This window comes from Malus sylvestris, chromosome 7 (assembly GCF_916048215.2).
Source record: "Malus sylvestris chromosome 7, drMalSylv7.2, whole genome shotgun sequence".
Taxonomy (NCBI): domain Eukaryota; kingdom Viridiplantae; phylum Streptophyta; class Magnoliopsida; order Rosales; family Rosaceae; genus Malus; species Malus sylvestris.
The window spans coordinates 17286447-17358535 of NC_062266.1; the positions used below are offsets into that span (position 1 = coordinate 17286447).

A 72089-nucleotide genomic window follows, 5' to 3' on the forward strand; every position below is an offset into this window, starting at 1 on the left:
TTGGGATTTGTTATATGAATTGGAAGTGGGATGTTACGTAAGTTGTAGAAAATTGATTTCTTTGCAAAGAAAACTCAAGTTTCGAGTAGCCTTCTTTGGCTCTTAATTTCTAGGTCTTTATGTGCTCATTTGGAGAAAAATTTTAGTGTGTTGAAAGTACATATGTTCATGATTGTAACCCAATTGTTTTCACTCAGTTCCGTTGAGTTTTGGTTGATCAAAACCTTATTTAAACTTGGGTAGCGAGTTGCCAAACAGCAGCAGAAAACTGGGTTTCCAGTTTCAAGATCTATTTTTATTTTTGGCATAACTTCTAATTTAGAGCTCCATTGTCTACAAACTTTATATGCTTTTTAAGTACAAAACACAAGCTTCAAAACCCATATAATATTACAAGATTTGGTTTAGTTTTGAATGTTCCAAAGCCTAAACTTGATCCAATAGTGTTGTTTTTATGCATATTTTGTAGAGAAGCAAAGCACTGTTTTTACCACACCTATTTTCTTTTCCATATTCCTTTCTAATCTTGTTTACTACAAGTTGAGTGATATTATTTGAGTTATAGGATACAATCATGCTTGGTATATCCGCGTTGGGGGACCATACGCATTCTAAGAGTGATCATGCTTGGTATATCCTCGTTGGGTGATCACTACCTAGAGCTATAGGATACAATCATGCTTGGTATATCTGCGTTGGGGGAATGTTAGGGGTGATCATGCTTGGTATACCTGCGATGAGGGACCATACGCATACTAGCGGTGATGAGGATTGGTTGTACTTGGAACATTTTGGTAGGTGCCATATTTTAGTTGGATTCCGTTGAGTGGTTCGGAATCCTTGCACTTGCTCATTTTCATAAGGTTAGTCCGATCCTAGATTCGAGTGAATGAGGTGTAACCAAAGTAGACATGGTGAGTATAAATGAAATTCACCATGTTATTACTTATAATCCAAGTGGGAATTTATGTAGAGTTCTTTAATTAAATTTGTGAAATTATATGTTATTTCATTGATTGATTAACGTAGTTAGACGTTAATATCGGGCATCTTTGATTCATAGATTTGATTAATTGATGTGATTGTTGGATATGATTGTTATTATTATGAATAGATTAGTTAGATAAATGTGGCTTGAGAATAATACTGTGCTTCGTTGGTTCTGTAATACGTTACATATTGTGGATTGAGGTATCATGATGAAAGCATAATGATTTATATGGTGGATGGAATGGAAATCTTGAATGTCATGTGGGTTTCTTATGTAGCTATGGTCCTAGAAATTTCATGTTTGTCAAGTTATAATAAATGATTGAGGAATGCTATGCTTTTCTACTTGAATTATGATGAAAACATAGCAATTCGAATATTGAATTATGCTTTGTATATATCCTGGAGGCGGGATCTGTTGGAGATACGGATACTTGGTGACGTCACGTGTCAATCCTGGACGTATGTAGGGATCAGAGCATGACATAAAGTATTAGAACATATTGAAAATATAGAGAACAAACATATAATGAGTGTTTATGCAAGAATTCAACAAGTCCCTTATATTTTAATGAAAAAATAAAATGCAATATACAGATTATCGATTTTATGCTCAAGTGGGAGTCGCGATCTCGGCATATGCCTAGGCAAACTAGGCGGACGCTTAAGCGGGTCTAGGCGTCTTTTCTTAATTTTCTAATGCCTAGAAACTAATTAGGGTGGTGGCCAATCGCCTAGTGCCTATGCGGGAATTTTTAGAGCAGTGCACATAACAGTGTTTGGTAAGTGCCTTAATTTCTCCAAATAGGAAAAAGAAAATAAGAGACAAAAAGGTGCCAATCCATGCACTTTCATTCCAAAAAAATTGATAGAAATTTAGTTTACTAACAGAGGCCACTCTAAACGATGATTGTATTTCTGAAGAATGTAAATTCTATATATAAAAATGAATCATTATTCATATTGAAGAAATTCACTGTTCAGCGGAGTGTACGATCGAACACAAACATAATAGACGGATCTCGTATATAAAAAATTGATCCCTAAAACAATGAACAAAACTAATCTGAATGAATGGCTGAATGAAAGGATCTTCAACTTGAGTTTAAAAATTGCTACAATTTGATATGCTTCACGGCCATCACAGCAATGGCTCTTGCAAACCAAAAGAATCGCATCTGACTCCAAATATTTATGGAACTGTTAGTCAGGGTGTAACTCATGAAGACTCGACTTTGTTGTAAGGATCCATCCACTTCTAAACAGAAATGAGACCGGTTGCATCCCCACTGAAGAATAGTCCTCTAGGTCCTACCTCAATCCTCCCTACTTCTCGTTTTTCAAATAATTTGTAAAAACAAGTCATAAAGTGAGAACTTTGGAACTTCAAATTAAAAAAAAAAAAAAAAAAAAAAAAGGAAAAGAATCATAGCATTTAGTATCAGCTACTGTGGACTTACTATGGGAGCTCCGGTATGCGAACAGTATTATCATTGCAAGAACAAAGCAAGATTGGCTTCATTTCTAGGTCTATCATTCCAGCAAGATCAAGGACACCCTGTTGCATGAAGAATAGCATCATAAGATTTGGTTCGTGCTAAATATGGAAATTGAGCCCACCACTACCTAGTACCAAGTATAGAACAAGACTTTATCAGACAGTAATACAAACTGCACGACTTAATGCAAAAATATTAGTCTGAACCATGAAAACTAACACTTTAGAACACCACTAACTGAAACATAAAGGAAAAGGATAAAGATAACATACATGCTCCTCATTGTGGGTGTAGGTCACTTCCAAGCTGCCTCATTCGGTGTCTGCCCACACCTTTATTGTGTAGTCCAATGAACACGAGATCAAAAAATTATCCCAGCAAATAAGAGACATCACCACACCAGAATGCCCCTTTAGCGTCATAACACACTGTAAAGTATCAAGGTCCCAAACCTGAAACAAAATAAAAATCACAATAAATTACCCTATCTAACATTGAAAACAGAAGCCGTAAGGGTTTTCGCAACACTGCATTAAGTAATATCCCAACAACATATATTAGAAGTCGACAAGCTTGTTCTTAAATTCCACAAACTTATTCTGATTATATGGTCCACAGAGCCCGAGTACAACCTATTTGCCCCAACAATTACACATACAACTGGACCAGTGTGGCCTTTCAGAGTTGCAGCAGGGAGAAACGAATTCGTTTGGGACAACCTCTCCATGCATATATAACACCATCCTGAAGTATTGATGCGAAAATTAACTTAACACATAAATTAAACCCTCTTTTGACAATTTTAGTATATGTATAAGTAGGGATCGTTTTGGACGGGGGATTAGGAGGGCTTGCTAATAACCTCTAAACTGACTCAAAAACATAAAAACAAAGTTAAAAACGTTTGAAAAGATTCAAGGGACTCAGAACAGGTTCAAAAGACTTAAAACAACTTAAAAACACTCAAAACTGCCTAAAAACACTTGTTGGGCAGTTTCTGACTCTAAACACAAATTTGAACGAAAATTGGGTTTTGGCTTCACCTAAAACAATAAAAAAACACAAACAAAATAGATTTGAAACACTTTGAAACAAGAAACTAAAAGGGGGGTTTTGATTTGGATGAAGTTGAAACAAACAAACAAGTATGAAAAACTAGACAGATTGTAAAATGAATTTGAGAAATAAGATGATGGATGGGATAGCTAGAGGCTTTTTCTCCACACATGACATGTATGCAAACAACTCGATTTCCAGTTACTACTTCATTGAATTATGAACAACAATGCCCCAAATTAACTGTGACATCACTAGTTAACCCTCAGATTTTCCTTGTTTTATTGGATTGGATGACATCATTCGACAACCCAAAACATTCTTCAAAAGTTCCCTACATGACATTATAATAGAAATACAATCAAAGATCATTACGTTTAATGAAAATAAAAAACATTGACAAAGCACTTGCAACTATGACATCATGTCACTCATGCTAGAATTAAACTTAACGCGATCATTTATAAGTGACCTCCACTACTTATGAATATAAGTTTGTAACAATTATGTGAAACTTTCTTATATTCTGGCATCGGATTTATGCATGCCAATTAAGTGTCGACCCTTAATAAAAAAATACAAATAAGTTATCAATCAAATAGTTAAGTCAATTGCATTCACGATTCAAGAGTTCATAACTGGAATTTATCAAATCATATTGCGCACATAATCATGGCTTTGAAATCACCCATAGCTAAGAGGGGTTTAGCCACTCATGTTCACAACAAAACGAAAGATAATGAATTTAAAAATAGTAAATAAAGAACGAGTTACACCTAGAATGCTTCAACAATCAAGCTTGAATATCCAAGAGTCATTCCTTCTTTCTTCACTCACGGCACAAGGTTAGGTGTAAGGTTTGGATGGTGATTTGTAAGGAAGTGTTTGAGAGAATGAATGGATATTTATGGATGAAGGTTGTATTGAAATGGGGATGAATGATCAAGCAAAAACTGAACTCTATGGCTGCCACACACACTTCTTTTTATAGAAAAAGTGCACGGCAATGGAGGGGAAAATGGTGGTGTGTGCAATGATTCAAGGGTGAAAATGAAGTAATGATGCAAAGCATGAGGGGTAAAATGGAATGGTGTTGCAGCTATAAATGCAAGTAGGGAACATGAATGATTGTGCACATGGTAGAGAAAGGAAATGGAGGTGGAATGGTGCAGAAATGAGTCAAAGGTGCAGGTTGAGTCATGATGCACGGCATGAGATTCCAAAGGTGGTGGATGGTGCATCAATGAGTGCATGTAGTGTAGGTAAAAGTGCATGAAATTTGATGGGTGAAGGGGACAAGGAATGTGCAGCAATTGAGTAAAATGATTCAATGTATTGGTGCATGAAATCAGAAATAATGAAGGAGACAATGGTGGTGCACGGCAAGGAAGGATAATAAGTGTAATGGTGCATGAAATGAGTGCAAGAAATCTGGTGTATGAAGGGGACAATGGTGATTATGCATGGTATGGGTGGAAATGTGAGTAAGTGGTGAATCAATGAGTGCAAGGAGGTGAAAGGATATTGTGCACATGGTAGACAAAGGAAAGGAAGTGGAATGGTGCAAAAAATGAGTGCAATGAGGGAACATGGATGAATGTGCACAACAAGGGTGGAAATTGGAGTGATTTATGGCAGAAAATAAGAAAGGGATGACTCCCTTGCACGACAAGGAAGAGAAATGGTGAAGGATGGTATGGCTTAGACTTTTAGGGCAGGTTTAGGACTTGTAGAACATGTAATGAAATGTCCCAAAGTATTTAGGAACCCTTCATGTGACTGAATCTTTGGTAATTTAGGATTAGGAAAGGTAACGACAAGATAAGGCAAGTTTGACTAGTCTTTCCTCATTCTTAATGGTTTCCTTGTCTTCCTTGGTCCTCAATTTATCTTCTTCCTCTCCTTGGCACATTCCTAGCTTCTTTAGATCTTTAATTTCGTCCAACCACTTTTCTCCATGCATGTGATATCCATTCCATGCCCAAAACTGCTCCAAAAAGCACCAAAATGCACTTCTTTGCCTATTTAACCCTTTGTACCTACAACCAAACGAAAATGGCTTGAAATACTAAATCAACTAAGAAATAACAACATAAATGCACAAGAACAAGCTAACTAAGTCGCATAAATATGCTCCTATCAAGTATAAAAGGAAACAGATAACTCCTTTGAAACTTACAAACTATGAATAAGTGGATGAAGACATATCTAACTGTCAAGTTATTTACCGGTGCCCCGGCAAAAACCATTTCATTGCCAACCACAATAGCATGCACCTGGCCATGAGGCCCATCTAGATTGAATTCTGCATTTGATTCAATGTTCCATGCCTGCAACATTAAGCATAATCAGCATAAACATATTGAACAAACCAAGCTATAAAAAGAATACAAAATTGTTATAATAAGGAAATTAACAGGCTAAAATACCTTAACAAGGTTTAAAACGCCAATGAAAATCCATGGTCCATCACTAACTAAATAACCTGCTTCACCACGGAGGTTAACCAATACAGTCACACTGACCAGTATGGCAATCCCAAACTCAAGTTGCTCCGTCCCTGTCGGCAGAAGAAAGCTTGTTAAATCTTTCAGGAAGTGCAATACCAGTGACAACCTGTTGACATATATTACACCATTAGAATGATTGTCCAAACACACAAATAAAGGACATATACCTATTTATGTTCTATAGAAGTGGAAACAGTATGTAAGCATAATTTGATTTTTAGGATGTAAAATTACTCTATATAAGTTTAATTATTCATAAACAATTGTGTTTGGAAATATATAAATTATAATTTTGGAAGTCGCCAATAAATAATTAATACAAATACACGAGCTTCAGTAAAACTGTAAAACAAGTAATACCCAAAATAATTTTGTCTTCTCAAATCATCAGTTTCTCCTAGATTCTCCTATATTCTAGTTCTAAGAAGACATATAACAGAACAAAATTAAAAAGAAAAACATTTGTTCAATGTAAGTACCTATGCCCTTGGAGTTTTGCCAACATTGAGAGCCCCTCTCCACTAAACCACTTGTGCATATACAGGCATCGATCACATTTCACACAATTCCCATCTACCCAGTACTTGCAGATTTGGGATTTTTAAATACCATTGCTTGTCTGAGTAGCATTACTTGTCGGACTAGCATTCATCTTCTAAGTAGCATTGCCTTTGTGAGCAGGATTGCTTTTCTGAGGAGCATTGTATGCATTGCCTTTGTGAGCAGCATTGCTTTTCTGAGGAGCATTGTATCCATTGCCAAAAGCCTTCTGCTTTGAAATTTGAGGGTTCATGGATGACGGTGGTGAATCTGGGTGCAAAAACCTACCGGATTCCTTAGTGCATCTTCCAACTGCCCAATAGATGCAAACAACTTTTGAAAGTCCTCATACTGGTAGACTATATACTGATCTTTCTGGTCTATTCGCGGGGCCTCCTCACTGCCTTAGTGGCCATACCATAAACAAAAATTTAGAACCAATGAGAAATTGTCGACGCACAGCTTCCAAGATCACTCATCCTAACAGAAACCCTAAATATCAAAGATCAACAGAACCCAAATTCTTATGTTCCAATGCATCCTCCCTTCTTCAAATAACCTTAAAAATAAATGTAACCTAATAAGCCTTCAAATCTGAACCAATGCAGTACGATCAAGCTGTAGAAATCGAGAAACAGGTTACAACTTTCATGAAAGGTCAACTCCGAAATTTAGTATGTATATACTAATTTACTATTATATTTTACAATTTTTTTGGGTCAAATTATGTTTTTCATTTTCATTTTTATTGATTTAAAATATATTTTTCTTAACAGGTAATGGATTGGGTCATATTATCTGATAATATTAACGGGTTGATTTCAGGTCGGGTCATATTACCCTTTTATGGTATTACACGACACGGCTTGTTAAGCTATTGAGTATGACATGAACACGAGAAACACAACATGAATGCCAAGTCTAATGATAAGTAGACTAAACTAGCAACAAGTGTACCTGCTCGTTGCTACGAGATAAAATAGACCACAACAGAAATCATATTGTCATTTAGTTATTGACTATTATCAACTATATAGAAAAATTCAATATTTTGATTAACACGCTTGACCTCCATTTAATCACTTAAGTAGCCTGTCGCTTTTATGGCATTTGAAAAAATAAAAAAACTTAAATAAAACAAATTTACTGTCACATGATGTCCTAATTTAGACAACTTCTCGGCTTCAAATGTGAGGTTAACCCGCCACTGCTTTTATAGTGTGAGTTATTACAAATTTGGGTTCATATTTTAGGAACGTAATCTTAGAGAGACAAAAATTTTAAATCAAAATTTACAAACTAAATGACCTAGTTGTTGATAATTAGATTATGAGTAATGCCAGAAAGATTAAAGGATGTGTCACTAAACCTTAGCATTACTCTTAAATTATTATTTAAATATTAATTAACGTGCTTATTTCTTATGTAACACATCCTTTAATTTATAAATTTTGTTTAAAAATTTAGTCTTTAGCAACAATTCATCGGCACGTGACCTATAAGCATTTCTTTAGACAAAAGATACAGAAACACTTGAAGCTGCTATTTCGCTAAACCTCACTCTCCCTCTCGCATTAACACACACAGAGCAATGGCGACAAGCTCACAGGAAGAGGCCAAGCTCGAACGATTCCTCCACTGGTTACAGGTTCTTACATTTTCCTATGTGAAATCATTCACTAATCAATAGTGCAACTGGGTTTTGTTTTTTATTATTTGGGTTTTCGAATTCAGGTTAATGGAGCGGAGCTACGCGGGTGCAAGATCAACTACTCCGATTCCAACAAAGGGTTTGGCATTTTTTCGGCTAATGATGTTTCTGATGGTAACCCACTTCTTCCTTTTAGGGATAAGTTAATTGGGTTTTTGTTTATCTATGTTTTGAGTGTCAGAAGCTGCATTCTTTGAAAACCATAAGGGCAAAATAAACCGAACAACTCGATTTTATGGGTTTCTTGGGTTGGACAAACCTTATCAACTCGAACTTATGCTCGAATTTTGGGCAATTTGATAAGTTGAGCAAACATGGACTTGATTTCTTAACCCGAACAAAAGGCAGGTAACTCAAGCAACTGGATATAAATATATGGGTTATTTACATACTATATTTTGTGTCAAACAGTAATTGTTCCTGATTTATCTTGTTCTTTGTCTAGTTTAATTATAGATATAACGAAAGGATTGAATATGATTGAAATGTATTGATTACCATAACTACTTAGGTAAACAGCCATTCACATTTAGTACCGAGGTAAACAGCCACTCACATTTGTGCATTTTAGTTATACAAGATTTTTTCGTAATTTTTTTTTGCAATCTTCTCAGCAGCTTAAGTACTGTAATTTGGAAACCTGAGAAAGTCTCTTGGGCATATGCGTACCCCCCATGGGCTGCTTCATTTCTTTAACTTCCTTATTCAGCCAAACCGTTCAAGTCCACCCCTAAATAAGAATCTTGGGTACAAATAGATTTGTCATGTGTCCTAATAAAACCACCTTTTAAGGGGTTGGTCCTGAAAATTCATACACCAGTTTGGGATATTCTGTTTTTCTTTTTTAATGTGGGAGATTCTGAGTTGTAACAATCTTATATTTGGAGCATAATTTTGATTTATTTTGGGAAATAAATATCAGGGGTTCTATTAGTTGTTCCTCTAGATCTAGCAATAACTCCGATGAGAGTTTTGCAAGACCCTCTTCTTGGACCAGAATGTAGAGCAATGTTTGAAGAAGGAGATGTAGATGATAGGTTCTTGATGATCTTATATCTCACAGTGGAGCGCCTCCGCAAGAATTCTTCTTGGAAACCGTATGTATAGATTTCATTTTGTTGAATTATCAATACCAAAATTTCTCACTTCTTTGGTAGTTAAGCTTCTCTTGGGTGGAAGATAACATCAGGTACCTTGATATGCTTCCGACCACTTTTGGCAATCCACTTTGGTTTACTGATGATGAGCTCTTGGAGCTAAAAGGGACAACATTGTATCGAGCAACAGAACTGCAGGTAAAAGATTTTTTGGGCATCTGGCCAACATATTTAAATAGTCAAATGTAGGTTGTATATACACATGCCATCTGACGTGGGAAACTCCATTCAATGATGGCTTGTTATGGTTCTTCTAAGATGGTGAAAGGTATAGATAATATGTACAATATGTTTTAGAAAAATTTGCTTCTGACATGCCAGCATATGCTTTTAATTTTTAACTAGTATTCAGGTGTGCAGCGGACTTTTAAGTTGGAGTTTAATTTTTGTGATATTGGTGATATCATTTGTTGGGATTTTAGGTTAAATTTGTATTGATGTTCATGCTGGAAATTATATATATATATATGGTTTCACAACTTTTTCAATCTAAGCTCATTTGGCTTCCCAGCAAGCATGCCAAAGTTTTGTTTGATTTATATGGTTTTACAAAGTATCTAGATGTCAATTTTGATATATAGTTCTGTCAAATAGGGTTTAAGTAGTAATATATCTGACCAAGGATGGGTTTATCTTACAGAAGAAAAGCTTGGTGTCTTTATATGATAATAAACTGAAGGCTCTGGTGAAGAAACTGTTAACTCTGGACAGGGATTTGGAAAGGTGTGTAAATATATTTTAGAAATCACAGATGTAGCGTATGATACGAATGATTGGTTTAGAAATAATTAGTTCCATTCTTTTTTTGTGGTGCTTGTCATGCCCAGTCTTGTGACTATTTCCTAACTAGTATTGGATCAACAAATATATAGCAGCTGTTGAAATGTTGTGAAAGTTTGGTCAACTGGAAAACATTATTTGGTTATATAAGACTATTAGAATGTAGACCGCAATTTATCATGAAATCTATCCAGTTGGTGGACCTATGAAGTTTCATAGTTTTTTCATCATTTAGTATTCTGGTGTCTGCATGCTTATGCTACGGTCATATGAATTGATCATCTCTTTAATGGTCAGACTCTTGAAATATGGTATCTTATGGCAGACCGTCCAATTCTTTCTTGCTATTTTGCATTCCATTGTCATTATGTTACAAGTGAATGAGGCGTATACTCTTGTAAGAAGCTATGTAAAATTGCATGTAGAACAACATTCAGAAGGATAGACATTTGAATAAGTTATATGCATCCTAAGAATTTACTATGATTAATTACTGATCCTATACAATACGTGTTCTTTCTTTTTCAGAGATGTGTGCTTTGAAGATTTCCTCTGGTAGGTGCCATCTTTGCAAATAATCTAATGATTTTTAAAATTGAATCCTCTCCTTAATAATGTCTTCATGGTGCTTTAGACTTTGTTCCTTATGTTTTACAATTGCTGTCATGCTAGGGCAAATTCTCTGTTTTGGACCCGTGCTTTAAACATTCCCCTTCCATATTCTTATGTATTTCCCAAAATTCAAGAAGACAGTGCTTCAGATGACAAAAATATTGAGGTTTCTACTAATATTTGCAAAGAAGAGTTGGTTAATGGCAAAGATGAAACAGGTTAAGTCAATTTTTTCCCGCCACTAATTTCTCATGCCAAACCTTCAGATATACTTTATTAGTGTGTACTAGGTGCTTGATTTGGTATTTGTTGATACAAAATATTTCTGTTTATTCCAACATTAGTGATTTCTCTATTTAGGATGTCATGTTGAAGGGGTTGATATTCCAGTTAGTAAAGCAACATCCACACCTAAACAAAAAGAGACTGTCTGGGTTGAGGGTCTTGTTCCTGGCATTGACTTTTGCAACCATGGTATGCCAGTTGCTTATCAAGCGTTTGGAGAGTCTTTATTCTGTAAACCTTGCTGAAATATGTGGCTCTTCAGATATAAAGGCAGCAGCAACATGGGAAGTTGATGAAACTGGATCGATAACTGGAGTTCCTAATTCTATGTATCTTCTCTCTGGTAGCATTCTCTTAACATCAGTTTCTCCTTTTTCCCTTTTCCTTTTCTAGCTGAAAAGCAACAGCGTATTTAATTACACTCATAATATCTTGTATTAGTTTCATAACACAAGTTTATCTCATCGTGACTGTTGCTATTGAATTTTTGCAGTACTTGTTGTCACTTCTTTTATCTTTTTATATTTAGCAGAGTTTTAATCTCATCACATAAAAGTATGTAAATGTGACAGTTTCTATGACTTGTTACTATACTTGATTTCTTGGGTTTCAGGGATAATTATACTTGTTTTCATTTCTGTTCTTTGGTCTAATTAGCTAGGCTGTTTTACTTACCATGATATTCTCTCTCTTCAATTGGAAAGCTGGACAACCCTTGCAGGTTGACGCAGAAATTTCCATAAGTTATGGTAGCAAAGGGAACGAGGTACACTCTGGTCTCTCTAATTTTTTTCCTTTGTTTCTGATACCAAAGTTACTTTTAACATTGTAGTTCTCGTACTCTGCATACCTCCTAACAGGTGCCACCAGACTCGGCCTTCATCCTAGTAACTTAACATAATCTCTTCAAAATGGTTGCCTGTATTGCATTGAATGTCAACATTTTCATGCATTGAGCATACATTCTTACTTAGGCCTATGAGTCCAACTGATTTCACTTAGTTTTGGCGTGCCATCATTGTTTATTTGTTCAGAAATCTCTTTTTTCTAGTTTAAATTGAAGAAACTACTTTTTCTTTGCTATCCCATATCTTATTTTCCTGATCCATTTTATCATTTAAAAAGCTCGATCAACTTTCTGAGTCCAAGCCCTTGTCTGTGTTTGATGCAGGAACTACTTTATCTGTATGGTTTTGTCCTTGATGGTAATCCAGATGACTATCTCATGGTAATACCTCTATGTTGGAATATCTTGTGACTTGTATTGAATGCTCATTGGTTTCTTAAATTACTCATTCACAATAGTAATAATGTCTTAAATATCCAGAGAAACTTAAATTTGACTCTATTTGATTTATTCAGGTTCATTATCCAGTAGAAGCCATTCAAAATGTTCCCTTTGCTGACTCGAAAGCACAGCTTCTCGAAGCACAGGTCAGCTATTGTCTGTTTCTGAATTTCATTAAGAAAGAAAATAAGTAACGTGATTGTAAATTTAATGGCATACACGGAAATATTTCTTATTCTTTTTGGTTATTTCCAATGCAAATTTTGCTTCATTATTCATAAACCTGGTTGTTCACAGAAAGCTGAAATGAGGTGTCTGTTACCTAGAAGTTTACTGGATCATGGCTTTTTCCCAGTAGGCAACTCAAATACTGAAGGAAGTGAGAAGTGCAAACACGACGATGTATGCAGCTATAGTTGGAGTGGTCAGCGAAAGATGCCATCGTACTCACGCAGGTTGGTTTTTCCTGAAAGCTTTTTGACAGCCTTGAGGACGATAGCCATGATGGAGGATGAGCTATTTCAGGTTTCATCGCTGCTGGAAGAGGTAACAGTTCTGCAGCTATGTATTTCCTTCCATCAAATACCTTTGCCATTTTGAGTTTTTAACTTTTTAGTCATGGTGTATACTACCTGTCAAGTGTCTAATTATATACTTAATATCGTTTCAATCGGCCTGAAGTTGCAATGCACATCTGTTTCGAATCATTTACTTCCCTGATTAATATCCTAATTAAATTTATTTTATCTTGAAGCTTGTACAATCAAGAGAGGGGAGGCAACCATCTGATTCAGAAGTTCAAGCAGCAGTATGGGAAGCTTGTGGTGATTCCGGAGCTTTGCAAATACTCGTTGATCTTCTTAACATGAGGTAACTAGTAGGAACCATGTGTTATTTAGCAATGTATTAAGATCAACTTCTCAATCCGCATGCCTATATACATGCTACTTTCAGAAGAGTTGTATTATTAGTTGCCTAACCGGATTTCCAACACGCAAGGATGACGGATCTTCAAGAGTCTTCTGGTACAGAGGACAGCGACACCATTTTGCTTGAAAAGACAAGTATTACTGAAAGTGCGAACCAGCAGAACGAAAACAATTTAAGGTACCATCTTCGCCAAATTTTATTTCGGTGTTCATGAAAACTTAAGCTGCACCATGTTTATCGATTGAGGATGGTAAAAATTGGGTGACTTTAGATGCGGACCCTATTTATCAACGTTCTTTGATTGAAACCTTATTGGTTTTCGATTTTTTATTGAAGTCTCTGAAATTAATGCAATAATGCATTTCTATGTAGGTTATTATAATTTTTAAATTAAAATTTGATATTTGTAGTTATTTATATTAATGAGATTTTAAATAAAATCCATAATTTGTTGAAAATATTAAAAGAAATTATACTTAAATAAAACCCATGATTTGTCATTACTTATGTTTATACCATATTTAGGGCCTCGTATTTAGACCTCGTATTAATACTCGAGGAACTTAAATGTAATTATGTAATAAAGGAAGGGGGCAAATATGTAATTAGGGGAGGAGCCCTTATTCTATAAAAGGGCCTCCTCACCCTCACAAACCCTAAGCCTCTCACCCCCTCTCAAAGCTCTTCATTTACAGAGCTCCTCTCACAAATACTCTCAGAGAAATACATATTCAATGTGGACGTAGCCCAAACCTTGGGGTGAACCACGATACATCTTGTGTCATTTATATTACATGCAGATTCACGGTCGGATTTACGTTGTTCTAAGATCTCCGGTTTTGTGCATCAACATTTGGCGCCGTCTGTGGGAATCGATACAAAAAACTATGTCGGTTTTCTTTCATTTTTTTCATCAAATCTCACCACTGTGAATCTGCAAAATCCACCCAAAAACCCAGAAACAGAAAGATCCAAATCTCTGTCTCCTCCCTTCACTCTCTCTCTTTCTCTCTCTCTCTAATTCACAATTAATCTCTCTGCAACTACTACTTCCTAGATAGGAAAACTAGAGATGGAGAAAACAAACAGCCTTTGTTAAATGGGTAACTTGTCAGAGAGGTTCTAAAAAACGTCATTACAAAAGATTGAAAGAGAAATAGCTAATGGAAAAAGAAAAGAAGGAAGAGAACAGAAGAAAAAGGAATCGGTCAGGTGAATATGATGATACTGATTGTGAGGGGAGCAAAACAAGGAGAAAAGAATCCCTATCCGAATCAGCTGCACCTCCGGTTTCTCCACCGAACCATTGCTTTACACTCTTCGCTGTCTCCGTCTCTGCTCTCATCGCCAGTCATCTTCTCTCCTTCTTTAAACCTGCAAAATTTCCAAATTTCAGCTTCTGCCTGCAAATCGTTAAGGTTTCCATTGATTTCGCTGCAGAAGGAGTTTTCTGGTTCCCCGATCGTCCCCTTCCTCTTTTTCTCCCTCCTGCGAGATTTTCAATTTTTCAGATCAGGCAGTGGCAGATCGTGTAATTTTTTTGAAATTTCGACGAAAGTGTACGGATGAGCGAGGGAAGAGGAATCAAATCTCTCCTCTCTCTATCTTGTCCCTCTCCCAGAATCTTCTTCTCATTCCTCGCTCTTTCTCATCCCGTCGTACAACAACTTGCTCCGTACGAGAGTTCGCCACACATTGGCACCTCACTTAACATCTGTCGTACAATAGTCGAGTCGAACAGGCATTATCGACGAGAGAAACGGAACTGAAGCGAGAAGCAGAGGTATGAGAACGTGCTGCTTAACGAGAAGCACAAGTTCGAGCGGCTCGAGAAGCTCAGAGCAGAGAAGAAGCTCAGGCTCAAGCTCTCACCGATCAAGGCGGAGGTGGTGAGCAAAGAGAACCCCGACGAGGGCAGAGATGTAATTTTGGAACTCCGGACGCAGAACAAGGAGCTGGAGCACCACATTTCGCGGCTGGAGAAGGGCGGTAAGACATTGAGGAAGAGGGGTTTGAGTAACAGCATCCAGAGAAGAATGAGCTTCGTCTCCATCTCTGCAGAATCTCTCTGCTACTGCTCTCATCAAAATTAACGACCTCTACAGCTATGACACGTGGATCCTCTTTTCTCCTCGGTTCAGAGATCAGTTCAAATCAAACAGCAGGTTTTTTCCTTGGCCTAAACAAATGTTTATTCTCAGACTTCAATCTGGTGCCTTCGAATTGGGGCGGCAACGTTCGGCCATGGCTGGAGGTGTTCGTCGCCGAATACCCGCAGCTCGAGAAGCTGAGGCTGAAAATGATGACACTGTGACGGGTTCAACACCGATGGCCTTGAAGCCATTGCCTTTGACTGCAAGAATTTGACTGAGCTCGACATACAGGAAAACGACATCGATGATAAAAGTGGACTGGTTAAGCTGCTTCCCTGAAAATTTCACATCAATGGAAATACTAAACTTTTCCTGCCTGAATTCCGATGTCGACTTCGATGCTCTTGAGAGTTTTGTAAGTAGCAATCGAAGGGAGTCAGAGTTTTGGGTTTTTAGGGTTCTCGCCATAGAGAAGCATCCACAAAGAAAGGACAAGGAAGGGAGTTAGAGTCAGACGAAGAAGGAAAGCAAGTGTGAATTTAATTTAAAAAAGCAGGACGGCGTTTCTGTTTCTATTCATGATGCACAAATCAGCCAGCTGAACTCCGGCGATGGGAGAGAATCTCCGAGTCGCTGTCCTCCTCTGCCATTACTCGACGTTTCCAAGGAGCTCCGGCGACACGGTTCGCATGCAACTTTGTTTTGATGCTCTTTTGATGTTGTTGATGCTCCCGAGGTTGCTGCAATATAATATATATATATATATATATATATATATATATATATATATATATATATATAAAAGAAAACAGCCATCTGTGGGTGGAGGAAAAAGATGTCGGTAGGTGGAGAAAAAGAAAAAGTGGTGCAGTCATAGAGGGTCATGTGCTCACAAAGAAGAAAAGCAAAAGCACTGACAAAAGCAATATCATTTAGCAGATTCAGATCGAATTCCATTGCGCCCACGCAGAAAAATAAAAAAAGAAAGTGAAAAGACAAAGCAAAAGGGAAGCACATGGGACACTGCAAAAACAAGGAATAAACACCCTATCGAAATGATGTAATTTATTTTCCTTATTTTTTGGAAACATCTGTATAAATCCCATCAGAGGGTGTAAAAACAAAAAAAAAAAAGGAAAAGCCCAAAATAATGGGCTGGAATGTTGTGTGGAGGACGAATGCCCATAAGCCTGAAATAGCACCAACCAGGTCATCAAAAGTACGCCAAGTACTCCACAATTATTCGACAACCCGCCGCTATTACCACCAACTAGGTGATGAAATGTACAACCCGTACTCTAATATTATTTGGCAACTAGCCATTCATGTCACCAATTAGGTGATGAAATGTACAACCCGTACTCTAATATCATTTGGCAACTAGCCATTCATGTCACCAACTAGGTGATGAAATGTACAACCCGTACTCTAATATCATTTGGCAACTAGTCATTCATGCCACCAACCAGGTGATGAAATGTACAATCCGTACTCTAATATCATTTGGCAACTAGCCATTCATGTCACCAACTAGGTGATGAAATGTACAACCCGTACTCTAATATCATTTGGCAACTAGTCATTCATGCCACCAACCAGGTGATGAAATGTACAACCTGCACTCTCCTTCATGCCACCAACCAAGTGATCAAAAGTACGCCCAGTACTCCAAAATTATTTGGCAACCTGCCGCTATTACCACCAAACAGGTGATGAAATGTACAACCCGTACTCTAATATCATTTGGCAACTAGCCATTCATGCCACCAACCCGGTGATGAGATGTACAACCCGTACTCTAATTTGACAACTAACCATTCATGCCACCAACCAGGTGATGAAATGTACAACCCGTACTCTCCTTCATGCCACCATCCAGGTGATCAAAAGTACGCCCAGTACTCCAAATTATACATGAGCATTACTCATGTCATTTCATACATAAACATTCATGAGCATCACTCATGACAATCATACATAAACATTCATGAGCATCATTCATGTCAACATTCATGAGCATCACTCATGACAACATCCATGAGCATCACTCATGTCAATCAACATAAACATTCATGAGCATCACTCATGTCAATCAGCTTCGAAAGCTTCATTTACAGAGCTCTAGCTTCAAAGCTTCACCTACAAAGCTTCAGTGCAGGGTATACAAATACCGCCCCCGAACAACCGCACTTCGGGCCATACATGGATTCAATTTGAAGTCTCCGGCCAACAGACTCTATTGACCGAAGACTTGAGGGACTACATTATGTACCATATATTGGGCCTCAACTGGGCCTCATGAAAAATACTTGGGGGACTTAGCCCATTATTTATGTATTGAGGAGCGAGCCCTTATTCCATAAAAGGAACTCCCTCACTTTCATTAAAGAGCATCCATTATTCATGTACTGAGGAACGATCCCTTATTTTATAAAAGGGACTCCCTCACCTTTATTAGAGAGCAACGCCGCCAGCTGAGCAACCGCCTCGCCGCCAGCATCAACTCTAGCCCATTATTTATGTATTGAGGAGCGAGCCCTTATTCTATAAAAGGGACTCCCTCACCTTCAAACGCCGCAAGCCGAGCTAACCAAGGCAACATAAGCCACGAGCCGAGCAGCCTCGCAGCGTGTGCTACTTCTAGTTGAGCGTCATTTCAGATTGAGCACTACCTTATATCGAACATCAGTTCAAGAACAGCATCTAGTTACTTCGGCCCACACATGGACTGAATTTCAAGTCTCCAGCCAAAAGACTTTCTTGACTGAAGACTTGGGGGACTACTGTTTATACCATATTTAGGGCCTCGTATTTAGACCTCGTATTAATACTCGAGGGACTTAAATGTAATTATGTAATAAAGGAAGGGGGCAAATATGTAATTAGGGGAGGAGCCCTTATTCTATAAAAGGGCCTCCTCACCCTCACAAACCCTAAGCCTCTCACCCCCTCTCAAAGCTCTTCATTTACAGAGCTCCTTCTCTCACAAATACTCTCAGAGAAATACATATTCAATGTGGACGTAGCCCAAACCTTGGGGTGAACCACGATACATCTTGTGTCATTTATATTACATGCAGATTCACGGTCGGATTTACGTTATTCCAAGACCTCCGGTTTTGTGCATCAACAACTTATATTAATGACATTTTACGTACAAAAAATTGGTAATTTTTATATGATGCATTTTACATACAAAAAGTTGGTACATTTTATACAAAAAAAGGTGATACGTTTTATACAACGGGTACATTTTACACAAAAGAGATGGTACTTACAAAAAAAAAAAAAATGGGGTGCATTTTACAAATAACAAAATGGTACATTTTTAAAGACAAATGGGTACAAATAAAAGGTCAAAAAAATATGAGTACAAATAAAAGTTTGAAAAATATGGACACAAAAAGAAATTAATATATGGGTACAAACTAAAACTAAATAGAAAATCGGCACAATTTTAAAAAAGGGTTGCAAATTAAAATGGGTACAAACTAAAAATAAAAGTATATGATACAAAATTTAGCCATTATATCAAATGTAACGTTTCTAACACTAAATGAATAATTTAGAAATAAAATTTAATTAACTTGATATGTAAAATATTTAATTATTGAAATAATTAATGATGTTTATTAAAACCAAGGACGTTGATTAAAATTTGAAAAGGAACAAGGTTTCAATCAATGGAGTTGAAAAAAGAAGGATGGGAACCTAATTTCTCCTGAAAAAATTCTTCTGATGTCATTCAAATTCTAGGATATGATAGAGCAAAAATCCTACTAATATCATTGAACTGATTTCCTGTTGTAACACGAGAAGGAGCCTTTCAAATTCGAAGTTTTTCATGCGTTGTTTAGAAGTAGGAGCTCTTAACAAGTTATATGCTTACTCTTACAAACTACGAAATCTTGTTACCGTGTCATGGAGCCTATCTGGCAAGCTTCCGCATTTCTGCAACATATTCATCTTCTCGTGCGTTTTGCCTATTGAAAAACTCAATATGTTTGTGTTAATCTTGGATTTCCTTCTTCTGTTGGTGGCTGCAGCGGAGTGACCGACGGCATTGCACAACACAAGTCGATGACTCGAAACGTGTGGTCTAGTATAATTTATAGACGTGAGCAGAAGCAACTCACTCGACTGTTCCTCAAGGAAGCAGAACACGCCCTGCAATTAGCCCTCAGCGAAGGGAACTGACTGTGTGTTATATCATGCAAGCCTTAGTTTCCGATTTGGGATGTTCATACACAGCTAGAAGCCTACAAGTGCTTTCTGAACCGGCTAGTGCTTGTAATTATTCTTTTTGGTGCATGCTAGTCATTATTTGTTTCCCGCATCCAATTAGTTGCCAAAGTTTTGCTTCCCAACTTCTTTTGGTTACTAATCTATGTAAAACTTAGAGACATGTTATTCCACAGTGAAATGAAAATAACAAATTATGGCGGTTTTGGTGCCTGACAATCGTCCATGCACGTGGGTGGCTGTTTTGATGCGCGTACCGCCCACAATGTGGTGCGAGCCAACTGCCACCAACCATGCGCATGGGTGGCTGTTGGTTGTTGATGCACTAGGTACCCACAATGCAGCAACACAGCCACCATGGACCGTCGCTACTGTAGCTCTAGACTTTCATGGCAACTTTGTAGTTCATAGTTATACGACAAGTCAAAAATCTAGCTCACGGTACAAGTAGGCTGGCACATCGTCATTCAAAATAAGGCCGGCGGTAAGTGAGGTTGCCGAAAAGTTTCCACACACACCCTAAATATTCAGGGAGGCCGTACATATATATATTCATAGCCCCCACAAAGGGCCTCCAAATTTGTTCAAACGAAGCAGCCTTTCTTTTCTTGTGTGCTGTCTTCAGGCTTCTAGGCCAGCTACATTCGTAAGTGTCCACCCTACTGCATACTCAGCGGCCGCAGCAATGGCGCCATTGAAGAGATTAACCGCCACAGAGAATGCATAGTTCTGGCCTGCAATCTTGGCCTTGGCAATCCCAAGAAGCGGGAGGGCAATTGCAGACAGGACACAAGCACCAACAAACGTAACGGAATCGTTGTTTGTAAACGGAATGAGCGACCATCTTCTCGCGCACCAAGATATTATTGTATTTTGCAAAAATGCTCACAACCTAGTACAAAGTAATGAGCAACTTCATATATTTAGTCCTTAGCACAAATTAAGCATTTGCTTTAGATTATGCAGGAAGGGCAGGCATACTGTGGCGGCATCATCAACGTCCATCCCGAGTTCTTGATACTTTTGGAGCAACTCCATTAGCTCGGGGCCATTCCGATTACTGACATCTCATTCAGTTACCGCTCTTTCTTTAGAGGCCACTTCCTTTTCACTGCTGCTAGATGTAAAATCTCCAAACCCCATCGATATTCCATCTGCCACAAGGTTTGCAAATCCAAGCACCAACACATCCACTACAAAACACAGTAGTTAGAGATGAATAAAGATGCTAATTAATTAATTACTGTAGTCACCTTGGGGGGTGTGTGTGTGTGTGTATGTTCCAGTTCCACACTAGAAAGATGTTATTTCACCTGGCTTCTGATTTCGTAATCCTTTCTTGAGTTGTAAAACACTAAATAAAATTTGAGAAAACTTCAGGAGTACTAATGGATTTGTCAGTACCTCTAACTCTTTAAGTATAATTCTTGGCTACAACCAGTTGTATTCAACCATGTCATTATTTGTCGTGTCGCGTGATTATCTATGACAAATGAACAAGTGCTTAGAGAATCAAATGACAATTCATCAAATCAACAATGTCGATTATACAAGCAATTCTAAAGGTCATAGGAAAAAAAACCAAGCATGCGTTTTACACATTTTCTTTGGATACATACGTTTATGAAATTAAAATGAAAGAAGAAAGAAGGATAACGAGATAGTTAATTACCGGAGGAGATACGACTAGCACAGATGGAAGAAATGAGAGAGAAGGAGGTGATGATGGCATCAAGACCTGCATACAAAATGCTCTTGGCATACTCTCCTTTCCATGGCTCTTTTGGCCTCTCACTTCTACTCTTCTTCTTACCATCATCACTTCCAATAGTTCCATTCATAACATTATCGCTACAAAAAAAATGGTCATTTGCTACTAACATTTTCTGAGGACCTACAAATACACTCGTAAAAACAGCTATTTCCGACCAAAAATTATGCTCCGTCAGAAATATGTCGATAAGAGGTTTACTACTGTCAACACCCAAAATGCCCTTGGAAAAGGGTTCCTTCGCCGTTGGAAATAGCTATTTTTTGGAGGAAAAATTTGGCGCCACATTTATTTACGACGAAACTTATTTTTGTCGGTAATAGTATTATTTTTTCCAAGGGCATGTTTTAGTTGTCAGAAGTAATTGCTTATTTCCGAGGGCAACAAGTGGTCGTCGGTAGTAATTTCCCTATTTTCAATGATGATTATTTGTTCTCGGAAGTGATTTTGTATTTGCAAGAGGAAGTAGAGGCCGTAAAAAATAACCATCTATTTTCGAGGGCAACCAATGGCTCTCGAAAATAGATATTTATTTATGAGGGCATATAGTTGTCGTTGAAAAAGATCATTGACTAGAAAAAATATTAGATTGTGTGGTATCCACTAATGTAAATATTTTAAATTGAAGATCAAATTAGTTCATTGTATGCTTATAGGGCCGAGGAGTGTAGTTGTAAAAAATATCAAAATCGAAGCTAAAATAACCGTTAAATCGTGATTTTTCATTAATCACCGTCGAAAATTTCGTTCTGTTACCTAATCTCTAAATGTTTGTTGTTTGCGATTTTGATATATGCTATATGAGAGTATATACAAACAAGTTTGCCGGTTGGATTGTTGAAACTAGTTTTATATAATGTGTATCCTGCCAAAACGATAGATTAAACAAACACTAGGAGTTTATTTTATACTTCTATTAAGTATAACATAAGATTTTGTAGTATCCACTAGAGGCAAAGACGAGGGTAGGTGTCATCAAGCGAGTCATTCCCTCTCAGAAGCATGCCATCGTGGAAGGCAAAAAATCTGGTATTAGTCCAGCCCTATTATTTGTAATTTGGTATATTGTTCTCTTTTAACTAATTTTGTCTTGTAATTCTTTAAGCAACTTTATATTGGTTTCATTCAATATTATAGCATCGTTCTTCATGAGAGAACTTGTTACAAATTCATTCTATTGTGGTCACTCCAATCCGATTAAGATTGTAGATCATCTCTATGATTATTTCAACAAAAATGTTCGGTCATGTTATTGGGATTATGCTTTTTTCTCACGACTACCATTGAGCAATTGGAATTGGCCAGTGTAATGTGGTTGATAGTTTGTAGACAGTATGCTTATTTATTAAAAGTATCTTTAATGGTTGGACGCTCTTCTAATGGTCATATTAGTATTCAAGTTCCCTGTCTTGTGTAATGCATATTGGATGAGTTCTATTGTGTTGAAAAAAATAATTGCGTTTGAAGGATAACATTCAGACGTGAATGTAGTATATGATGTTCAAGGCTTTTTGCTATTCGATCCTTAATAGTCTCAATCTAATTTCTTTCAATGCTCAAGGCTTTTGGTCATTGATAGGAGCATATTTATGCGACTGAGTTAGCTTGTTCTCATGCATTTACGTTGTTATTTCTTAGTTAATTATGTATTTTAAGCTATTTTCGTGTGTTTGTAGGTCCATAGGCCTTATAAAGCAATAAGATGCATTTTGGAGCAGTTTTGGGCTTGGAATGGATAGCACATGCATGGAGCAAGGTCGATGGACGAAATTGAAGACTAAAGAGGCTAGGAATGTGTTGAAGAGAAAGAAGAATTAATGTAAAAAGGACAAAGAGCTCAGCCACAAAGGGGTGTCACTCCACCATTCACCTTTCCATCATTGCCGTGCACCACCATTGCACTCCCTTTGGATTCCTATGCCGTGCATCATCATCCATGTTCCCTCCATTGACTCATTTGTTGCATCATTCCACTTCCTTTCCTTTGTCTACCATGTGCACAATATCCTTTCACCTTCTTACACTCATTGATTTACCACTTACTCACATTTCCACCCATGCCATGCATAATCACCCTTGTCCCCTTCATGCACCAGATTTCTTGCACTCATTTCATGCACCATTACACTCATTATCCACCCATGACGTGCACCACCCTTGTCTCCTTCATTATTTTTGATTTCATGCATCAAAACGTTAAATCATTGCACTCAATTGCTGCACAATTCTTGTCCCTTTCACCCATCAAATTTCATACAACTTTTACCTCCACTACATGCACTCATTGATGCACCATCCACCACATTTGGAATCCCATGCCGTGCATCATGAGTCTTGCTCCACCTTTGACTCATTTCTGCACCATTCCACCTCCTTTTCCTTTCTCTACCATGTGCACAATCATTCATGTTCCCTAGCTGCAACACCTCTCCATTTTACCCCCCATGCTTTGCATCATCACTTCACTTTCACCTTTGAATCATTTCAAACACCACTTAAATGCACTCATTGCTGCAACACCACTCCATTTTACCCCCCCATGCTTTGCATCATTACTTCATTTTCACCCTTGAATCATTGCACACATCACCAATTTCCCTCCATTGCCATGCACTTCCTCTATAAAAGGAAGTGTGTGTGGCAGCCATATAGCTAAGTTTTTGGCTTGATCGTTCATCCCCATTTCAATACCACTTCATCCAAACACATCCATTCATCTTCACATCCATTCCTCTATACAAACAAACCTTCAAACACTCACCAACACCTTGTGCCATAGCAAAGGAAGGGAAGGAAAGTGCTTGGACGTGCTTGCTTTCCAACTTGGATCGTTGGAGCGTTTAGATGTTTTCTTTCTTTTGTTTCTAATGTTTAAATTCATTTCCTTTCGTTTTGTTGTAAATATGAGTGGCTAAACCCCTCTTAGCTAGGGGTGATTTCAAAGCCATGATTATGTGTGCAATATAATTTGATAAATTCCAGTTATGAACTATTGAATCGTGAATGCAATTGGCTTAACTATTTGATTGATAACTTATTTGTATTTGTTGATTAAGGGTCGACACTTAATTGGCATGCATAAATCCGATGCTAGAATATAAGGAAGTTTCACATAATCGTTACAAACTTATATTCATAAGTAGTGGAGGTCGCTTATAAAAAATCACGTTAAGTTCAATTCCTAGCATAAGCGATGTGATGTCATAGTTGCAAGTGCTTTGTCAATGCTTATGATTTTCATTAAACGTAATGATCTTTGATTGTATCTCTATTATGATGTCATGTAGGGAACTTTTGATGAATGTTTTGGGTTGTTGAATGATGTCATCCCCAATAAAACAAGGAAAATCTGAGATTTAACTAGTGATGTCATGGTTAATTTGGAGCATTGTCGTTCAGAATTCAATGAAGTAGTAACTGGAAATCGAATTATTTGCATACATGTCATGTGTGGAGAAAAAGCCTCTAGCTATCCCATCCATCATCTTATTTCTCAAATTTGTTTTACAATCTGTCTAGTTTTTCATACTTGTTTGTTTGTTTCAACTTCATCCAAATCAAAACTCCCCATTTAGTTTCTTGTTTCAAAGTGTTTCAAATCTTTTTTAGTTTGTGTTTTTAAGTGTTTTGATTCAAGTAAAAGTCAATTTTCGTCCAGAGTCATTCCTAGTGTCTAGTTTAAGTTTATTTAGTTATTTTAAGCTGTTTTGAGTATTTTAAGTTTGCTTTGAGTCTTGTGAGTCTTGTTAAGTGTTTTTAAGTTTAGTTTTATGTTTTTGAGTCAGTTCAGAGGTTATTAGCAAGCCCTCCTAATCCCTGGTCCAGAACGATCCCTACTTATATTTGTACTACAATTGTCAAAAGAGGCTTAAATTTGTGTGTTAAGATAATTTTCGCATCAGTCATTCGGTTCCAATGAATTACATGGATTTTGGTTGCTGCTAAACAATTACTCTGTGCAGGTAAAGAAACATATCAGCACGGCCAAGGCCATGAAGGTGGGATTTTAATTGTTGAAGCGCTTCTACATTCGAACTCCTCAATGGTTGGTTAAAGCGAACATGAAAAACTAGCGTTACAAGACGTATCATAGGATTGTAACTGATAGGAGCATATTTATGCGCCTTAGTTAGCTAGTTCTTATGCATCTTTGTTATGTTTTCTTCGTTAAAGTAGTCTTTTAAGCTACTTTCATGTGTTTTCAGGTTTAAAAGACATATTACATGAATTGATGCAAGTTGGAGCTTTTGGAGCAAAAAGTGAGCTTGGAATGAAAAGGACATGCTTGGAACACAAGGTTGGGATGAAATTGAAGAGTTCGAGATTTGAGGTTTCCTACTTGAAGTAGGAAAGCTAAGCCTAAAAGTTTCCATTTTGGGTTGATCTTTCCTAAATCGGAATTGGCAACCAAAGTTTCTAAAGTTGGAAGTTTCTATTCTTGGAGGTTTCCATTTTCGTGAGTTTCTATTCTCGGCTTTGGGCTTTTAGATGACTTAAACCCTAATTCCTTGTGAACCCTAAGTCCATGCCGCATCCTAGGGCCTAATCATTCAATTTCTGCCATGTTAAACCCTAATCCATTTCTCCTAAGCCCATGCCGCACATGTCCATCCTAGAAGCCCTATTTCACAAACCTTAACCCTAGTCCACTTAAGTGCCGCACCTAAACCCTAGCCCATTGTTTCAATCTGATTTAATTAGGGTTTTAGGTGCCTATATATAGGTGTTTTACCCCCTTTGCCGAAAAGCACATCCCTCTCCACAAATCAGAAATCATCTAAACCCTATTCCCCCACCTTGCCGCAGCCACCATCACCCATACACCTCCTTGCCGCAGCCTTCATCCACTCCAGCCACTTCCCAACCTTGCCGCAGCCACCATCCACCTCCATACACCATTCTACACTTCCCTACACCACCCACACACCTTGCCGCACCACCATATCATCCTAACTTCATTCTTAAACCAAAACCACATCCAATAACCCCCAAAACCATCTCTGCCGCAGCAAGGAGAAGAGAAGAGGAGCTTGACGTGCAGAAATTCAAAGTGGAATTCTTGGGCGTTTTAGGTGTAATCTTTCTTATGTCTTCGATGTTTCAATTCAATAAACTTTATGTTGTGAGTATGAGGAACTAAACCCCCTTAGTTGGGGGGTAATTCGAAACCATGTACATGCTTGCAATTTGATTCGATTACATTCAGTTGTTATTTCATAAGTTGTGGATTCAATTCGTTCATCTATTTGATTGATAACTTATTTGTGTATGTTGATTGAGAGTGCACGCTTAGTTTTCATGCATGAATATGATGCTAGATTATGAGGGAGTTTCACCTAATAGTTACAATCTTATAATCACAAGTAGTGAAGATCGCTTGAAAACGATCGCATTGAATGAATTCTTAGCATAAGTTTCATGCAATTCATAGTAACGAATGCTTCGTCAATGCTTATATTTTTCATAGAACTTAATGATTCGTGCTTGTATCTCTATTATGCAATTCATGTAGGGAACTTGTAGGGAATGTTTTGGGTTGTCGTATGCAATCATCCAACTTGATAAATTCTGGAAAAGCTGAGGGTTAATTAGTGCAATTCACGGTTAATTCGGGGCATTGAGTCTTTATAATTGATTGGAAGAACAACTGAAAATCGTTTTGTTTGCAAGTGTGACATGTGTGGAGAAGAACCTCCTAACTAGCCTTTTATCCATCTAGTTCACCAAAATCGTTTTTACAATCTGTGTTAGTTAAAGTTTCTGTTTTGTGTTAAATTTTCGTCCAAAACAAATCCCCCTTTAATTTGAAGTCTTAGATTAGTTAGAAAGTGTTTTGATTTGTGTTTCTAAGTATTTTGATTCAAGTTTTCATCAATTTTCGTCCAAATTAGTGTAGGTGCTCAAAACTGCCAAGAAAGTGGTTTTTAGGCAGTTTTGAGCCTTCTAGTTGCTGTTTTGAGTTTTAGGTTTGTTTAAGTGTTTTAACCTTTACTTTTGCATTCTTTGAGTCTAGTTTAGTGTTTTAAACTTTGTTTTTGAGTTTTAAGTCAGTTTCCAAGTGTTTAGCAATCCCTCCTAATCCCCGGTTTAGAACGATCCCTACTTACATCTTTGCTACAATTTGACAAAAAGAGGGTTTAATTTGTGTGCTTATCTATTTCGCATCAGTAACAAGTACTTTAATTTTTTTACATTGTTTTTTTGTATATGTAGTTGAATATATGGTTTCATTAATATAAAAAAATTCATTCAAGAAAAATTGCCATTGAAAATATTTTGAACTAATAAAAAGAAAATTGTATTTGTATCCTTTTGTTTTTTACCGATAAAATAGGATAATTGCCCATATATAATTCCAACGCCTCTTGACCCTCACAAATATGTTTTTCTGCATATTTTTGACAATTCTTAGTTGTCAATAATGGTAATTGTGATGATTATATGCTCTTGTAAATAACATTTTACTGTTGGAAAAATATTTTTTGACTCTTAAGAAAATCATCGGAAAAAAGAGATGTCATCGTTCAAAAAGTATATTCAATGGGCATATAAGTATTTGCGACCACATTGACATGTCGAAAATAAAATAATTTTGCCATTTTGAAAATTCATTTCTGACGAAAAGATAACTAGTAACGACAAGCCTCATGCCTTGGAAATGAAGCATTTTCGATGGTTGGTCGAGAAAAAAGTATTTCCAATGGAGCAATTGCCGACGCCTAGCGAGGGCTTTTTCCTGTCGAAAATAAGTATTTACGACGACAAATTGCCTTTTTCGACAGCATTTGAACCTGGCTAATGACATTTAATTTTGTAGTGTGATTCGATTAGCCTGCTATAATCTGTATTTGCTATTATCACCGTTTTACCATCTACAATCCAAGCTTTTTCCACAGTTTCATACATCAGCTTGGATGTTAAATGACTCACAATCAAGGGTAAACAAAGATAAAGAGAGTAAAAAAATAGAGAGGGTGTGTGTCAGGTGTCACTGTGCATGCATGCAAGTGGTTTGACACGTTATCACGTGTGTTGTTTTGTTGATGGTGGTAAGTATATATGAGTGGACAGCCTGCCTCGTGGCCTTTGTTGATAAGGATAAAATATTGACTCATTGTAATAGTAACTCATGATAGTTTAATTCAGTTAGATAGTTACTGTACGGTATATTATTTTTACTTTTACTTAAAGTTTAACTATATATACATGTGTAATATTATCTTTGAGATTAATGAGAAAAGATAGAAACATTATTCTCAATATGGTATCTTTCGCCAGAAGTCTACGAACTTCGATCTTTTAGCTTTCTCTCTCTATTTTTGTTATTTTCTCAGTACCCAAACAGATATCTTCCGCTATTTTCTTCTCTGATCTTGAGCATCAATGGTCGCTAACTCTTCCCATTCTTCCTTTCCAGTGATTGCACATCCTCATTCTTCTCCTCAGGGCGCTGCACCACCTTTTTCTTCTACTCAGGCCTCAATCAACTCCATCACAATCCAAAATATTGGAAGCATAGTCCAGACAAAACTGAAACGCCACAATTATCTCGTCTGGAAGTCTCTCTTTTATCTGATCTTCCGTTGTTACAAGCCCGCTGAAATTGTTGATGGATCTGAACTAGCACCGCCTCAATTTCTCAGTGATTATTTAGGATATTTGACCTTCGTTCATAATCTTGCCTTCGAGTTATGGTATGAGAAAGATCAGAATATCATTATTTGGATCTACTTTACACTCTTTGAAGATTTGATTCCTTTCACCATTGGTGTTCAATCAGCTCGGGAATTATGGCAGAATCTTGAACGGCGATTTGGCGGGGTCTCGCGATCTCATATTCATCAACTTAGGTCAAATCTTCAATCTATGACAAAAGGAAATTCCTCTATCTCTGAGTATCTCTAGCGAATCAAGGAAGTTACAGATGCTCTCGCTGCTGTTGGCGCACCAGTCGATGATCATGATCTCCTTCTGATAATCCTCAGTGGACTGCCTGATGATTATGATTCCTTTGCTGATTCTATGCAACTTTGTCTCACTGATACAACTGTTGATGATCTTCATGGTTTATTGCTCAACAAAGAAATGGCGCTTGCAAGAAAGCAGCATACTAAAGGATCATCTACTAAACCTTTTTAGGCGTTTAAAGTTCAAGCATCATCCACCAATGCTTCTTTGCTCCCTACACCACGTATTCCACCTAAACATCAAGCCTACAGTGTTCATCATCAACAGTTCCCTGATTTTAATCGCAGCGATTCAGAGCGCTCTAATAACAATCAGTGAAATTACAACAACAACAATCGAAAGTTTCAATTGCTACAACAACAATTCTCAGGATCGTGGTGGAAATCATGGAGGAAATCGTTTTTACAACAATTATAAGCTTACTCTTTGTCAAATCTGCGAAGAACGAGGCCATCAAGCAATTGATTGCAACAATCGTATGAATCCTAATTTTCAAGGTCGTGTTCCTCTTGCTAAACTTGCCATGTATGCTAATCTTCCAGTCCATTCCTCTCTTCCATGGCTCATTGACTCTGGAGCAAGCTCACACATGACAAATAACATTCAAAATTTGCAGAATCTGCAACCATATCATGGACCCGACAAGGTTTACATTGGAGATGGCCAAGGTTTGCCAATTCATCAATCTAACTCTTCGTTAATTCGCACTCTTTCTGCAACTTTTCAATTGGAGAATGTTGCTGATGCACAAAACCGGAGGTCTTGGAACAACATAAATCCGACCATGAATCTGCAAGAAATGTAAATAACACAAGATGTATCGTGGTTCACCCAAATGTTTGGGCTACGTCCACACTAATTATTGTATTTCTGAGGGATGTTGAAGGGGGAGAGAGGGAGGGAGAGCTTCCTTCTGTGAGGATGAGCTTCTCTCAATATGAGAGGGGATGTGAGGCTTCCCCAATTATGAGGGTGAGGGGTCCTTTTATAGAATAAGGGATCCTCACTTATTACATATTTGCCCCTTCCTTTATTACATAATTACATTTAAGTCCCCCGAGTATTTATACGAGGTCTAAATACGAAGACCCTAAGTATGGTATAAATAGAGTCCCCTAAGTCTTCAGTCAAAAGAGTCTTTTGGCTGGAGACTTGAAATTCAGTCCATGTGTGGGCCGAAGTAACTAGATGTTGTGTTGAACTGATGCTCGATATAAGGCGGTGCTCAATCTGAAATGATGCTCAACTAGAAGTAGCACATGCTACTCGGCTGCTCGGCTCGTGGCTTATGTTGCCTTGGTTGGCTCGGCTTGTGGCGTTGAAGGTGAGGGAGTCCCTTTTATAGAATAAGGGCTCACTCCTCAATACATGAATGATGAACTAGAGTTGATGCTCTCTAATGATGGTGAGAGAGTCCCTTTTATAAAATAAGGGTTCGTTCCTCAATACATAAATGATGGGCTAAAGTTGATGCTCGCGGTGATACGGTTGCTCAGTAGGCGGCGATGCTCTCTAATGATGGTGAGGGAGTCCCTTTTATAGAATAAGGGTTCCCTCCTCAATACATAAGTGATGGGTTAGAGTTGATGCTCGCGGCGAGGCGGTTGCTCAGCAGGCGGCGATGCTCTTTAATGAAAGTGAGGGAGTCCCTTTTATAAAATAAGGGCTCGCTCCTCAATACATAAATAATGGGCTAGAGTTGATGCTCGCAGCGAGGCGGTTGCTCAGTAGGCGGCGATGCTCTCTAATGGTGGTGAGGGAGTCCTTTTAATAGAATAAGGGCTCGTTCCTCAATACATAAGTGATGGGTTATGAGTGATGCTTGCGGCGAGGCGGTTGCTCAACTGGCGGCGTTGTTCTCTAATGAAGGTGAGGGAGTCCCTTTTATAAAATAAGGGCTCGCTCCTCAGTACATGAATAATGGGTGCTCTCTAATGAAAGTGAGGGAGTCCCTTTTATAGAATAAGGGCTCGCTCCTCAGTACATAAATAATGAGTTAAGTCCCCCAAGTATTTTTTATGAGGCCCAGTTGAGGCCCAATGTATGGTATATAATGTAGTCCCCCAAGTCTTCGGTCAATAGAGTCTGTTGGCTGGAGACTTCAAATTGAATCCATGTATGGGCCGAAGTGGCGGTTGTTCAGAGACGGTATTTGTATACCCTGCACTGAAGTTTTGTAGGTGAAGCTTTGCAAGTGAAGATTTGAAGCTGGAGCTCTGTAAATGAAGCTTTTGAAGCTAGAGCTTTTGTAAATGAAGCTTTTGAAGCTATAGCTTTGTAAATGAAGCTTTTGAAGCTAGAGCTTTTGTAAATAAAGCTTTTAAAGATGGAGCTCTGTAAATGAAGCTTTTGAAGCTAGAGCTTTTGTAAATTGATGTGATAAAAGTTAAGCACACAAATTAAACCCTCTTTTGACAATTGTAGTATATGTATAAGTAGGGATCGTTCTGGACCGGGGATTAGGAGGGATTGCTAATCTAATTGAAACTGAATTAAAAACACAAAAATAAATTAAAAACACTTAACAAGACTCACAAGACTCCAAACAAGCTTAAAAGACTCAAAACAGCACAAAACAATCAAATAGACTCAAAACTGACTCTAGGGAGTTATTTGGACGAAAATTGGTTTTAACTTGACTCAAGACACTTAAAAACACAAACCAAAACAGATTTTAATTATTCTAACACTTCAAAGTAAAGGAGGATTGGGTTTTGGACGAAAATAAAGTAAAACAAACAAATTAAAGACTAAAACAGATTTTGGACGAAAATTGGGAAATTGGATGGGTGATGGTCTAGCTAGATGGTCCTTTTTCACACATGACACACTTGCATACAAATCAATCTCCAATTGCTTTTCAATAAACCATGAACCTCAACGCCCCAGATTAACTGTGAATTGCATTAATTAACCCTTAGATTTTCCTAATTTCATTGAATTGGATGATTGCATACAACAACCCAAATTATTCTCCACAAGTTCCCTACATGAATTGCATAATAGAGATACGAGCAAAGATCATTAAGGTCTATGAAAATCATAAGCATTGACGGGCACTTGTAACTATAAATTGCATGAAACTTATATCAAGAATTCACTTAACACGATCGTGACAAGCAACCTTCAGTACTTGTGAATATAAGTTCATAACGATTAGGTGAAAATCCCTTATATTCTAGCATCAAATTCATGCATGCAAACTAAGTTGGCCACCTTAATAACCATACAAGAATAAGTTTTGAATAAAACAGTTAAGCAAATTGCATTCACAATTTATCAAATCGCAATTGAAAGTAATCAATTCATATTATAAGTATAATCATGGTTTCGAACTCCCCTCTAACTATAAAGAAATTAGTTCCTCATGTTCGCAATTAGACAAAGATAACTTGAATTAAACATTGAAAACAAAGATAGAATACACCTAGAAACACTCCAGATGGCTCCTTCTTCTCCTTCCTTAGCTGCGGCACAAGAGGATTGTGGTGGATGGTGTGGTGGATGGATGTAGGTGATTTTTGGTAGAGGGTGGTGGAAGGCTGCGGCAAAGAAAAGGGCAGATTTCTGGCGTGAATTGATGTGTATGAGAGGTGGTAATTCAACCAAGGGGTGAATGAGAGTATATATAGGCACTTAAAACCCTAGGGTAATCAAATATGGACTTGGATAACCCAAATCCACAAGGAAAAAGGCTTAGAAATCAGAATTAAAAGGGGAAAAGGTCCAATAGTTGCGGCAGCAAAGGGAAACAATGGATAAGTTGTGCGGCAAGGGTTGGTATTTATAGGCTGGAATTCATGTCAAAATCCCTAAGGATTTGGATAGGTTTTTGAAATTAAAATGGGATAAGAATTGTGAAACCAAAATCCAAGTGGAATGGGTTAAAACAATAAAAAACCAAAGGGGATTAGGCTTATAAGGTGCGGCACTAATTCCTACAAAGAAAGGGATACATTTGGCCTAAATCAAGAGGGAAAAGGATTGAGATTTCAGATTCTAGAGCTTCTAGAACAAGGGGGAAAACGCCAGATTTTTAGGTGTTCCTAGAAAAGATGTTTTAGCACCAATTTAGGGGTTCTAGAAGGATAGGGTTCTAGAATCTGAAATATATAGTTTAAATACATAATTATCCCTTAGAAATAGCTGGAATCAAGGCACAAATTGATTTGGATAAGATAGGATAAGATAAGGTTAGGTTAGGCAAGGATAAGATAAGATAAGGTTGGATAAGGTTTTGGATAATGTTCCTTCTTTTGAGCTGATTTCTTATCTTCCTTGACTTGGATTTATTTCTTCACTCTTTTCAACTCATTCCTAGCCTCTTGAACTTCAAATTCGTCCATCCATCTTGTTCCATTCATAAGCTATCCATTTGGTGCCCAAAACTGCCTCAAAATGCTCCAAATTGCTCTTTTTTGCCAACTTTGTCATATGGACCTACAAACACACGAAAATAGCTTAAAACACTATAATAAACACAAACAAACTATGAAAATGCAAGAAAACAAGCTAACTAAGTCGCATAAATATGCTCCTATCATAAATGAAGTTTTTGAAGCTAGAGCTCTGTAAATGAAGCCCCATAAGACGAAGGCAATAAATGCCTTTGGAACAAACTCACAAACCTCTGATGATCAAGTAAAATCTGACCATCAAATTCCTGCAGCTGGTCGAGCTTCCTCTTCATGTTTATAGCATAGTCATGTGCAAGCCTGTGCAACTGTTTATTCTCATGCTTGAGCCCTTTGATCTCCTGTTTGAGACTTATCACTTCAGCCGCCAATGATTCAACTTGGCGGGTTCGAGCAAATAGGCGTTGGGCCATATTAGACACAGAACCTGCACACTAAACATTGAGAGCCAGAGAATCCTTAACAACCAACTCATTAGACCGTTTGGAAAGTAGTTTGTTATCTTTGGGAGTGAGAAGGTTCCTGGCCACCACCGTAGCAGTCATATCATTCTTCATCACAGAGTCCTAATGGTAAGAGAACTAGTAGGGGATAAGAATGATAGGCGCCATATGTTGTCTTGAGAAGGCATGGCTGCCTCTTCACCAAAGTTCAAGTCAAAACGACGGTCGGATGGGCCAGACATTCTCAGAAATGATGAAGGAGAAATGAGATGCAATAAATCTCTGAAGTAAGGAGAAATTCCTACAAGCAATAACTCTCTTAATGTACTTCTTGCACACAATTGGTGCCCTTATAAAAGAAAGGGCAACAAAGTCGTTGGTTCAAAAATCGAAGAGGCACCACTCTCCGGATTCCGAAGAGGCACCATTTTCCACACACAACATCAGCTCATCGGGTACCACAGATAACTTTGCCAAAGATCTCTGACAAAGTTTAGACACATAAAATTTGAAGGTCCAGCTACCCTACTATTACCCATAAGGCTAAAGGAACAGCATCATTGCTTGATAACTATAAAGTCCCAATGTGTGTCAACCTCTATGCTCCGTGGCAAGGTAGACTGGTAAAAATGGCCAACCTTTACTGACATTCGAGAAAACACTCCCAACAAGATTGCTTGTTCAAAAATCGAAGAGGCACCGCCCTCCGAATCTTGAGAGCTAGACTCCCAACAGGATTACTTTCTCACAAATCGAAGAGACACTGCTCTCCGAATCTCAAGAGTCAGACTCCCAGTAGGATTACGTGCTCAAAAATCGAAGAGGCACCGCCCTCCGAATCTTGAGAGCCAGACTCCCAACAGGATTACTTTCTAAAAAATCGAAGAGACACTGCTCTCCAAATCTCAAGAGTCAGACTCCCAACATGATTGCTTTCTCAAAAATCAAAGAGGCACCATTCTCTGAATCTCAAGGGCCAGATCCCTGACAGGATTGCTTGTTCGAAAACTGAAGAGGCACCGCTCTCCGAACTTCGAGAGCCAGATTTCCTCAGATAAAGCTTGTCTGCAATCTTCACACGCAACATCAGCTTTCCAGATACCACATACCACTTTTTCAAAATGCTCTGACAAAGTTAAAACACATGAAGCTTGTAGCTCCAACTACATTGCTATGACCAAGAAGGGTAAAGGAATAACACTACTACTTGTTGTTAGGGAGACTCCTATATATGTCGACTTCCATCCTCCACAGCCAGGCATACCTACAAATAAAAAAAAATGCTCAACTGGTCTTCACATCAGAGAGGGCACTCTCAATAGAGTCTCTTGAAATACTCAACTTTTTTTCCTCCCGATAATACCTCTGCAAACAAGCCACACTAGAGCAAGAGTATCTCATATCATCAGGGTTAAAAGCAAGAGTATCCCATATCATGCTTTTTCCCTGTCATTTCCTTTGGCTTTGTTTTTACCTGCAAGACAAGGAGAAAGAGAGCAATCAGTCAGCACTTGGAATCAAGCTTCCAGTCGAGAACTGACTGCCTGGAACCCCTTGCCTGACTACTTACCTGGCATTGCTCTCGAGTACTCATCTTCAACATTTTATGCTTCCAAATAAGATACCACATATGTCTGAGGAACAGATAGGGCAAGTGAGAAGGATACAAGGAAGCATGTGGAGATAAGCGCAACAGAACACGTGCCGATTCATCTATTACTTTGTCAACAGCAAAAGTATCCCATATCATCAGGGTTGAACGTACTCTAGATTTGATGGACTTGTTTTGACCCTTAAATTCTTGAGACAGCCTTATACTTTGGAGGAAACCAGAAAACCCTCCAGCCCAATTCAAGAATAAGCCTGTGGAAAGTTACTTCTTTAAAAGCAAAATTATCTCATATCATCTCTTCTCCATTTGCTTTTTCTCCTTATCTTTGTTGCTGTTTACGACACAATGAGAAGGAGAACAATCAACCGGAAGCCGAAGTCGAACCTCCGATCTAGGTTGTTTACTTGGAAGTCTGATTGTTTACCTTGTATGTTACATCCTTCGGCAAATCTCCTAGCTCGGTGACTTGGGGGACTTTTACTATAGGGTTTGTATCACACTTGACCAAGGTCGAAATTACAAGTAAGCTTCAAGTGAAATTGATACATTACCTTGTGCATCTTCATCGGTTAAAGATACCACATCTGGATGAAGGAAAAGTACTTTAGAAAAGATGCCACATCTACATATGAGACAGATAAGGCAAGTGAAAATGAAACCACCTCGGTACTTAGAAGTTTCGTGATTACTCAATAGCTTGGATCTTGCAAATCCCCAACCGATGAGCTTCTATCACTCGGGAACTTAGGGGAGCACTGTTTGTACCATAATTGACCAATCCCGAAACTACTAAGCATCGGTCAACGTTATACCGTCAAGGACCCAGAAGAGTTTCCCTCTAACCAGGAGGCTAATCACAGCATGACACGTGTTGACATCAGAAGCCAATCATAGCGCGACACGTGTCAACATCAGAAGCCAATCACAACACGACACGTGTCAATGTCAGAATGAAACTATAAACTCTCTTCTATAAATAGAGATCATTCTCTCACAATATTTCCTAATGTCATTGGTACTAAATCATTCACTAGTACTCACAAAAAGAGAGCTTGAACCTATGTACTTGTGTAAACCCTTCATAATTAATGAGAACTCCTCTACTCCGTGAACGTAGCCAATCTGGGTGAACCACGTACATCTTGTGTTTGCTTCCATGTCTCTATCCATTTACATACTTATCCACACTAGTGACCGGAGCAATCTAGCGAAGGTCATAAAATTAACACTTTTTGTTGTACCAAAGTCCTCACTGATTTTGTGCATCAACATGTTGTTTTCAGGGAATTCTAAGCTCATAGGAAGCTTAATGAGGTCCTCACGAGTCTCGGGGTAGTTCATTTGAAAAATTTGGACGTCGAGAACGTGGGAAACGAAGAGTTGCAGGTTTAGTCAGAATTTCGAAGCTTCCCCGATGTGATTTCGTGAGATTCGAAGCTCCAAATAGGTATAACACCATTCTTCTCACTCTAAGCTTTCATTTGGTTCAAAGTTCATGAAAAACGGTTGAGAAACGAGTGAGAATAGTGAGTTTAAAGTTTACCTAGTTTTCTGATGACCAGCGACTCGCCAGGGATGAAGACAGAATATTCCGTCAGTTTGGACAGAATATTCTCACAGCATCTGTTAATTTGGACGGTTTTCGTTGGGTTTTAACGGAATATTCCTAACGGCAGTTAGGGAATCCGTCAGGATTCCTTGCGTGTGGTGGCGCGTGGGAGGTCCAAAAATATTTCTAAAAATATGGGGATGATCCTGAGGTTGTATAGATCATTGTGGTATATTCATATACCTATTTTGAGCAATGTATGAGAAGTTATTAGCTAGTTTGCCTATGTGCTTTAAAAATAACGTTTTTATAGTTAATTCGCATATAGGTGAAACTTATCCCGAGGACAAGCATATCCACGGGCGACTCGGGGGCTACGACCCTTCGACATATCAGTGACTGGGCTTTTGTTTTCAGTATATATTTATATACTTGATATATTTCCCATAAATGCATTTTTAAGGAAAGTATGCTTTGAAATAATATGCCAAATGCTTCTATATTTTGAATATGCAGTGCATGGTTGCATATATATATAAATGTGGTGCTATGGAGGCATAGATGAGTTCAGGTAAGTTATGTTTGGTTGTGTGAATCATCGATGATGTAATATGTGATATGTGATTAAGTAATGTTGAGCTCATAAAGCTGCCCTAGGGTGATTGTGAATTAGCCAAAGATATGAAGTACAGGCCTGTTTATTTACGTCACCTCCCGCACTATATGCTCATATTGGATCCAACTTAAGTGCACTATCTTGTCGTACATACCTTATTATGGTTCCGACTTGTAGGTGACTAGCGATTTATCACCCGGCTATTATGAGAGAATAGAGTTGAGTATAATTATATTTCACCCAATCTTGTCGTACAGATCCTTTTCAGTGGTTCCGACTTATGTGTAGTATATTGTCGTATAAGTCATAGAAGTGACTCCCGCTAGATTGAGTTTGAGCTATGAATTAAGCCGTACAGACTGCCACTGGAGTTCCGGCTAACATATCAGATTTCTATGAAATTGTTCTTACCTGAATTGCTTACTCTGTTATATCTTGGCATGGCATAGATATGAATATGATTATGTGAAGTATTAATTGAATTGATATGATTTCATATATATTTATGTATATGCTTATATCTTGATTCTGGGAAAAATTATACATGTTTTACAGCGAGGGATTAGATATGTTGTTAAATGAAATGGTTTTGTAAAACATTTGTTTTTGCCCACTCACGTTTTCTGTTTTGCGCCCCTCCAAGTTTTAAGTAAGCTTACTGTCGGTGGCTCGGGATCGTAGGAGTTCTGACCTATTTGAATAATAGTAGGACATTCCTAGTACTGTGTAACTAGTACTTGTCCTACTGGACTGCACCTAGACTTTATGCTCTGGTTATGAGTGTTCACTGTTGTAACTAACTCCTATCACTTTCATTTAGTAGTGCACTCTAGTAATCTGGTTTTTAATTATTCGTATAATTGCTATCTTTATCGCTTCCACACTGTGCACATGGCTACGTCACCCTCACGTGACGGCCAGCATGCCTTGACCTCAGTCAGGGTGTGTCATTTCTTATCGACGATGATTCATGGCAAATCTTGGTATTGGAGATTACCTTCGATGGTATGATTTTCAATCCACTCTACTGTAGGCACTTTTAGCACACTCTCGTATGTAGGCACTTTTAGGTTTAAATTTATTCACATATTCCACATCATTATACTTTATGGCATCGTCATCTTCCAGGTGTCGGCCATCACAACTCGATTCGAAGTCCTAGTGGACAATCCGGGTCAGGATGTGTCAGGGATCCTCTCCAGATCTCTTCCACCTAATCCTTCCCATCAAACAATTTGAGGCCTTAAAATTTGATCTAAAAACTAAAAACACGGGTCTACTGTAAAAGTTACAATAACTTTTGTCTTTGGATCATATTTCAAGGGTCCGGTGGAAGGGATCCGAAGAGGATCCCTTTCCCTGAAAAATTTCACGCAACCTATCATGTTGATAAAGTTTTGGATTTGTCAATTTATTACACCAACTTTTCCGGCCAAAAGAAACTTATTGATACTTTCCTTTTGTTAGTTCAGTAAGGGGCAATTTCTTTGTTATGTTTTAAGTTACATGACAGTGTTAATATTACAACTAGAAAATTACTCATCTTTCATGTTTATATACCAGCCAAAATTCATTTACATTATGTAAAATTATATTATATAAAAAATTATCATACTTCAGTGCGACTACACTGAAAAATTAATCATTTTATATTATCATACTAACCATCCATTATATGTGAACAAAAATATACAAGATGAATCATTTAGATTGATAAACTAATAACATATTAAGCCAAATCATTTGAGAGAGTGGAACATTTTCCTTGTACATTAATTATACCATGATGACAAATACTAAACAAGGAACTGTTCAAATCAATCTCTCTAGCATTTACCTAAGAGTAGTGGCAGAGAGAGAGAGAGAGAGAGAGAGAGAGGATTCCTATTTTTTTCTAAACAAAGATTAGTCGTGGTGTTCATATCACATCAAACTTCAATGGTCTGAATTGTTTATTTTTTAACTTGGACCTCATAGATCATCGTTACAAAATATTAGCCAAATCGAAAATATTTGAGACATCTAATTGAGTTCAAAGAAATTAACAAATACTTTGTTCTATAAGAAACAATGAAATTTTATCGCGATAATTAAATAAGTAAATGGTTTAAGATTAAATTGAATTTTTGTAAAGATCATCTATGAATTGACATTTACAACATAGATGATTCGGATTGTTGAAATTCAATGTAGAGTAAATCTTACAACTAGTCCCCATTTTTACTCAAAAGTAAAGATCCCTTTAGATAAATGGGCTGTAGTACGCAGTACAAATCCAATATTTTGCATGTGAATATGTGGTCATATTACACAGAGTACAGAGATTTATCAATTTTTCCAAAAGAGATTTAAAAGTGCTCAACCCCCCTTCTCTCAAAAACATGCTTTTGACTCCAAAAGACCTAGACATCTCACAATACCTCACTCCCCCAGTCAGAGTCGGTCTCCTTCCTCTCTTAAATTAACTGCAAAACAGAAGCATCCACCCCTCCACACTTTTTTGTCATTTTCCCCAAATTTTTTTATCATTCTCCCAAATTTTTGTTCTCCAATGCATGATCCACTCACCTTCTCAAAATTTTCTTTTACTTAATTAACCCCAATAAAAAACATTTTGCATGAATGAACAGGGAACTATTACCTGGAGATCCCCACCCTAACGAAGTAAGAAGCTACCTCTCCCTTTCTCTTTTGTACTTCTCATCACTTCCCACTAACCCTTTTAAATATAAATCCCCTCCTTCCTCTTCTCTTTCACTTTCACTCTTCACTCTCCCACTTCACTTCCCCTATATATTTGCTTCACTTTCATTTGTTCAATACTTCCTCTCCCCTTGCACATTCATGTTCTAATTTTTCTTTCATCTGTTGTGTCGTTTATTATGTTCCTTTCGCTACGTTAAATTGATTGTCGCCATTGTCCATTTTCCTTTCGCCTTGCTGCCTTCGTCCTTCGGCTTTAGGACTAGCTCAACGCTTGAAGTATTGTGATTTGTGAGTTGTCAAGTAACAATTATTTTCTCATTTTCTTCATTTATTCATCTTCGAAAAATGAATGTGCATGATCAACATCAAAGAAAGCCTTTTCCAGTAGAGCGAAGGCCAAGAATGCTCCTCAAAGATTTCCTCTGTGAAAATTCTAACTCATGTTCTTCAAGTGGTTTCAATTCATTTCCAAGACAATCACCAACCAACCCAAGCAATACCCCAAAAATCCTAAATTCATGTTCAGAAAATACCAATATCATTTCCAGAAAACTACTCAGAAGCAGATCAAAAGCAGCCTCCACCACAATCTCAGCATTCCACTCCCTCATGAATGCAGTCAAAAACATCCCATTTACCACGGTTAAACCTCCCTCGTTTTTACCTAGAAGCCTTTCAAGGAGGCTGCAGCAGTCAAAAGACTCAAAACAGAACTCACCAAGCTCATCAAGGAAGCAGGGTAGTCAATGTCAAGTCCAAATTACCGTGAGAGTCAAGGACATCATACGGTGGACATCGTTCCGCGATGAGAAGTTACCGCCACCTCCGCCGTTGGACTTTGTTTCTTCACCTCTGCATTGTACCACAAGCACCACCATAACAGGCTCCACCACTACATGTACTACTTGTAGTAGTAATAGCAGCAGCAACGGTTCAAGCTGGTCTGACAGTGATTTCACCTCGGAGTTTTTACCGCGTTGGGGTGGTAACTCTGACCCTGACTGTGAGGAGGATGGTAAAAAATATTCACCATGTGTCGGCAGGGATTCCATGGAAATGGACGCTACATCAGGGACAGGAAGTTACGCCGCATTGGGACCCAAGGTACTGCAAATTTTTAGTACACCGCGATCTGAATTTATATTGTGTGTCTGCTGTTGAGGATCCTTAGATGCTTGTTGACCTAAGCTTTGGCTGTACATTATGTTACTTAGTGGGTCCCATCCTATTGTAAAGTAGGAAGAGTATCTCATCATTTTTAACCGGTAATGTTAGATAAACTAAATGTTTAAATTAAATTTAGTAAACAAAATGATATGAAAGTCGATGATTGAATTATTACTTAAGTATGGATTAACGTGTTTATTTCTTATTAGTGACATATCATTTAATTTGCAAATTTAGTCCTAAAAAACCGAAGGAGCACCCAAAGCAAACGTAGGATAGGTGGGAGGTGGTGACACACAAAACTCTACAAATTTAGTCTATCTAGCATTACTGTTAATCATATGAGTCATACATTCATAGGACAGTGTTCCTTAAGTTCTGTTAAACACAATTTGCACATAGACAGATGATTGACAGCTGTTAATTTTATGTAATATTTCTTGATTAGCATTATATTTAATTGTTTCTATCTCATTTTGTTGCCAAGAAGTTGCACAGTGCATATCAGACAAATACAAGTCATCGTTAACTTGTTAAAAAAAGAGTTTAGATCCCAAAGTATTTATGTTAATTGTTTAGATTTAGCACTCAAGTATACATATCAACTTTCTGCCACTATTTTTTTTTCTTTTTTGTCAACACAATTGAATATTGCGATTTAGTCACTCTTTGGGTAACAACACTTTTGTCACTTGGCAAAGGTACATTACCTAGTGACATATTTGATCAATAGAGTATTCTCCAATCCCTGTGCCTAAATTAAAGGAGTTCATCTTTACACTGGAGATTTTGTGTTCGGTAGTTTCTCTTTTTTCAATATCACTTGTATACAACGATAATGTCTACTATCAAATTCAAATTTCGTGATAAGCATTTATATTCTATCATGTACTGAATTGGATTTGGTATGTGAACATTTGCAGGTTGAGCTGCAACCGTGTGATGAAGAAGATGAGCAGCAGAGCCCAATTTCAGTGCTTGGTTTTCAATTTGGGGAAGATGAAGACTCGTCATTTTCAAGTACTTTTGGTCAAAGCATGGCCAATATGGAGAGTACGTGTTTTCCTCCTTCTTTCTCTCTATAGCATGCGTTGAATCATTACTCATTATTCACTAGAGCTGGCTTGACATGGAAGCTAGGTTGCACTGACCAGAAAATTAAACCAAACACTCATATTACTTCAGTCGGGATTTTCTAGTATGCTCCGGGGACTACTTAAGGACCTAATTAACTACCAAAAATCACCGTGTAATAATAAATTTTTCGTAGTTCAGTCTAATAAACTCAATTGTACCAGTATCACATCATCACATTTCATAATTCAGATTGCTTGCACAATTTGTATTTTCTTTTCTGAAGTATGATGCTAACCCACTGTATCAAATTTTAACAGGGGCAAAAGAAATGCTTATGGAGAAGATCGAGCTCTTTGAGAGTCTTGCAACAATAGATCCTGTCAACTTAGACACATCAATGTCGTTCAACGAAAGAGCCAACTTTGAAGAAGATGATGAAACAGCAGAAAGGGCAATGGAGCTGTTAAACCATTGCAAAGCAAGCTGCTCAGACCTAAAGAGCTGGGAGCTGGAAATAGTGGAAGATCAACTATTGTTTGATTTTTTTAGAGAAGAAATGAGTGCACAACGAAATAAAAAAGATGATGAGTTTAAAAGGGAAATGGTTAGCAAAGCAAAAGCTTGGATGAGAGGGGAGTGGGGATCACTAGAGCACAACAAGGAAGCTTGTGTGAGAGATATGCACAAAGGAAGGAGGTGGAACAAGTTTGAGTTTGAGCAACAGGAGCTGGCTTTGGAAATAGAGACTGCCTTGTCAGAGTACTTGGTGGATGAGCTTTTGCTTGATCTCTTATCAAGATAAGAGCTCTACTTCTAGAGAAGGACTTATCTACATTTTCTGTATGTTATACTCTAGCGTTCCTAACCAATATTGATGTAATGTCATGTGTTATACTATTCTTACGGAGTATGTTGCATCAGTGGTCCTGTATGCTATTGAAGAACGTATCATACTCACTTGGTTTCAGTTAGGGCCCCGTGGATGAGGCATGTCTTATGATAACAGCCAATTGCAGTTTCCAATAGTGGCCTTCGGCTAAGACCAAGGATGGACGGAGACAGTGGATGAGCAATTGAGAGCATTGGGTTTAAAGTGACCATCTTTTCTGTGTCCCTGAGAATTTCATCTTTTGTAAAGACGGGATGAAAAAGAATGTGAGAGTGAGAGACATAACTTATGCCCCATTTTTTGTAGGGTCTGCATTTTGAACATTTGTGAAAATAAATGTGTAATAAGAATTAAATTCTCAAAAAGACTATTGATTTTAAGGCTCCTTCGTTAGCCTCCTATATTCATGGGAATTGTACATGACTCAAAATATACCAATATCGTCTAAAAATAAAAGGTAAATTATCAAAACACACTTTTTTTTTCTCATTCTACACACTTCTATTTAATCATGTATGTTGTTTTCATTTGATTTATTTAATCTAATGACTAGAAATAAAAATAAATATAAAATAGGCTTAAAAAGGGGGTGCAAAAATCAGTTCTCAAATGAAAAAACATCTACAACAAATATATGAAGCAGAAGGAAGTGTTCGAGGAAATGTGATTAATATTTGGGCTTTTGTTTTGCCATTGTGGATTGATGACAAGTATACAGGCTTCATTTTGATAATGCTAATTTGAATGCATTTGTCAAATAAATATCAAAAATGGGTTACAAGTATTTTTCTTTGGATTTCAAGTTGAGCCCAATATTAAAGCCCAAATAACAGAGATATTTCTTACCTTAGTCATTCACTTAGTGGTTGAGAACGAATTATGGTCTCGTATTTTGCACAATACGTTATGGGTTCAATTCCCGGTGCTGGTGAATCACACAATGGTGGCTAGGAGGGGAGATTGAAATGCTTCTATGAGTCTTTCTGACCCCCGAAAAGATAGATTGACGTGACGAAGCCACCAATTGGTCCTTAAAAAAAAAAAAACAAACAAAAAAACAATTTGTACTGATTAGGTCACTGTCAAGGTAACATGCTTAGTTCATTCAAACATTCATTCTATCTCCTCGCAAAATTTCCTTTTTCCTCATGATTTATTCAAAGGAAAACTAATGAAAAAAGTTTGAAAATTTTGAGTTTTAATGATAAGGACAAAATAAAGGGTAAAGTGAATAGTACCAAAATTGACTTTTTAGTGTAAAAATGTGATTTTTCGTTAAAGTGAACAGTACCGGGTGCTTTTGGTTAAAGTTCCCTTTATTCAATGCATCACATTAATTAAAACCTAAATCCAACCACAACAGTCAGTATCTAAAAATAGCCACCTTCATGTGCATTTTGTCCAACCAAGGATATTATTCCAAGGTATGGCTTTGGCACATAGAGAAGCAAACTGACATGCGAGAGGTACTTAGCTTCCATCCTTCACATGTTCTCATTAAATAACATCAACCATGCCAAAAGCACAAATCTTTAATTTTTATCGGAAAATACTAGTTTCTTATGTGTAATGAGGTAATGAGTCATTCTCCTTACAAACAAAAAAATAGTTTGATATGTATGCATAAACTTTTCTTTTTCATACAAAAACTTATTGTTTTTGTTTATAACAAATAATTTATAAATTTTACTTAATGTTACGGTCTAGTAGTATTCTTCTTACTTTTAATGAGATGTATGAGGTTCGATTCTCGTCAAAAGTAAATTCAAACTAAATTATTATGGTTATCCATTATGAGGTTTAGGCTATCGGCTAACTTAGTCCCTTTTTATAAAATTCGTCTCTAAGCGAGAGCTAAGAAGAATCTGCCCAAAAAGATTTAGGTCCAATTCCTTGGGGCTTGCTGCATTTGACCATTTTGTAGGAATGGGCTACCACTGTTCTTGTGCCCCATGAAGGAGGATTAGGGGTGGATTGGGTATGATTATCATATCAAAACCTCCATACTAATTATCATATTAAATTTTTAGTTTGGCAAAATCTATTACTATTATCGTATCAAATTTTTGGAATACCGAATTTGGGTATGCCAAATAGTTCGGTTGACATGACACTGTAATGGTAATTGCTACTTTGTTTTGTGCCACTTTTTTGGGCCAAAATTTGATTTTCTATTTTTTTTCCAAACCAATTTAACGGCAAGACTTTTTTTATAACTCTCTCATATATTGTAGCCTAAATTTATATATCAGTCATCATTCACAATTCACACACATAATAAATCAAATGATGCATCAAGATTCATGGTGGAAATTAAGGTTACAAACCAAATCAAATAGAAATTTCCAATCCAAATAGAAGTTAAAGTTTCAAACCAAAACAAAATTGAAAGTGGATCTAAACTTCAAAAACTAAAAATATAATGTTTGTTACTTCTTAAAACATAAATTATGAGTTTTGTAAAATCAAATCAATGGTCTATATTTTATTTAAAGTGTGATCAAATCTTAGAACAGCCTACCAAATTTCGGAGGCCAAACACTTCTCCAAAGGCAAGCTAAGGGTGATAAAGTAATATGTAGATATATCATATATTATATAAATTATTCTTTGGTATGGCACGGTAATACCGTGGTAATGATATTGAATACCAATACCGTACCATAAAATTTCAGTTCGGTACAATAATGTGCCATTACCGCTTGACACAAAATCGATATTGTGCGGTTGGCAATTCGGTTGACATAGTAATTTGGCAAAAAAATCCACCCCTACATAGGACAGCACATGGCAACAATTATGTGCTGTGGGTTACATGTATAATCATGCACCCGCAACTTTTTGTCCACAAGATGACATGTCTGTTTGAATCCAAAGGCTCATATCTTTTTTTTTTAATTTTGAAAATGTAAAAACATATATTTTAAACCAAAAAAAAAAAAGAAATCTTATTTAATGGTTCTCAATCTTACATGGGTCATATTCGAAATATTTGTTTGTAAAGATATATATTTTCGATATACATTTTCTTAAAAAAAAACAATGTGTTCCAAAAATTATATTTAAATAGGTACAAAAAGTAGTTTAATTGATTTAAACAATACATAGTAGTTGATGTGTGAGTGTTGTTGATGTAGTGAATAAGGAGTTTATTCAATGGGGTTTTTGGTATTTTGGTGTTCATTCGTTCCGTTAATTATTAATTTGAGATTCATGTATCTTAGGTTGTGATGTAATGTTTTGTAGTAATTTTGATGCATTGTAAGTTGTGTTTTAAATTAAGTGGCTAGGTGGAACAATTGTCATTTGATATGTTTCAGTGGCTTAGGGAGTTGTATTTGCATTGATGAAGATGTTTTGGCACACTAGTATATTAGGGAGGGAGTTTGATATGCTAAAGGAGACAATTTGGAATTATAATTTTATGGTAACGAAGAATTGAGCATTGCTCTTCTATCATTTTTCTGTCAAGCCTCGTGTGTTTTTGACATCTCCTCTATCTCTTTGTCATTCTCCATTAGTTGTACCCTAGTAATTTTCAATATGCTAAAAAAATTATATTTTTAGTGTGCTATATTTAGGAATAGTGCTTAAATATGGCCAAACTATTGGAGGCGGCCTTTGTCTACTCCCCTACCAACAGTCGTGGGTCATCGGCCGTCCCAACATTAATCTCTTCCAAAGGGTCCTTAACAAGGGGCCGATGATCTTCGAGCTCGGCCGGGGCGGCTCGAATTTTATCAAAAGATAATACAGGCCCATTATCTCCCTCAGCAAGGAACTCGACGAGGTTGACGCCCGAATTTGGTTGTTTAGATATCGTATACCAATGGGCCAGCTGTCGTTCCATAGTAGATGAAACCGCGGCCCTACGTGCTTCCCGATTGGCGTCAAACATCGGTTTCGGGGAGAAAGTTAGCTAATCCGAGTCTCGCCGAATCCTGCTGGACAGTCTCGGCGCCAACCTCGATAGCTTTCTGAACAGAAATTCGAGTCGGCCGTCCCTCTTCATTGAAGCCTTGCAACGTAATATAGCCGACGTGATCGTCATAATACCGTGCTTGAATCATGTTGGCTTCGAAGGGCTGGCTATCGGCCGGATGAACAGTGACCGATTTGCCGTCCCAAAAGACAAGCACTTGGTACAATGAGGAAGGAATATAGCTGGTTTGATGAATCCAATCTCGGCCGAGCAGTGCATTATACTCGGTTTTGGAATCAACCACGAAAAAGGCGGTCATATGGGTGCGACCGGCAATATTCACAGTTAACGGAAGCACACCTTTGGTGTGGGACTTGTCGCCGACAAAACTGCTCATTGTGATCCCTGACGGAATAAGTTCGTCATTTGAACGGCGTAAGGCCTTCATGATGTTCAGGGGCATGATATTGACAGTAGCTCCACAATCGACAAAAACTTTAGAAACCGGATATCCCTCGATGTGTGCCGTCACATACAATGGCTTTAAATGGTGAAGCTTGGCAGATGATAAACAAGGGAACAATTCGGCCAAAGCAGCCTTTAGACTATCATCTTTTGTTGTTGGCTCGCCTTCAGCAACTGATACAAAATCCACATGGCCGGGTTCCTCAGCAACCACATCTCCATCGAGGAAATTTGGTTGAGCCGTGCTTGATTGAAAATCAGCAGGTAACACATGAACCATACTGATTTCCATATTATCCAAGACTGACGGGCCCATTTGGTCGAGACCCTCCTCGTTCGGTTGGTTAGCGACTACGGACTCAGTTGTCGTCAGAGTCGGACAACGAGATTCTTCCGTCCCTTCAATAATGTCACTCAGCGGAGCTGCTTCGGCCACTTGTTGGCTCTGCGTGACCGCCTCAGGTAAGGTCGAGATTGACAATGAGCTTGGGGTCAAGACCTGAACCTGCTCCTGATAGTGTAGCCGAGCATCCCTAGTGTCGAGATAAGCATCCAGACGGGCAATACGGGCGATTTCATCGGTCGTAAGGCCGAAGAGAGAAACCGCCGAAAATACTTCAAAGTGATACCGTAAATACTGAAGGTCCTCTAGCGAGAAAGGAAGGTCAGCGACATCGATATCGGTATACGGGTCAACTTCAAATCCAAAGACACGAGCTTCTCGTATGTGCTGGAACCTTGCTTTCAATCCTGGATCTGAGGTCTTCTGGATGATCCGCTCCGCATCCGGACAAGTCAAGACAAGATCAATGGTGTCCTGACATGCCTTCGGCAAACCATACAAATCGTTGGCCGAATGTTCCTTATGAAATTCTCGCATATATTCCAAAGACTCCCCAAGGAACGGGGGGTGCAAATTCCGTCGAATTTTGACCAAAGGCTCTTGTATAGCTAGCGGGGATAATTTGCTTTCGGCCTTTTGCCTGAAATGTTCAACACGTGCCTTCATTTCCCCTGGTCGAATGAGAAGTTTGATCCGCTTATCAGCTTCTTCAAACATGGTCTCGACGTCTTGATCGACCAGCCGTTTCCCCTGAGCCAACTCTGTCATAATTGGTGGAGGTGGTCGCTTTTCATTAGTGGCAACTGTATCCTTCGGTCGCCACTTAGGGGCCGAAGTTTCTTGGGCTGCTTGTCGGCGAGCCATGCAATCTATCCGTTGATGCCGGCGTTTCTGAGATTTGGACAATGCAGTGTAAACGCCCTTCGAAGAATGGTATGTATACCAACGTTGATCTCTAGGCTCGGGAGGCTTGAAGGTCTTTTGACTCCGTGATGATCCTGAACTGCTAGAATTACGCTTATAGTAATCATCGTCATAAAATGAAGCATCAAAATCAAGGCGCCGCCTGACCGGGGGTGTATCTTCCATCCGTACTTTAGGACCGAGCCTCTCAAAAACCCCGTGATGGTGGCCTTCATTGGCTACCTTTTGCCGAGTTGCGGCCACAGACTCCGAAGAAGGCTTCTCCTCTGATTCACTGTCGACCTTCGCTCTACATTTCCTGCACAAAACCGCCGTTCCACTATCTTCATCAGTACTATAATCCATCATAGATTTGACAATAGCGGGTCCCGTTAAAGCCGTAGGTGGTTTATTTGAACGAAAATCGGCCATGAACCGTGGCCGAACATTCTGATTCTACGGGCGTTGTGTCTCAACCACTTTAGCCTTGCCTTTCCCTTTGTCCTTGGGTAGGTACGCGTCGACCATGTTTACTGTTGCCGTGGGAATGGATCAGTATCCACACTCATCTTTTTTTCGGGGAATTTCAGTTTGCCATTATCAATCCAGTTTTGAACGTTGTCGCGAAACACGACACAATTGTTTGTCGTATGTTTGCTTGAATTGTGGTATTTGCAATACACCTTCCCTTTAAGCTCTTCGGCCTTAGGAATGTTGTGACCGGGCCGAAGCTTGATAATTCTTGCGGATAACAGTTGGTCGAAGATTGCGTCAGCCTTGGTAATATCAAAAGTATAGACCTTTGATGGTTTCAACACTCCTTCAGCGGCCGAGCGACTTTTGACTTCTCTAGAATCAACCTGGGTTAATGCCTTACAAACGTATGGCTTATCTATCACTATCTCGGCCGCATCCACACTGATGCATTCATCCTCGGTTGACGCATAGCTGACAGTAGGATTTTTGTACAACGTCCCCCGAGATGGCGTTTTCGAAACCTTCTCCTCACGGAGCAAGTAGTCGTACTGTTCAACGTGCTGGGCTAATTCATACATGTCCCGAAAGTTTGCCCCCAGGAATTTCTTTTTATATTCGACGTCAAGGCCGTTCAAAGTAAGCCTGACGAATTCGACTTCGGGTAAGGGCACTCGGCACCAATTCCGGGCCGATTTGAACCTAGTGAGATAGTCCATTGGTGATTCATCAGATGCCTGAGCCATCCTTGCTAATGAAGAAACTGACATCTCCATCCCTGGTCGATAAAACTGCTCATGGAACTTCTCGACCAACTCTTCCCAGTTCTGGACGGAATTGGGGGGTAGATTAATGTACCAAGCAAATGCCGAGCCGGTCAATGAGAAGTTGAATAGCCGTAACTTATGAAAGTCACTATTGACATCTCCGCATTGCGCAGTGAAACGAGCCACGTGCTCCAACGAAGATAAAGACGATTCACCGGCAAAAAGACTAAAATCTGGGATCTTGAAACCCTTCGGGTACCCAAACGATTCCACGTAAGCTGGGTACGGATGAATAAACTTAGGAAACTTCGGCCCTTTCTTCATGGCCGAGTCAATCATCCGCTGAACTTCGGTCATATCAACAGGTGTTGCTTCGACCCTCTGGTCGGTCCCGTCTGACCTACTATTCGACCCTCCTCCTTTCTCCAAGTTAATTGGTTTGAGCAGGGCAGGAATAGGCCCGGCCGGTACAATCGGTGCCGGGTTGTTTTCTGGTAAACAAGGTTGGCGAAGATCGAAAGGCCTGCTGCCACCAACTTGGCTAACCAGCATTTCGAGCAGCTTGGTTTGTCGATCATTGGCACTGAGTATCGCGTCCTGCAGCTTGTCAATGCCTCGACTGAACGTCTGCTCGACTGACCGAGACTGCTCGTCCAGTCGCTTTCGGAGAAACGACCTCGTTGGTGGGTCTGATCCTTCACCACCATCCTCGTCACATTCCTCTATTATCCCTTCATTGAGAACGCATGTGTTTCTGTTAGGGATCTCTAAACCACGGAGTTGACCGCCAAGATTAAGTTCTCTCTCTCGGCGAGTCGCGCTCGTGGACTCAGGTGTACCAACGCTAAGGGGATTCTGCGCCTGTGGCACACTCTGTCCTATGCTCTGACTCGGTAAATCGGCTGTCGACTTTCCCATAGCTGTTTTCTTTTTTACCGATCGTGTTTCAATTGGCATGAACTTCGTAGTTTAGCACTGGGTCCCACTGGGCGTGCCAAAATGTTGACCCTAGAAACTACAAAGCCTACGTGGCGCGCAGGCCAAGTAATTAATAAGCTAACTACGTCCTTCGGTGATTGCGGGGCGTGCCAACTCGTCGGCCGAGGCTCGGTCGAGGAGTAAATTTGATAATGCTGTGTCGAGTCGCGCTACTGACTTCTGCGTCTTGCGATTGCGGCCGAGAAAGGAACACGTCTCGGCCTCTTGGGTTCTCAAGCCTGAAGACAAGGCTGCTATTTCTTACAAAGTTCACGAACCGAATTCGGCTTGCAATGTGCCGAGTGTAATAAATGTGACACCTCACCTCGCCGAGAAGGCTAATGAGATGACCTCGACCAACAAGGATTCGAAAACCCTCCTCGACCGAGACTTGGATAGGTAACCGACCGTTCTCGCCGCAGTGCTGTTGATGCCAACGGAAGATACTGCGAGACCGACCGACTCTACGGTGACAGAGCTATCTATGCCGACTTAAGATACCACCGGTTGCTTCCACAGTGCTGTTGATGCCAACGGAAGATGTGTCAGCGAAAAAGGAAAAGAAAAAGATCTCAAGTTGTGAGAGTTTGCGCAGGGCAATTTTGTATTGATTTTGTGGGGGCTTTTCCATTGCTGAATGTCTTGTATTTATAGTAGCAGAACACCGAGCCCGAGTTCCAATCCTACTTGAACTAGGTTTCCCTCTCCGGATTACCTCGATCAGTCCTATCTCTACTAGGACTCGAATCTAGTCCTTAACCGAGCCGGATTCGCCTTCTAGTTTTACAGATCTCGTCAAGGGTCCCTATTGTATTAGGACTCGACTTGCATTCTGATTTAACCGACCTAGGCTTGGAAGCCCATGAGCTGAACGTCCTACGACCCTCTCGCCGTACGTCTTCCCGGGCCAAAAGTGATTCCTCCCTCGGCCCAAACTGTTATTTTGGGCCCAAACAAATTCATAGTAGTGTTTCTTGGCCATTTGATGTAGTTCTTTTTCCCGTTGAACAATTATGGTAGTGTTCAAATTGCAAAAACGTAAGTATTATTTTTATCATTAGTAATATATTTGTATGTCAACTAGATACGTGTCCTGAATGACTCTCCAACAGCTTACAGTGCTATGTCGTACATTATGGTGAATGAGGATTCTCTTTATGAGGATCTCGATAATCCTTTAATCGTGTCCGTTCATCGTACATTGTACAATCAGTTTTCGTCATGTACTATTTGTGTTCAATTTTATATAAAAAGATTTCAAACGATTTTAAACCGTACAATTTACGATGAACGGATACAATTAAACAATTCCCAAAATCTAGAAAGGATCCTCATTCCATTATGGTCTCGACCGTGCCAAATACCACGCAACATGGCACAAGATTAATTGGTTTACGAAAGAGGTCCAAAGACCCCAAACAAGGAGCGGGGCCTGATTCCAAATCAACCCGTTATAATAAAACATCTGGAACGTGGGCATTCTAGCTTCGGGTGGATCTTTCATTCATTCATCAGAAATGTGAAGAGACATATTTTTCTTCAGAATATTAGGGAGGTCGGAGAACAACTTGAATGAAACAAATTTTTCGTTATGTGCTGTATCGATATATTACATCACGTGGAGAAAAACTTTTAAAATGAAATTATTGGCTTGAGATGCTATGACTAGCGATGAATCCATTCAATGTAAATTTTAGGGGTGAATACGGTTTGATGCAGTTTGATTTTGGGGGTAAAACCAAAATTTATTGCCATTTGGTTTGGTCTAATGGTGGGAGCTAAAGTGAAACTGAACCATTCGATTTTGGTTTGATTCAATTTCCAACGATTTTACTTTCAGTTTAGGCCTAGCTTATACACCATTAAAAATTTGGATTTAACTTACATGGCTCTTTTGTTTTGGGGTTCCCAATTCTTTTAATGTTACTTTTTTTTTTTTTTGTCAGTTTGTTTTGGCGCCCAAACGAGAAATAAAACAGTTTACAGTAAGTAAATTCAAGAAAATCTCTTTTGGATTTGCTTCAAAATTAAAAGAGAAAACAAATCCCAACATCCAAGAACCAGTATACTAAAATTTAAGTACCCAAATCCAAATCAAGGTATAGAGTTGGACTTCACCAAATAACTAATTACACCCCAACACCTAATTTGCTAATTACCTCCGGCCCTAATTTTGGGTCCCAAATGTCCATCCCTAGTAAATTAAATTCTAGTCGGTCAGAAGGGACGGGAGAGCATTTGAGAATCGTGAGCTTTATTTAGTTTTAATTCAGTTTCGGCAGCTTTTGAAGATCCACACTTGTAGTGAGTGAGTACCGCTGTCCCTTTAATGTGCATGCAATGCATGACTGATGACTTCAAGAAAGGAATTTCGAATAGGGACCCAAATTCACATTTTCTTTTTTTTCTTATTTACTTTTATTTTCCTTTTCCTTTTCTTTTTTTTATTTTTTATTTATTTTTATTTGTTTGTGGAACTTTCGTGATTTTCACACTTAAACATAAAGTTTGAAAATTAAAATACTCGACGGGCTTAAAACTGAAAGTGTGACTGGCATATATATGAATTATTATACGAAATTGTTCTTCTTCTTCTTACTTTCCTAAAAACAACATTACATACTAAATCACTAATACATGTAAGAATGTCGAATATTTGCTAAAGTGATCAAACTGTTGAAATATTTCATATCGACCATATTTAAAAAAAAAAAAAAAGTTTAAATACGATTACCCCACTCCAACTAACCCTGAGGCTTTTTGTGATAAAAGCGCATACCTAACGGATTGTGTAGGTGGTAGTTAACAACTTAGGGACAATATCGGTATTGTTGGAAGTGAATGTGGAGCAAAAAATAATCAAGAAGATTATGGAGGCGACATGTGGACTTTTGGGGGTTAAAAAGATAAAATTACCCTTGAGGCGCACCAGGATTCTCACGTGCATGCAACGGATAATAACGGCTCAATCAAGGAAGAGTCAAAGGTGATCAAAATGGTATTTATTCAAAACCCTCTCTTCACTCTTCATCAAATCCTCACTCAAAAGGTAACTCCCAATTAGCCTATTTAAATTAGGATTGATTACCAAGTTAATTGCAAGATATTATTTCGCATAATATCTTGCAATTAAACTCATAATACCACCATAAGTGGCCGGTCACTATTCTCTAAATAGGGTTGGTCACTCCCCTATGAATAGTCCCATTTTCTCCACCAAAAAGCTAAATTCATTCTCTCCCCAAAAATTCCTAAACACTTTCTCTCTCAAATTCTAACTTTGGCATCAGAGATTCTTCGGCCAAAGTCCCTCATTCATCGTGGGCGTGTGAGACTTTTGGCATTAATCTTAGGTGTTATTATCTTGCAGGTGCATTTTCGCCAAAGGAAAAGATGACGGAAATTTGCATTTTCGCCAAAGGAGAAGACGGTGGAAATTTGCATCCATAAATTGGTGCTTTCATTGAGAGTCTTGATTCACACGTTTGAAGAAAACTCTCACATTCGAAGTTTCTCATTTCTTGTTCATTTGTAGATTTTTTGTATGTTCTTATTTTTAGATTTTTTTTTTATAAAATTCTTTGAATAAACGTAAAAGAAAAAGTACAATGACTAGAAATTCGGAAACCACGACGAGCAGAACTTCCTACGTTGAAGGATTTGGACCAAGTGATGGAGATCATGACGTAGTCTTACCACGACAATCCACGAGGCTTAATGCGATGGTTAATGGAGCGGCACCACCCCCACGAGGCACCATCGTGGCAGCCACCATGGTAGCAACCACGGCAGCAACCTTAGGCGAGCCCACTACCCACGGTGAGTAAGTCACCTCGTAGCAGCAGGCCTAGGCCCGTGCCACAAGGTAGCCAACCTATATTCAACAAGCCCACGGTTTTGCAATGATAGTTAGGGCCTAAGCAACTACAGCAATTGGAGTAGCCCAGCATTCCCAGGCCCAAAGCCAAAGCAAGCTCAATGTGCCCCAAAGCCGAGCCTAAGACTTACAAGCCCAAGTCGCTCCGAGGAGAGCCTAGCGCCCATGCGCTCTAACGGCCTAGCCCCTGCCAACATCTGACCCAACCCGCTCCCACGGTTCAACTCAAGGTTTAGCCCACTCCCATGACCTTCCAAGCAATCCAAACTGGTCCAAGATCGGTTCAATTGTCCTGGCTTCTGATTTCTAGACCGATGATTGAACAGAGGTATTTTCACCTCATTTCTTCGCAAATTTGATATATCCCAACTCAAATATCTTGCCCAAAGTCCATTACACTTCCATTACTAAATGAGACACATATCGTCCAAGCTTTTCCAACCCAAATGACGAACCACACTTGTCTCGACAAGTCATAGAGTTGAGAAGCGTCCTCACACAACAGACGATCTTGGTGAATTAGCTCTTGCAGCGCATCGAGATGTAACGTGCCCCAGACAAGGTGTCCCGAAGTAGGACAAAGGCAGACGATGAACCTATCCAGCAATGTCTCGGCAAACAGCCACTCGACCAGTTACTAACCTAGTGTTCTGGCAATGTACGCTCCCAACTGGGCCCCCGAGATAATGTATACTCTCTTCTTAGCATGTGAAGGACCGTGCATTCTCGGTTAGGCCTACGGATGAGCATACACTCACGGTTGGGGCCACACTTTGATAATCAACATAAGTAACCTTCCAGGCGAAGTGTTCATTTGCGGATATGCCCTCAAGGAGTATCCTTCACCGCATATCAGAGTAGGCAACATGACGGACAGAGAGAAGTAGTTACTCAATTCGGCTCAAGTTCAACCAGGAACGTACTACATGCACCGCAGCCGCGACATAGATAAGCCAAACACATAAAAGAGTAACCTACACAAGCAGGGCAAGATCGGAGGCAGCCAAGAGCTCCTCTATCCCAACAAAGGAAAATTTAGGAAGAAGCAGAGAGGTTTTTGACCGAACGATTGCGCGATTTCCAACACAACAAGGTCACTGATAAGGCACTACGACATGATATAACCAACATAAGCTGGTCACCCTTCACGAACGAGATTGAGTAGGCAAAGCCTCCACGCAAGTTTAACATGCCACATTTCACATCATTCAAAGGGTATAGAGACCCGGAAAGACACTTAAAACACTACTGAAGTGCAATGATTCTCTACCGTAACAATGGTGTTCTCATATGCAAGATTGGTTCCACAGTTTGCTGCTATAATCCATCCAGAGTTTCGAAGAGCTTTCTTTGGTTTTCACCAAGGAGTATTCATCTGGTCGGAGAATTGATCATGAAAGAAGATCTAACTCTGGTAGACTTTTCGCTCTGGCAGAAAAGCATGTACTTTGGGACGAGGCTCACCGATTCACATTCAAGGCAAATCTGAGTGATCTTGAATATGAAGTCCCCCACTACTCTGAAAGAGATTTAAGGTTTAACCAAACGAGCAGCCGCACTTAACCGTTTACCCTTGTGGTTCATCGATCAACATAAGACATTTTTTTACTTAATCGAAAAAGTGTAACAAGACGAACAGGACGACGAGTGTGAGAAAGCATTCAAGGACTTGAAGAAGTACATGACATCACACTGTCTAAACTGGAAGTAATGGAGGATCTATTTACATGTTTGACGGTATCTGAAGCAGTAATAAGCTCTACCCTCATACGAGAAGAGCTAGGGGCCTGACCACCTGTATTCCACAGTTCAAAAGCTCTCCTCGATGTGGAAACCAACTACTAGAAATTCAAAAGCTAACTTTGGCGACAATTATTGCAACCCGGAAGCTTAAGTTATACCTTTAGACGTATGTAGTCATCCTCATGACGCACTATTCTTCCCAATCCAGACGCGTGACGATAAAGGTGCAGACATTAACAGATGCAAAGTTTTCTGATGAACACAACAACTCAGCTCAAAAGACGCGTCAAGGGCATACGAACACTAGAAGGACACATTCAGAAGCAATTTTTGTCCTCGTCGCCCCAAAAGATTCTACATAGGAGCAACATGTACTAGTAGTTAAACACCACCTCCTGACATGGCCCCAACCGACCTTTGCTCAGTAATTCAACTTTAGAGTGGCCCAATACCAGCAGTGGAGCATCTCTTGCTGCGTGTAACATGGATGCAACTCTGCAACTCCCTATTGTGCCTATCTTGCATCATGACACTCGACCGTGAAGAGTTTTACGTCTTGGTTCGTCGTCATGCTGACTTAAGGTCCGTAGCTTTTCACCGCGTCAATTATGTCCGCAGCTCTTTAGACTTCAAAGTATTCAATGATGTATCATAATACGAGGCTTTACCAACATGCCTTTGAATGGCAAAAGACTTGGTCGTGAAAAAGCTCGTGATTCATTCCGATTTTTAGCTAATCACTAGCCAAACTATTAGGGAATACACGGTAAAATATCCGAAGATAGCGTAATACTTAGAGAAGGTACGAAAACAACTTGAGGCGTTTCAGACTTACACCCTCTCTCAAGTTCCGTGGGCAGACAATGCCCACGTGGACGCACTAGCTGTCCTAGGCTCCACCCTCGACCACCAACTCAAACGCTCTATATCGATGGAATATCTAAACAAGCCAAACATAGAGGTAGAGCTAGTAGCCAAGGTGTTACAGGTTAGTACAACTCCAGACTGGCAAGATTCCATTATAGACTACCTGGTCAATAGCACATTCCCCATGGAAAGACTGGGGTCTTGAAAGCTCCAAACAAATGCAGCATGCTACTACATGTGGAACGGCATTCTCGTCCGAAGATCCTATACTGGATCACATCTTAGCTGTTTAGTGCATACCGAAAACCTAAAGGTTCTAAGTTCAATCCACGAATGCGTTTATGGAAATCACTTTAGATGCCGATCTTTAGCATAATAGGCTCTTAACGCAGGTTGTTACTGGCCTGCTATGCATGAAGATGCTAAAGAGTTAGTATAATAGTGCAAACGCTGCCAACACTACAAGCTGGTACCAACACTGCCTGCCAGTGAACTACACCCGCAGACGAGTCCTTGGCCATTCATGCAGTGGGCAATCGACCTGGTAAGGCCAATGTCTCCCGTTACTAGGGGTAGAGGTATGCTGATCATGGTAACTGACTATTTTACCAAATAGGTGCAAGCAGAGCCCATGACAACCATAACTCAGACGGACATAGAACGCTTCATATGGAGGAACATCATTTTCCGATTTGGCATTCTTCAATCCATTGTCATAGACAATGGCCCGCAATTTGTAGGCAAAGATTTGGCGAAGTTCCTCTAGAAATATGGCATTAAGCAGCACATGTCCATGTCGAGGTATCCCTAAGGCAATGGGCGGGCAAGCTGAAGCATCCAACAAGATGATTCTCAACTGCATCAAGAAATCATTCTCCGACAATAAGGGAAAATGGCCAAACGAACTTCCCAGATGTCTATGGTGCATATCGCACAACCAAACAACGAGCAACCGGTGAGATTCCTTTCTCTTTGGCATTTGATTTAAAAGTAATCATTCCTCCCAATGTCATCGTGCCAAGTATCAACACTCTACTGCCAAGCATCGAGCATAATAGAAATGAGATGGCCACAAACTTAGATGTGGCAGATAAGAAATGCGAGAAGGTCATTACCCGCATCACATCCTACTAGTAGTAACTCTTCTCCAACTATAACAAAAGGGCTAAGACCGGCAGTTCTAGCTTGGAGATCTAGTCCTAAGAAAAGCCTTCATCATTGCCCGCAGAGAAGGCTCTAAAAAGATGGATCCCATATGGGAAGGTCCGTACAAGATCAGTAGAGTAGGTGGCGATGGTAGTTACACCCTCACCACCATGAATGACAAAGAGATCGAAAAGTAGTGGAACGCCTATAATCTGAGGAAGTACCACACGTGACCTCCCGCTAAATCAAGGCCGAAGACTTAAGCAACTCAATAGGTACCATCTCGAAAGCTAAAGACTATCTAGTTGCTATGCAATTCTTACATTACAGCTAAGTTTTCGTTCATTTCACTCGTTTTTCAATGAGGAATTCAGAACTAATTTACAACTTGGCTCGACTGCATACTTACAACAATTGATCACTCATGCATTTCAAAAGAAGATCGCGCCCTTCTAAGGGACTTATTGCAGGAATTGTATCCCCTGGAAACCAACCATGCTCTCTAGTGCGAAAGGGTAAACCAATTCCCTGATACCCACATGGGTTTGCTCTTTGATGCGGGAGGATAAACTATACACGCCAAATATCCAGATGTGGATGAGTTAGGTTGTCCTGGTATAACTAGGTGCATGATGGCTTACGTCGGGATTCCTGGAAGTAGCCACAATAATCTTTTTCAAGGCTTAGCTAACTAAAGGATTTTTGGTCTCTTGGCATAATCCGTGGGGAACCAGGCCTCAGAGATGAAAGAGGCACATTACACAGTACGCCCTATGGACGGCTGCCTTGGAACCCTAAAGCTGTTACCGACTGCACTAAGGTAGCTTACAGTTTCCAAACGACTGCCTACGGCTTGCCTTCGAGCGGTAAGCCGTGCTAAACTTATACAACTGCATGTTTTTGTGAAAGGTTAAACAAGTTAGCGTGTATATAAGAAGCTTTATCCACTGCCAACATGTTATGCAGTCAATAAGCTTTACCTTTGCCAAAGCGCAGAATGATCATTTAAGATCTACAGTAATTCCTAAAATGTTGTGATACTTGCTACGCAACCCACGAAATTCATTATATAAAAATAAGGAGTTCTCTCAGACCTTGCTTACGAAATTCCATACAGCCGCATAGTTATGATACGAAAGGTTAGCGAATTTCATGACCCAAAAATCTTTAGTATGTTGTGATGCAAGCCACAAAACTCAAAGGATTGAAGAAAGACAAGGTTAGAAGCCAACTAGTCACACAGACTTGTATGCTTCTGTAAGTAAGGCATCCAGTTGCTGACCAATTGGCTAACAACCTTGCACAAATTCTACACCAACACCTATAACTACATAGGCTACGTGTGCCTGTCTGTTTATAGAAAAGCAGCATGCTTGCCATTGGTCTAAAGGTCAAAGGTTGGACATAAACAAAAGAAGCAAAGATAAAGAAAAGCTAAGGAAGCAAGTTTATTAAATTTTCTAGCAAAATTAATAAACAAATAGCAAAAGCGGAATGACTTCAAGCAAAGAAAAGAAAAAAAGCAACAAGGAAAATAAAGAAAATCCTAAAGGCTACCTAGAAAACTACACTTTCGCAGCTTGGACATCCCACAACTACTTCACCAATGGAAACCTCAAAAGTAAAGGCAATCAAGTCTTCGAGAGAAATATAGAAGGTCTTGAAGTCTTTCCCAGCAAACTCAAAGTCAGACGGCATACCAAAGAGATGATTTACATAACCCAGCTTGTAGAAATCGACCTGGCTCTGAACAAGTGAAGGATTGAGCCCAACCTTCTTACCCTTCAGCTACTCGTTCTCCTCGAGCAAACCAACACGAATGTGCTAAAGCTCATCCATTTCCTTCTTCAGACTTTAATTGATCTTCAGTGCACCTTGGAGTTCTAACACTTGGGGTTTAAGCCTGTCGATGATTTTCTTGAAGCGGATCACTTGATTATATGCAGCAATCAACTCTTCATCCATTGCGTAATCAGCGAAACGAAGCTCAGAAACAGCACGCTCAAGATCTTGAATTTGAGGTATGTAACATCCAATTTTTTCTCTGCACTTTCATACTTAACTTGGATTGTGTCCAGCCTAGTGTTCAAGTCAACGATCTCTTAGGGAGTGCTCTCAAACTACAGAGAAGTAGGGGCAGAGATATTAGGCCATTTCAAAGCAACGAGCTTAGACTCCAACCTCTTGATTTTCTCAGCTGATGAATAAACTTCAGCTTTCATAGTCTTTGCCACATCCTTGGCAGCCTTGGTATCTTCTTGGTCAAGGAGTATAGATTGGGCTGCTAGAATCGCCATTTTCTGCATTATAGTAAGTAGAGTAGTCCTCCTATATTTGGTTGCATGCTTCACAAAAGAACTTGGGGTAAACAACCACTTTAACGCCATCCCCAAGCTTGGCACATGCGTCCATGTCTTCAAGTGGATCTAGTTTCAAGAGTGTACAAATCTCAGCAGCTTCCCCAGAAATAGGCTTGGTGGATTCCTCACAACTACCCACGTGAGCAGTCTCTTTTTTCTCAGCAGGCGAATCAGTCTCAGCAACGAGGGGAGTAGGCTTTGGTGCCACTTTAGTAGCAGAGTCTACCTTATCGTTCTTCATAGTAGCAAGCCTCTTCGAAGGTGAACTAGACTTAGCTCATGAAGGATGTCTTGGCACAAACTTGGCACTGAAGGCACGACGGAACCTCTACGCTGAGCAATCATATTAATAATCGTACTAGCCACCTTTGGTATGGCAGGCGTCACCAGCTCAGATCTTGCAGCCCTATCTTTTTTTCTCTTGGAAGAAGTCAAATCAATCACAAGCCGGCATCTCTTAAGCAGGTGGGGAAGATCTCTTCTTTCCACTTTCATTCACAGCAGGCTCCACGACAGCGATCAGACATGCCGATGCCTCCACCTTGATCGACTTTATCTTCTTTCTAGGGGGCAGCCCACCTTTTTCCTGGCGAAGAAGACTAAGCAGCCAATGCCATTCACAGTACTTAGAAGGGATACCTAAATCAACATGCATCTTCTTCATATCTAGAGAAGTCTTAGGAGTTAAGCCGAATATCGAATCTATATAAACAGAGGAGGACAAACAATAAATTAGAGAGCAACTCAGTAAAAGTACAAAGCAGCCTAGAGATTAAGTAGTCTACTTATCGATGATGAAAATCGTCGGAACACGCAGCTCAGGGGAAGAATCAGACTCCTATTTTCCACTTATCTTCAAATTCTCCTTGGCTTAGTCATGATCTCCTTTGCTCGAATGATCAAAGAGCGTATGACGAGAATGCAGCTACCTAACTCCTTCAATATGGCCTAGATTAAAAAATTACTAAAATTCGTTGACGGTTAAATCCAAGTTGAAGAATTGGCTTAGATTAAGGAACCTCACCATCGCACATCATTTGAAGAACATTGAGTTGGGGCACACTTCATGGAGCAAAGCACTTCTTGGAAGAAACGCGGCATGGGGAAAGTATATCCCAACACAAAGTAGTAGGGGTAAAACTTAATGGCTCTATAAGCCCTATTACATGGCTCATGGCTGTTACCTTCCTTGACATGCACCCCCGACAGAATGACGTGCTTCTATGCTTCAAGAAAGTCTCTAAATGAGTCATCGGAGCTAATTTTGAAGTGAACAACCTTGAAGTAGCCCACCTTACTCAAAGACCTACCTTGGCGATACAATGGCGGCATACCATCATCACCCTTGTGACTTGAAGAAGACCCGCCTCAACCCATAGGCCTCACGGCCCAAATGAATTGAAGGAGGCCGACGCTCCCGTGCCTCTCTCTCTCATTCTTTCACATGGGCCGAAGCCCAAGAATGAGGCCTGAGCCTCCCTTCCTCTTTCTGACACAGGCCTAGACATAACGACCCAGACCCAAGCGCCCTAGCCTAAGCCAGCCACGTGTCGAGCCCAGGCTCGCACTGCCAACCCTTAGCCTAAGCTAAGTCGCCACAACACTGATCTAATGAAGCAGCCCCACGACAACAACTATGCCATGGCTTACTAACCATTTTTCACACGTTCTCGACCCTTGTCGAGCCAAATTTCAAGCCCTAAGGCTCCTAAAAAATTCAGAAGACAAGTAAAATTAAATTTTTCTTACCTTGGTGAGGCGTGAAGACAAAGAAAGCAACGAAAGACAGTCCTTTGCATAGGCAAGTGTAGAAGATTACTAGGGGAGGGGGAACACATATCCTCTAGCTTTCTCTCTCTTGTAGGGTAGAATAAATTGCTCTTTGAAGTTGATTTAATCATCTACTTAAGGTAGACTTAAATAGACTTTAGAATTGATTTATTTCCCTTTCCTAGAAGGATCTAATTTGCAATTAATGAGGGAATCTACATCAAAATAGGAAACAATCTTATATTTCTCAAAGCAAGGGAAAATCTCTACACATGCTGCCCTTTCCTGCGAGCAGCCCAATAGGTGTGGGGGCATTTGTGGATCAAAAAATAATGAAGAAAATTATGGAGGCGACACATGGATTTTTGGGTTAAAAAGACAAAATTACCCTTGAGGCATACCGAGATTCCCACGCACATGCAACGGGCAATACGGCTCAATTAAGGAAGAGTCAAAGGTATGAAAATGGTATTTATTCAAAACCCTCTCATCACTCCTCATCGAATCCTCACTCAAAAGGTAGCTTCCAATTATCCTATTTAAATTAGGATTGATTACCAAGTTAATTGGAAGATATTATTTCACATAATATCTCACAATTAAACTCATAATACCATCTTAAGTGGCCGGTCCCTATTATGCAAATAGGGCTGGCCAATTTCTAAACACTTTCTCTCTCAATTTCTAACTTTGTCATTAGAGATTCTTTGGCCAAAGGTCGCTGGAGGCTTTTGGCCTTAATCTTAGGTGTTATTATTTTGCAGGTGTATTTTCGTTAAAGGAGAAGACGGTGAAAATTTGCATCCATAGTGGACCTTTGACCTGTCTCGCTGATAATTTTACAAAATTCGTCAGTACAAGTATTATTTAGGTTTAGCTGTGCTTAATTACTAGTTTAATGTTAAACTTCCAAAAGGATCCTATCCGAATCTTTTTGGTGAGGATCCTGGGGAGCTGTGAATCGTGTTCGTTCATCGTACATCATGCGGTCAATTTTTGTCAAATACTATTTATGTTTATTTTTAAATAAAAATATTTAAAATGATTTATGACCACATGATGTACAATGAACATATATGATTCATGGATCCCCAGGATCCTCACAAAAAGGATCCAGACTTGTTAAACTTAACTAATATCCGAACCTTAAAGTATTTTAGTGCAAAAATTCAAATCTTAAGTAAAAAGAAAGTGGTACACAGTGAGTATTTTTATTATTATTATTTTTTTTCTGATGCTAGGACTTGTAGTCTTAGACCCATATTCCTAAATTTTGAGTTTTCACAATTTAAATATGTGCATTGGAATGCTTTCTTGGTTGAATAACATTTTTCCTAGTTGGAATAGGCTCCGCATTAAACTGAAATCTTATATTGAAACTAAATTTGGATCTGACTTTGGCTCAAAATCAAAATGAATTTTAAGTCTTATATTCATTGGTGATGTTTTTGCCTTATATTTGAACTCAAATATAAAATTTAATTCTTGCGCGCAACTTTGAGAATATAAACAACATTAGGTGATAGGTAACTAATAGTTTACTTGTACATCATAAAAGATATTTGTGGATGCAAATTTCTTTCTCCTTGTTCTTGGACAAAATTGCACCTACAAAACAAACAACACCTTAGGTCAAGGCTAAGAGCCTCAAGTGCCCACGATAAATTGGGGGGAGGGGTGGTAGGGGGAGGGCGCTTTGGCAGAAGAACCTCGATGCCAAAGTTAGAATTTTGAAGGAAAATTGTTTTGAGAATTTTGAGAATTCAACAAGAGTGTAGAACTTGAGTTTTGGAGAAAATGAGATGATATTATAGGGGTGTGGCTGGCCCCTTTGGGAGGATAGGGACCGGCCACTTGGATGATTTTTTAGGTGAGATTCATGATTTGTTAGCTAATTAATAAATTAATTGGGAAATAAATCAATTAATTAGCTAATTAATATAATTAGAAAGGAATGATTTGGGGGTTACCTTGTGGAGAAGATTTGATGACGATGGACGAAATAGGTTCTGAATAAATACCTATTTTGGGCACTTTTGACTTGAGTAAGGGATGATTGCCCACTGCTTATGCGTAAGAGTTCCTATGTGCTTCGAGAGTAATCTTGTCTTTTTAACCTAAAAATCCACGTGTCGCCTCCATATTTTTCTTGATTATTTTTTTCTCCACAATATTCGTCCAACATTTTTTCATTGGAAGCTTGTCTTATATACATTAAAATCAAGTGAAGTGGTAAACATACATCTTATTTTTCCTCATACACATCTTTCTAAGTATTTAGCTATCAACTTGGATAAATAAAGCCAGGAAGATAACAAAATTAGACATAAATGTGTAAAATAAGGAAAGAAAAAAGTGTTTGGTTGTCGTTTCCTAAAACTAAATAAGTGTACATTTTTGTTTATATTCAAATTATGTCCTCAAAAGTCTTAAGGTAGGAAAGTAATTGTTTTTCATTCATACAACGACATATTCACACTAAAGGATGAGAAAATAAATTGGTATTAAGATCGTTGTTTATGAGATTTAAACCTAAAACCTATTACTTACAAGTGGACTCATTAATAAACTAAAATACTAAGTGACAAAAGCTACTAGGTTTTTATATACCAACACACTACTATTCCCTCCTTACGTACTATATTGTGGAAGCAAATTTCGCCATCTTCACCTTTGATGAAAATGCACCTACAAAATAATAACACCTAAGATTAAGGCCAAAAGCCTTACATGCCCACGATGAATGGGGGGTTTTGGTCGAAGAATCTCCGATGCTAGAGTTAGAATTCTAAAAAAAGAATGTGTTTAGGAGTTTGTGGGTAGCAAGTGGCTTAGATTTTTAGTAGGATAATAGAGCTATTTATAGGGGAGTGGCCGACCTTATTTAATAAATAGTGGCTGGCCATATATGATGTAATTGGAGAATAATTGCAAGATATAATGTGAAATAATATCTTGCAATTAACTTGGTAATTAATCCAAAATTAAATAGGAAGTTTTAGGAGTTACCTTTTGAATAAGGATTTGATGAGGAGTTATGAGAGAGATTTGAATAAATACCATTTTGATCACTTTTCACTCTTGAGAGAAATGAGGAGGTCGCGGGCCTTATTGGTTGTTGGAATGCTTGGCATGCAGGCCTCTTGCCTGCTGGTTTAAGAGAAAAAATGAGGAAAATGCCAGTATGGGTTGAGCTCACCTGCTGAGTACCGTGAATGGCATTGGCTGGTTAGTCCTCTTCGCTAGGAGAAATGTGGGTTGCTCCCGAGAGAGAAGGTAAAGAAGATCAAGCCAGATGCATTGGCTCATCTGATCGCTGTCTTGGAGCCTCCTATGAATGAAAGTGGAAAGAATACATCTTCCCTGCCTGCTTAAGAGATGCTGATTGAGAAAAAATTGAATACTTCTTCTGTTGCTCGTGAGGGTTAACCTGCTGCTGAAAGCCTGTGATTGACATGACTTTTTCCAATGGGAAGAAAAATGAAGTTGCTAGTTCTGAGTCTGTGGCGCCTGCCATGTCGAGAATGGCTAGTACGATTGCTCAACGTAGAGGTCCTATCATGCCCCTGGTGTCGAAGTATATACCTAGACGTCCGTTGGGAGCTATATTTGGTTCACCTTTGAAGAGGCATGATATTATGAAGAGCGATAAGGTGGACTTTGTTGCTAAAGTGGCACCAAGGCCCACTTCTCCTGCTGCTGAGACTGATTCACTTGCTGTGAAGAAAAAGACTGCTCGCGTGGGCAGTTGTGAAAAATCCACTAAGCCAGCTTCTAGGGAAGTTGCTGAGATCTATGCGCTTTTGAAGCCAAATCTGCTTGAAGACATGGACGCTTGTGCCAAGTTTGTCGATGGTTTTAAAGGGGTTGTTTGCCCAAGTTCCTTTGCAACGCATACGACCCAAGTATAGGAAGACTACTCTACTTGCCATGATGTAGAAGATGGCTGTTCTAGCAGTCGAGTCTAGGCTCCTTGATCTAAAGGATACCAAGGCTGCCAAGGAGGTGGCAAAGGCTGTGGCAGCCGAAGCTTATACTTCTATCAAGAAAATCAAAAGGTTGGAATCTGAGCTCGTTGATTTGAAAGGGTCTAATATCTCTGCCCCCACTTCTTTGCAGCTTGAGACCGCTCGTTAATAGATCATTGACTTGAAGACGTGATCTAAGTTAAGTATGGAAGTACAGAGGAGAAGATCAGATGTTACACACCTTAAACTCAAGATTTTGAGCATGCTGCTTCTGAGCTTTGTTCCGCTGCTTATGTAAAGGATAAAGAGTTGATTACTGCTTATAACCAAGTGATCCATTTCAAGAAGGTCGTTGATAGACTTGAATCCCAAGTTTTGGAACTTCAAGGTGCGTTAGAGTCAAGCCGATTTTTACAAGGTGGGTTATGTAGACCATCTTTTTAGGCGACCGTTTAACTTTGAGTTTTTTGGTAAAGGCTTCAAGACCTTCTCTATTTCTCCTGGAAGACTTGCTCACTTTTACTTTTGAGTCTTCTATTGGTGAAGTAGTCGGAGAAGTTAGTGCCCAGGTTGGGGCAACTGGTGGTGAAATGCTAGATGATGCCGTTGTTGAGAGCGTTGCGGCTGCTGAAGGTGTGACGATCGAGTAGCTGTGGGATGTCCAAGCTGCTGAAGAGTAGTATTCTAGGTAGCCTTTAGGATTTTCTTTGTTTTCCTTATTACTCTTGTTTTGCTTGAACTCATTTGGCATTTGCTAGTCATTTATCAATTTTGCTAGAAAATTTAATAAACTTGCTTCCTTCGTTTTTCTCAATCTTCGCTTCTTTAGTTCATGCCTTAACCTTAGACTTTATAAACCAATGGCAAACATGCTGCTTTTCTATCATTAGACAGGCCCGCATAGCTTATGTAGCCATAGGTGTTAGTGTAGAACTTTGCAAAGTTGTTAGCCATAGGGTCGGCAGCTGGACGTCTTGCTTACATAAGCAGACAAATCTGCGTAGCCACTAGGCTGTTAACCTTGGCTTTCTTCAATTCCGTAGGTTCTGTAGCAAGTATAACAACACTTTAGGACTTGGTGTAGGTCGTTCCACACTTTGGCAAAAATGAAGCCTATCAACTGCGTAGCATGTCGGCAGTGGACGAAGCTTCGTATATGCGCACCAACTTGTTTAACCTTTCACTGAAATGTGCGGTTGTATAAGTTTAATGCGACTTACTGCTCGAAGGGCAAACCGTAGGCAATATTCTGGAAGCCATAGGCTACCTTAGTGCACTCGGTAACAACTTTAGGGTTCCAGGGTAGCCATCCATGAGGCGTACAATGTAATATGCCTCTTCCGTCTCTGAGGCGCAGTTCCATGTGGATTAGGCTAAGAGACCCAAAATCCTTCAGTTAGCTAAGCCTTGAAAAAGGCAATTGTGGCTACTTCTAAGAATCCCAGTGCAAGCCATTGTGCACCTAGTTATACCAGGGGGGCCCGGCTCATCCACTTCTGGATATTCAAAGTGTAAGTTTATCCTCCCGCCTTGGAGAGCATGTCTATATGGGTATCGGGGAATTGGTTTACCCTCTCGTACTGGAGAGCAATTAGTTTATCCTTTGGCACTGGAGAGCAGACCCAGATGGGTGTTAGAGAATTGGTTTACCCTCTCGCACTTGAGAGCATGGTTGGTCTCTTGAGGGGTACAATTCCTGCAATGAGACCCTAAGAAGGGCGCAGAGTGATCAATTATTGTAAGCATGCAGCCAAGCCAAGTTATAGATTACTTCTGAATTCCTCATTGAAAAATGAGTGAAACGAACAAGAACTTAGCTGTGAGGTAGGAACTGCATAACAACTGGATAGTCTTCAACTTATAAGGTGGTGCCTGTCGAGCTGGTTGAGTCTTCAGGCTTTGATGCAGTGGGAAGTCATACATGGTATTGTAGGCATTTCATTGCTTTTTTTATCTCTTTGTCGTTCATGGTGGCGAGGGTGTAATTACCCTTGCCACTTACTCTGTTGATCTTGTACGGACTTTCTCATATGGGATCCATCTTTTTGGAGCATTCTCTGCGGGCAGTGATGAAGGCTTTTCTTAGGACTAGATCTCTAGGCTAGAATTATCGGATCTTGTCCCTTTTATTGTAGTTGGAGATGAGTTGCTGCTGATAGGCTGCGATGTTGGTGGTGGTCTGCTCACACTTCTCCTCTGCCAGATCTATGCTTATGGTTATCTCCTTACTATTCTGCTTAATGTTTGGCAGTAGAGTGCTAATACTTGGCATGATGACATCGGGAGGAATGATTGCCTCTGAACTAAATGCCAAAAAGAAAGGAGTGTTACCGGTGGCTCATCGTTTGGTCGTGCGATATGCCCATAGACATCCGAGGAGTTCATCTGGCCACTTTCCTTTCTTGTCAGAGACGGATTGCTTAAGGCAGTCGAGGATCATTTTGTTGGATGCTTTGGCTTGCCCATTGCCCTGAGGGGGGCTGTTGTCAATGATGATGGATTGAGGGATGCTAAATTGGCAAATGATGTTCCTCCATATGAAGCGCTCTATATCTGTCTGAGTCGTGGTTGTCATGGGCTTGATAGGAGCACATTTATGCGACTTAGTTAGCTTGTTTCTTGGAATTTATGTTGTTAGTACGTAGTTATTTTAGTATTTTATGCTATTTTCGTGTGTTTGTAGATCCAAAGGGTTAATGTGGCAAAGAAGTGCATTTTGGAGCTTTTTGGAGCATTTTTGGGCATGGAATGGATAGCATATGCTTGGAGCAAAAGGAGTGGACGAAATTGAAGACTTGAAGATGTTAGGATTCCTAATTAAAGAAGGATTCCTAATTGAAGAATGATTCCTACTCAAACAAGGATTCCTACTTGAAGTAGGAAAGTTAAGCCAAGGTTTCCTATTTTGGTTGGACCTTTCCTAATCCTAAAAGTCCCTAAGTTCCAGCTACAAAGGAGTTTCCAAAACACATTAGGATACTTAATTACATGTTCTAGAAGCCTTAGACATGCCCAAAAGTCCATGCCGCACCACCCTAGGCTTTCTCTTTTCCTTGCCGTACAAGGGATCCTCTCCCTTCCTATTTTCTGATTTTAATTCACATTCCCCTTTAGTTCTAGGCATTGCCGCACCTTTCTCTCCTTTCTTACCTATTTTCTGACCCAAAATTGCATTCCCTTTTGTTTCAATTCTTGCTGCACAAGGGGAGAGGATTCTTACCTATTTTATGCCTCAAAACACATTTCTAAATCTATCCTACATTCTTTTCCGAATTTCCTTTCCTATTCTCTTTAAATTCCTGCACCTTACTTGCCTATTTTTGATTGATTTCTGATTCCAAATTTAATAAATTCGTAGCCCTTCCTTCCTATATAAATAAAAACCCCTTTCTGACCATTCTAATCACTCCACCCTTCACCATAACCAACCTATATCCATCCACCACCACAAATCACCACAAAAACCTTCACTCATCCCTTGTGCCGCAGCAAAGAAGAAGGAAAGAGACCCTTGGACGTGCTTGCCATTCAAGTTGGATTGCTGGAGCGTTTTTAGGTGTTTTCATTCTTTGTTTTCAATGTCTAAATTTATGTATCTTTGTTTTGCGTTTATGAGGAACTAAGCCTTTTTGGCTAGGGGCTATTCAATACCATGATTATGCTTGCAAGATGAATTGATTACTTCCAATTGTTATTTCATAAGTTATGAATTCAATTTGCTTAACCGTTTGATTGATAACTTATTCTTGTATGTTTATTAAAAGTGCACACTTAGTTTTCATGCAGGGATTTGAAGCTAAAATATAAGGGAGTTTCACCTAATAGTTACAAACTTATATTTGCAAGTAGAGGAGGTTGCTTATAAACGATCGTGTTAAGTGAATTCTTGGAAAAAGTTTCATGCTTTTCATAGTTACAATTGCCTTGTCAATGCTTATAGTTTTCATGAAACTTAATGATCTTTGATTGTACCTTTATTGTGCTTTTCACGTAGGGGACTTTTAGAGAATGTTTTGAGTTGTTGTATGTGTTTTCCCATCCAATTCAATAACTTAAGGAAAACTTGAAGGTTAAAAGAGTGCTGTCACAGTTAACCTAGGGCATTGAGATTCATGGTTTATTGAAAGAAGCAATTGGAAATCAATTTGAATGCAAGTATGTCATGTGAAGAACCCTCTAGTTAACCCATAACCCATCAATTCACCTAAATTTGTCTAAGAATCTGTTTAAATTGTTCTTGCTTTGTTTTCCTTATTTTCGTCCAAAGCCAAAATCCCCTTTACTTTATTGAGTCATATTAGTTAGAACTTGTTTTAGATGTGTTTTTAAGTGTTTTGAGTCAAGATATAATCAATTTTCGTCCAAAACTTGTGTTAGTAGCAGAAACTGCCTTAGTGTTGTTTATAGGCAGTTTTGAGTCATTTTAGCCTATTTTGAGTCTTATGACTTTGTTTTGAGTCTTGTGAGTCTAGTCTAGTGTTTTAAACTTTGTTTTTATATTTGAGTCAGTTTAGAGTGTTTAGCAATCCCTCATAATCCCCGGTTTAAGAACGATCCCTACTTATCCATACTACAATTGTCAACAAGAGGGTTAATTTGT

The 72089-nt window shown here is 39.1% G+C and overlaps 2 protein-coding genes and 1 pseudogene across 3 annotated transcripts; 2 read left to right on the forward strand and 1 right to left on the reverse strand.

The window, feature by feature from the left end:
- Window positions 1–2209: 2209 nt before the first annotated feature.
- On the reverse strand, window positions 2210–7011 carry LOC126628149 (zinc finger CCCH domain-containing protein 48-like; annotated as a pseudogene).
- Window positions 7012–8100: 1089 nt separating this feature from the next.
- Window positions 8101–19894, forward strand: LOC126629972 (ribosomal lysine N-methyltransferase set10). 2 transcript variants are annotated; one of them, XM_050300143.1, is made up of 16 exons: window positions 8101–8243; window positions 8330–8420; window positions 9229–9403; window positions 9496–9601; window positions 10104–10186; window positions 10772–10798; window positions 10916–11073; window positions 11216–11329; window positions 11403–11483; window positions 11845–11906; window positions 12312–12368; window positions 12503–12574; window positions 12726–12974; window positions 13183–13298; window positions 13428–13535; window positions 19498–19894. In XM_050300143.1, the coding sequence occupies exons 1-16, from the start codon at window positions 8187–8189 to the stop codon at window positions 19646–19648; spliced, it is 1707 nt and encodes a 568-aa protein (XP_050156100.1). In that variant the 5' UTR covers window positions 8101–8186; the 3' UTR covers window positions 19649–19894. The 2 variants fall into 2 exon arrangements, with proteins under 2 accessions (XP_050156100.1, XP_050156101.1); XM_050300144.1 differs by lacking the exons at window positions 8101–8243; window positions 8330–8420 and having other exon boundaries at window positions 9259–9403; window positions 9486–9601.
- Window positions 19895–40475: 20581 nt separating this feature from the next.
- LOC126628091 (uncharacterized) lies at window positions 40476–44271 on the forward strand. Its single transcript, XM_050297674.1, has 3 exons — window positions 40476–41877; window positions 42864–42993; window positions 43335–44271. The coding sequence occupies exons 1-3, from the start codon at window positions 41119–41121 to the stop codon at window positions 43817–43819; spliced, it is 1374 nt and encodes a 457-aa protein (XP_050153631.1). The 5' UTR covers window positions 40476–41118; the 3' UTR covers window positions 43820–44271.
- Window positions 44272–72089: the final 27818 nt, after the last annotated feature.

Coding starts and splice junctions, on each gene's coding strand:
- LOC126629972 (XM_050300143.1), top strand. CDS start 8,187: ATGGCGACAAGCTCACAGGAAGAGGCCAAGCTCGAACGATTCCTCCAC. Junction 10,187..10,771: donor CTGGACAGGGATTTGGAAAG/GTGTGTAAATAT, acceptor TTTCTTTTTCAG/AGATGTGTGCTTTGAAGATT. Junction 11,484..11,844: donor TTCTATGTATCTTCTCTCTG/GTAGCATTCTCT, acceptor TCAATTGGAAAG/CTGGACAACCCTTGCAGGTT.
- LOC126628091 (XM_050297674.1), top strand. CDS start 41,119: ATGAATGTGCATGATCAACATCAAAGAAAGCCTTTTCCAGTAGAGCGA. Junction 41,878..42,863: donor ACGCCGCATTGGGACCCAAG/GTACTGCAAATT, acceptor GAACATTTGCAG/GTTGAGCTGCAACCGTGTGA. Junction 42,994..43,334: donor AAGCATGGCCAATATGGAGA/GTACGTGTTTTC, acceptor AAATTTTAACAG/GGGCAAAAGAAATGCTTATG.